The sequence below is a fragment of the Malaclemys terrapin genome, chromosome 4, assembly GCF_027887155.1.
Source record: "Malaclemys terrapin pileata isolate rMalTer1 chromosome 4, rMalTer1.hap1, whole genome shotgun sequence".
NCBI lineage: Eukaryota > Metazoa > Chordata > Testudines > Emydidae > Malaclemys > Malaclemys terrapin.
Window position 1 is genome coordinate 107899791 of NC_071508.1, and position 72089 is coordinate 107971879.

A 72089-nucleotide genomic window follows, 5' to 3' on the forward strand; every position below is an offset into this window, starting at 1 on the left:
ACCTGGTGGAGTGGGGACAATCAATGAGACACAATCATTCCAGGGTGCAAAATATATCGGAAGGACAGAACAGGTCATGGGGGCTGGGGAGGGGGGGGGAGTGGCACTATATGTGAAAGAAAATGTAGAATCAAATGAAGTAAAAATCTTAAATGAGTCCACATCTTCCACAGAATCTCTATGGATAGTAATTCCATGCTCTAATAAGACTATAACAGTAGGGATCTATTATCAACCACCTGACCAGGACAGTGATAGTGACAATGAAATGCTAAGGTAGATTAGAGAGGCTATCATAATTAAGAACTCGATAATAGTGGGGGATTTCAATTATCCCCATATTGACTGGGTACCTCAGTCACCTCAGGACAAAATGCAGAGACAAAATTTCTTGATACTTTAAATGACTGCGTCTTGGAGCAGCTGGTACAGGAACCCACAATGGGAGAGGCAATTATCGATTAGACCTGTGAGGAGCGAGAGATTAAAGAGGCTAGGACTTTTCAGCTTGGAGACTAAAGGGAGATATGATAGAGGTATATAAAATCATGAGTGGGGGGGGAGAAAGTGAATAAGGAAAAGTTGTTTACTTGTGCCCATAATATAAGAACGAAGTGTCACCAAATGAAATTAATGGACAGCAGGTTTAAAACAAATAAAAGGAAGTTCTTCTTCACACAGCACACAGTCAACCTCTGGAACTCCTTGCCTGAGGAGGTTGTGAAGGCTGGGACTATAACAGGGTTTAAAAGAGAACTACATAAATTCATGGAGGTTAAGTCGACTAATGGCTATTACTCAGGATGGGTAAGGAATGGTGTCCCTAGCCTCGGTTTGTTAGAGGGTGGAGATGGATGGAAGGAGAGAGATCACTTGATCTTTACCTGTTATGTTCACTCCCTCTGGGGCACCTGACATTGGTCACTGTCAGTAGACAGGATACTGGACTGGATGGACCTTTGGTCTGACCCAGTATGACCATTCTTATGTTCTCAAGAATTATTCATGAGTATCTAAAAGTTTCTGAACATGAGTTTGAAACTTTCAGGATTTGCACAAATTTTAGGACAAATAATCTTGCCTTAAGACTCATAGTTAAAATGGTTTATTTGTTATTCTCTATTTGATATTTTCTGTTTAAAAAAATTGTCATCCAGCCAAGGAGCAGAAATAGCCCCAAGTGATTTAGGCAGCCCAATCTCGGAACATTGCTTACAAATTGTAAATAGCCAAACTGAATAGCTCATGGAAAACCCAAGGTCTGAAAAGCATTTGTGCAAACAATTTGAGGAATACATATGAATAACAAAATCATTAAATGAAAAACAAGATCAATTAATTTGAGTAAAAAGGAGATAGTTAAACTAATCCTTACAAATGATGTTTGTTATTAATCTATCTCTAATAGAAATATTCTAACAAAGGGCAAATGTGCCTTTGAAAAATCAGGATTGTACCACCAAAAGATATAACCCTATGCAGACCAAAAAGTGATCCCTAAGTGAGTTAAGCTATTAATTATTGTTAAACTAGGTTTAGAGTTGAAGATTCTCTGCTGACAGAAGCCACTTGAGTTGCTCCTTCAGTCCAGCAGCAATATTCCCTTGCAAGCATGGATACGTATATTCTAACTCCAGCAGCAACTTCTCCCTAGATATATTTTACTGGGCTTACATTCCTTGTAATCTGTTAGATATAGTGAGGGAACCACATCCTCTGGATTCAATTTAATAGCCTCAATTACAGGTGGAAACCATACAGTATGTAAATCAGTACACACGAGATGTGACATAATTACAAGGTCATTGTGGACAATGTTTTGCTGAAGTGCTACTTAACGTGAGTAATTTCAATGCTGAAAGTGTATTTTTTTTCATATTTGAGAGCTAATATACTGAATTGTTCTTTCAGAAACATCCTTCCAATTGCATTGTAATGTTAGCAGGAAAGTGTTAACATCCAGATTTTCACAGCCCAAGTGCTCAGCACTAATAAATTTGTTAGTCTCTAAGGTGCCACAAGGACTCCTCGTTGTTTGTACATATATAGCTAGGCATACTTTGGTAGGAATTTTCAAAGGTAATGTTAAGTGTTGGAATGTTATGAAAATTAGGCTATAGAGTTAGTGTATATGCAAGGACACTGCAGGGTTCTATAGTCTAAGGCTGAGCAGATGGGGAATAGTTCATGTGCACCTGACTGGGATATTCAGAAAGTTTTGTGGAAATACTCTGTAGCCTATGAGTGTAAGAGTAGTTGGGGGTCACTGACTAGGGTGACCATATTTCCCTAAACTGAAAACAGGACACCAGGTAAGCAGTGATGCCAGAAAGCTCAGGCCAGCCCTGCCTGGCGTCACTGCTCGCCAGAGCTGCCTGTCATCCCCGCTCGCCCTAGCCTTGTTGCGTGGGGCTGTCCAATCTGCCCAATCTGACATTGACAGCCTGAGTCCCGCCATGCGAGGCTGACAACCTGAGCCACATGGTGGGGTTGAAGATTCTGACCTGAGCCACCTGGCGTTGTCGCTTGCTTGAGCCAACATCATGGACATTATGATTTTTTTGGTGAAACTGGTCATTTGTCCTGTTTGCTCTTGCTCGAACGTTCCTCCATGCCCCCCAGGGCAAGAGCAAATGGGACAAATGCCCAGTTTTGCCAAAAAAGCGGCTATGTCTGGGACAGAGCTTAAAAAAGAGGACTGTCCCGGCCAAAATGGGATGTATGGTCACCCTGTCACTGACTCATTGTTTTAGATATACTTGTCCTCATAGACACGGAAGAAATAATGTTGTCCTGCAGACACCTGTTTTGTTGCAACTGTTGGTATGTGGCTACATATAACTGTTAATAAATTGTATTTGCTGCTTCAACATAATGGTTATTGAGAGTTTTGGCATTGACTTCAATAGAGCCAGGATTTTGCCTGGTATCAGAAATTCTTTCCCAAAACACTGTTTTACAAATCTTACAGGAGGGCGGCAGAAAGAAGGAAGATCTAGTGGTTAAGGAAACTATCCTAGGACTTGGGAGACCTGTGTACAATTCGCTGCTCTGCAACAGACTTCCTGTGTGACCTTGGGCCAGTTGCTTAGACTCTCTCTGCCTCAGTTCTTCATCTGTAAAATGGGGATGATTGGGAAGTACAATCTCACAGAGGGGGTTGTGAGGATAAATATGTTGAAGATTGTGAGGTGCTCAGATATTGTGGTGATGGGGGCCATATAAGACCTTAAACTAGAGGCGATCTCCCCTTCAGCATCAATCGCTATTGTACAATGGTGAGATACCAATTTACTCCTATATGCAGGCACAGGTAGGTTAGTAGAACTTCAGTACTTAAAAACTTACTTGCAGAAATACTGATTTTATTTTATTTTGATGGGACTACAGTTTTCAGAGAAAATACATAGCCTAACAAACAGAAGCAATCCATAGGCTGAGGGGGTTCACAATATATAAACAGCTATAAAGGGCACAGCTAAAATAGGCAGATATAGGAATAAGTTACTAAGTCTAGTCATATTGCAAATGTGAGGTCAAGAAGTCACTTTGTCTTTCACCATTACCATGTAATCCCAGCTATGGACATTCTGAGATGCTAGCTAAAATTAATCTATACTTTGTTCATAATTCTGCTTTAGCAAAGCATGTTTCATTAAAGTGACTCTTACACAATAATTCCTAGTGAATGCCACAGTTAGTCTTCTTGTTTAAATTCATTTCACTTTAAGTTCCACACAGATTACTTCTAATTTATTGTAGAATTCCAGAGAACAAGTATCTGTGTAAAAGGGATGTTTATGAGCAAGGCCTAATTTATTGCACTCTCATTATAGTGCAAAAGACTTGATTTGGCTTTTAAAGTAACACTATTTGTGACTGGATGTAGAAGGTTAAGAAGAAATACAATCCATTTTTTTCCTTTCATATGGTTGCTCAAGCTAATGGCAGCATGAACCATTGGAAAAACAAAGAATAAAAAGTGGAATTTTTTAATACGTGAAACTCTGAAATTCCCTTAAACAAGCATAATGGGGATTTTCTTTATAAGAGAGAAAAAAGGGTTTGTCTCAGTTATTGCCAGGATGGATGGAAGAAGCAGGCATGATGTCTTAGCATGAACAATGTTTATCCTCTTCATTCTGTTTCTAGTTTCTTCCCTGTTTGTCCTTTCATATTTTTTCTGTGCTAGCTGATTTTCATTTCAACTATCCTGTGTCCAGAAAGGCAAAATATATGGTATTCCGAGAAGTTGTATCAAACCTCTCTCCATTAGTTGGATGTCAAGTTTACGAGATTATATTGCAGACAGCACCATTTCTCTCCTTCAACCTTATTAGAAGTTGTCTGTGTAATTCAGATTTTTGCACTTATTTAAGCTGAGTACTGCCTTAACTGGAGGGATGATTCAAACTTGTAATGAAATAGAGATTTTTACATCCCTGTGTCACTAGCTCAAATTAAGCCCAAATTAGTAATATCTGTCAACATCTGACAGCTGCTCATTATTCTGAATGCACTGCATTTTGAGGTCAGTGTGCTTTCTACTGGACAGGTGTCAATGCCCCCAAAACCATTGTCATTGCTGTCACTAACTGGAATTCTTTGCAATATCAGCAGAGTCCAAGAACTGAATGGGCTGGGAGCTTAATCCTCAAAAGTAGCCCCAATAGAACAGGCTTGAGGTTTAATGGTTGGGTATTAAAAGCTTGGCTTCATGGTGTGGTTAAATAGGAGTTCTGTCTCCATCTCTATTAGTCCATCACCTAAAACCAACACTACATTTCTTTTAAAATTGAAATGTCATATTTAATAGAACAATAAAAAACAAACTGCAGAGAATGCGGGACCAGATTCTTCTTGTGTGTGCTACTGCCCACTTCGGCCTGAGAAGATGGAAATGCTCTTTAGTTTGCTCAGTAGAGGTCCATGTTAATGAAACTAAGGGTTATTCTCTTTAGATATCTGCATGTAAGCAATTGGCTGACTGTCACATTTGTACGTATGCATCCTTAGATCACATCATGTTTCTCTTACTTGACAGCATTATTGCTTCCACTTCTCTACAAGATTGGGAAGTACAGTGTATTTAACTGCACTATGTGCAGTCCCTACTAGTTTGAGTGTTTACTGCTTTCAAAAGATTGAAGATGAGACTTAAGCCAAAGTTCACCTAATTATTCAGTTGAATTTGGTATTCTATAAATCAAACACACAAGTCAGATAGATGTAAGTGGGTACAGTAGTGCACAGATCCTAACAGAAAGAGATTTCTAAGGGTTCCTTTGCGAAATACTTTTCCTACTAACATGGTATTCTTACTTATGTGGCCTGCCGTTATATTTTGAAAGAATCATTAAAACCTTAATAAAACAAAACCAAGCACAGGACATAAAAAGTAGCTGTATATTTTAATGCCTAAGCACTGAAATCTTGTCTTACACAACCGAATTTCTGTCACTTGTTAATCATCCAAAGGAGTGATAGATACTTCATAGGGGAAAAAAAAGAAATAGATGGTCCCTGCCCAAAAGTATTTACATACTACATTTTTCATTTGTGAGTGTGCTGCAGTGTCTTTCCCACACTTGCCCTGAAAGGGTTAAGGCAGGCCAGAGGGGCCAATTAGCCTATTAGTTGACAAGCTGGGAGTGAATAAGACTGCAAGAGAAGCCTTAATTAGAAGAAGCGCAGCTGTGCTGGAACAGGCGGGGCCTATATAAGCCAGGAAGCTGGCAACAGAAGGGGCAGCTGGGAAAGTCTGCAGTCATTCCCTAGAAAGAGGGAGGAGTATTTGGAGGCTGCAGAGATGTGTAGGCTGTAGTTGTTCCTGGGAAGGAGGGAGTGGTGAAACTGGCAGACCCAGAGAAGGAAGGGAGCACCAGAAGGTTAGGAAAGGGCTCAGGGAAATGCAGCAAGCAACAGGGTGGAACAGATCTTGACTGCTGACTACAGTAGGGTGACCAGACAGCAAATGTGAAAAATCAGGACGGGGTGGGGGGTAATAGGAGTCCATATAAGAGAGAGACCCAAAAATTGGGACTGTCCCTATAAAATCGGGACATCTGGTCACCCTAGACTACAGGGTCCCTCAACCAGAACTCAGAGTAGAGAATGGGCCCGGATTCCACAACCAGCCACTGGGGAAGTGGCGCTATCATGGCAGTGCATAGGGAGACTGCCTGAGCCTGTTTGGGATAAGAAACTTTTCCCCACAGAAGGGGAAAGCATGATAGTGACCTAGCTGGAGAGCTGAAGAGGACCCTCAGGAGGAGTCCATGTGGAGTTCTTCTTCCTGTGTTGTTGGTGGGAGGGTATCTGTGTATCAGTGTGCTGTTCAGTGTTATCTTGACTCCTCCTGAGGGTCGAAATGACAGTCTGGACCTATACATAGAATGCTTCCACCGACACACACAGGCAGAAATTGTGGAAAAACAACATCGCTTGCCTCATAACCTAAGTCGTGCAGAACGCAATGCCATCCACAGCCTCAGAAACCACCCTGACATTATCATCAAAGAGGCTGATAAAGGAGGTACTGTTGTCGTCATGAACAGCTCTGACTACCAGAAGGAGGCTGCCAGACAACTCTCCAATACCAAATTCTACAGGCCACTTTCCTCAGATCCCACTGAGGAATACACTAAAAAACTGTACCATCTACTCGGGACACTCCCTACACTAACACAGGAACAAATCAACATACCCTTAGAGCTTCGACCGGGGTTATTCTATCTACTACCCAAGATCCACAAACCTGGAAATCCTGGACGCCCCATCATCTCGGGCATTGGCATTCTCACTGAAGGACTGTCTGGATATGTGGACTCCCTACTCAGACCCTACGCCACCAGCATGCCCAGCTATCTCCGTGACACCACTGATTTCCTGAGAAAACTACAATGCATTGGTGACCTCCCAGAAAACACCATCCTAGCCACCATGGATGTAGAGGCTCTCTACACAAACATCCCACACACAGATGGAATACAAGCTGTCAGGAACAGTATCCCTGATGATGACACAGCACAACTTGTTGCTGAGCTCTGTGACTTTATCCTCATGCACAATTATTTCAAATTTGGCAACAATATATATCTCCAGACCAGTGGCACCGCCATGGGCACCCGCATGGCCCCACAATATGCCAACATTTTTATGGCTGACTTGGAACAATGCTTCCTCAGCTCTCGTCCACTCACGCCCCTTCTCTACCTACACTACATTGATGACATCTTCATCATCTGGACCCATGGGAAGGAGACCCTGGAAGAATTCCACCATGATTTCAACAGCTTCCACCTCACCATCAACCTCAGCCTGGGCCAATCTACACGGGAGGACCAATTCCTAGACACCGCAGTACAAATAAGCGATGGCCACGTTAACACCACCCTATACCGAAAACCCACCGATAGCTACGCCTACCTTCATGCCTCTAGCTTCCACCCTGGACACACCACACGATCCATCGTCTACAGTCAAGCGCTGAGGTACAACCGCATCTGCTCCAACCCCTCAGACAGAGACCAACACCTACAAGATCTTCACCAAGCATTCTCAAAACTACGATACCCACACAAGGAAATAAAGAAACAAATCAACAGAGCCAGACGTGTACCCAGAAGCCTCCTGCTACAAGACAGGCCCAAAGAAGAAACCAACAGAACTCCACTGGCCATCACCTACAGTCCTCAGCTTAAACCTCTCCAACGCATCATCAGTGATCTACAACCCATCCTGGACAATGATCCCTCACTTTCACAGACCTTGGGAGGCAGGCCAGTCCTCGCCCACAGACAACCTGCCAACCTTAAGCATATTCTCACCAGCAACCACGCACCACATCATAACAACTCTAACTCAGGAACCAACCCATGCAACAAACCTCGATGCCAACTCTGTCCACATATCTACACCAGCAACACCATCACAGGACCTAACCAGATCAGCTACAAAATCACCGGCTCATTCACCTGCACATCCACCAATGTTATATATGCCATCATGTGCCAGCAATGCCCCTCTGCTATGTACACTGGCCAAACCGGACAGTCACTACACAAGAGGATAAATGGACACAAGTCAGATATCAGGAATGGCAATATACAAAAACCTGTAGGAGAACACTTCAACCTCTCTGGCCACACAATAGCAGATGTAAAGGTAGCCATCTTACAGCAAAACAACTTCAGGACCAGACTCCAAAGAGAAACTGCTGAGCTCTAGTTCATCTGCAAATTTGACACCATCAGATCAGGATTATACAAAGACTGTGAATGGCTATCCAACTACAGAAACAGTTTCTCCTCCCTTGGTGTTCACACCTCAACTGCTAGCAGAGCACCTCACCCTCCCTGATTGAACTAACCTCGTTATCTCCATACTGATCTATGCCTGCCTCTGGAAATTTCCATTACTTGCGTCTGATGAAGTGGGCCCATGAAAGCTTTTGCTCCAATACGTCTGTTAGTCTTAAAGGTGCCACAGGACCCTCTGTTGCTTTTTGAAGAGGTAGGAGCTGCTAGGCCAACAGGTTTATGGAAAAGTTTCCTTTCTATGAAACTTGTGTCTGAGACATCATTGCTTAAAAAAAATAATTATGGGACTGTAATGTGCAGTTACACTGCTGTGCAGTGTGTGCAGCAGCAAATCAGGCACTGAGCCTTTGTAGAGTGGGAAAGTGGCTATACAGTATGCTGCCCCTTTACCTTGGCAAGGCCACTTTTCCTCTTCTGCGTATTATCTATGAGGACCCTGTGCATATAGAAAAGGTGTGTGGGGCAGAGGTTGGGGGAGGAGCTGCACTAAACTGCATAGTCCCTTCCCCAAAAAATTGCATCTGCAGAGAACTTGCAGATAGTTAATGCTATAACTTTGCTCCTCAGGAGAGTCACAGTGTAGTCAAGGGTTGGGAATAGAGCTGGTCAAAAACTTTCTATTAAAATTGTTTTTTTAAATGGAAAATTAGTTGAAAATTCAAACTTTTTGTGAAAGATTTCTGCTTTCTGTGGGGAAATTTGAGGTTTACTGAATTTTTTTTTTTTTTTGCTCGAGTACACTGTTTTTCAATGAAAAGTCAACATTTTCCAATAAACCAATTTTTCTGACCAGTTCTAGCTGTGAAACAATAACAGCAGGGCTACTTGCTTGTCCTGCAGTGCTGAAATGGCTGGGGACTAGGGTCACTCTTTCAGGAAGCTGGGGACTTAAATTTTTACAAATCTGTTTCATTTCCTGATCCCTCCCTCCCCATGGCCAGTTATAGCTTGGCTGTTCTTGTGGATTTGGGGGGAGCGGGGTGGGGTTGGGGGGAGGAGATGGAGGACAGAGGAGTGGAGGAGGAGAAGAATGCACACAATAAATTGCTGCTGTTTTTCCACAATTTGTTTCTCTCCATCTGATTTTTGGGCCGGAAGCAAGCATATGGATCATTGTGATTATGAATAGGAGATTATATTAACAACGAGTCAAAGCAGGTGACAGATAAAGTTATTTATCATTATTTTATGCATTCAATCTTCAGTTATGCAAAATAAGATTATTGAGATTTTGGAACAGGTGCTAAGAGCTGTTGCATGATTACTTATCAAGACTTTTCTGAGGAGAAAAGAACTCCTAGGTTAATGATCTTCAGGTGTATAAAATTCATAACCCTCAGACTACACTGTCCAGGGAGGCTAAGAATGTCTCTTAAAAATACATAAGCAACATTTATATACTTTCAGTATATAAATGACAATATTTCTTCAGGATAATGATTTTTCTGAGTAGTCTGTATTAAGTTACTAGAGACCAAATTTAAAAGGTGATGGCAGACTTCAACCAGCAAGATTAAAAACCCATACAGCTGCAGTCCAAACTTGCCTATGCAGACTGGGTAATTGTGTGAACAGTAGCTATTTGCACATGGTTACCCAAGTTAAATGGGTAAAAACTTTTGCTTTGCTCTTGCTTGACAGCCACCAGGTTTGGAAAGATTAGCTGAAAGTGATTTAAGGACAGGTATGGGGAGAAAATTACTTACAACAGTCAGTATTAGAACAAGATTAAAACATATTCACTACATAGACAAAATAATTGCAATCAGGAGAGGAGAGTTATCACAATTGGAGGATTTCAATGAATACCTGAATTCCATGTATAACACAATCAAATTTTCAACATTGTTTAGTCCTGCCTGTATTCATTTCCTGGATGTTTGATTAATTTACCCCATGGCTAATTCAGCACAGAGATGTTCAGGAAAGTATAGCTAGAAGTATAGCAACTTCCACCTGTCCTCATTAATAAAAAGCTTACTATATAGTTGTTTCAGAGCAAGATATGTTATCTTTGTGATACTGTATTTCATCCAACAAATACTTGCCATGTGGAATAGATTTTTTTTTTTTTTTTTTTTTGTTAGAAGGGAAGTGAAAACATTGCTTTCTTTAAACAGAGCAACACTGCTGTAGAAGCAAACTAGAAATTATAGGGATTTCTCATTGACATGTTTCCCTATAGTCAATCCATTAGTAAAAAGACAAAGTATAGGGATTACTGATTATTTTAAAACAAGGTGCTTACATCACCTATCCATATAAACTATTTCTAAAGCCTTATCACCATAGTATCAAAGCACCAAATAGTTTAATAGAAAGTAGCTTCCTATCACCCTTTCTCTTCTACAAGGAATTTGGGGAACAAACATATCCAATAACAACTGGAAGAAAGCAGCAGTCCATTTTAAAAACATCTTCCCTGCTGAGAATTGTAATTCCTCTTGTAATATGATCAGGAGTATGGTTTTAATACAGTGATACAGTACTAGCTAAAAATACACACTGGACAGGAACAGTCTTAATATAAATTATATTAATGCTATTTTAGTAGCTGATATGTTCTGAGCAGACACTACTTTAACTAGGAAAAAGTGAAGTACAGAAGCCTTCATGAAGTCCACTAGGGACTTTACTATGGAGATTTAATTTACCCGAGAAACATTTAGATTCTACAGTGATGATACTACAGAAAAAACTCTTAATATTGCCAGTGCCATGCCACCAGAGGACCAGTCTCTCTTCCCCAGTATATATTATTCCTTCCCTCTCCTCGGTATAATAATCCCGTTATACCAAATTAGGCCTGGCCTAGCCGCCCATCTAGAGAGAGCCTTCCAAAAAGAACTGCCTCTTATCCTTATCCTTTACCAAATAAGGTTTCCCTGTGTCCGATAAAACTTCATATTTCAATAGAATATATTCCATGGGACTGGTCTGAAATCATCTTGTGGGCGGGCAATGATGTGAAAATAAACAGGCTGTGGTACCCTAAGGTATTGGTGGTGCTGCAGTCCAGCAAGTAGTAACAAAGACAACAATTTGAAAAACTCCAAAGGTAATAACAAAATGTTTTTAAAGTACATCAGAAGCAGGAAGCCTGCTAAACAACCAGTGGGGCCCCTCGATGATCGAGATACAAAAGGATTGCTTAAAGACGATAAAGTCATTGCAGAGAAACTAAATGGATTCTTTGCTTCAGTCTTCACGGCTGAGGATGTTAGGGAGATTCCCAACCTGAGCTGGCTTTTGTAGGTGACTAATCTGAGGAACTGTCACGGATTGAAGTGTCACGAGAGGAGGTTTTGGAATTAATTGATAAACTTAACATTAACAAGTCACCGGGACCAGATGGCATTCACCCAAGAGTTCTGAAAGAACTCAAATGTGAAATTGCGGAACTGTTAACTAAGGTTTGTAACCTGTCCTTTAAATTGGCTTCTGTACCCAATGACTGGAAGTTAGCTAATGTAACGCCAATATTTAAAAAGGGCTCTAGAGGTGATCCCGGCAATTACAGACCGGTAAGTCTAACGTCTGTAACGGGCAAATTAGTCAAAACAATAGTTAAGAATAAATTTGTCTGACACATAGAAAAACAAACTGTTGAGCAATAGTCAACATGGTTTCTGTAAAGGGAAATCATGTCTTACTAATCTACTAGAATTCTTTGAAGGGGTCAACAAACATGTGGACAAGGGGGATCCAGTGGACACAGTGTACTTAGATTTCCAGAAAGCCTTTGACAAGGTCCCTCACCAAAGGCTCTTATGTAAATTAAGCTGCCATCGGATAAAAGGGAAGGTCCTTTCATGGATTGAGAACTGATTAAAAGACAGGGAACAAAGGGTAGGAATTAATGGTAAATTCTCAGAATGGAGAGGGGTAACTAGTGGTGTTCTCCAAGGGTCAGTCCTCGGACCAATCCTATTCAACTTCTTCATAAATGATCTGGAGAAAGGGGTAACCAGTGAGGTGGCAGAGTTTGCAGATGATACTAAACTGCTAAAGATCGTTAAGTCCAAAGCAGACTGTGAAGAACTTCAAAAAGATCTCACAAAACTAAGTGATTGGGCAACAAAATGGCAAATGAAATTTAATGTGGATAAATGTAAAGTAATGCACATTGGAAAAAATATCCCCAACTATACATACAATATGATGGGGGCTAATTTAGCTACAACAAGTCAGGAAAAAGATCTTGGAGTCATCGTGGATAGTTCTCTGAAAATGGCCATGCAGTGTGCAGAGGCGGTCAAAAAAGCAAACAGGATGTTAGGAATCATTAAAAAGGGGATAGAGAATAAGATGGAGAATATATTATTGCCCTTATATAAATCGATGGTACACCCTCATCTCGAATACTGCGTACAGATATAGTCTCCTCATCTCAAAAAAGATATACTGGCACTAGAATAGGTTCAGAAAAGGGCAACTAAAATGATTAAGGGTTTGGAACGGGTCCCATATGAGGAGAGATTAAAGAGGCTAGGACTCTTCAGCTTGGAAAAGAGGAGACTAAGGGGGTATATGATAGAGGTATATAAAATCATGAGTGATGTGGAGAAAGTGGATAAGGAAAAGTTATTTACTTATTCCCATAATACAAGAACTAGGGGTCATCAAATGAAATTAATAGGCAGTAGGTTTAAAACAAATAAAAGGAAGTTCTTCTTCATGCAGCACACAGTCAACTTGTGGAACTCCTTGCCTGAGGAGGTTGTGAAGGCTAGGACTATAACAGAGTTTAAAAGAGAACTGGATAAATTCATGGTGGTTAAGTCCATTAATGGCTATTAGCCAGGAATGGTGTCCCTAGCCTCTGTCTGTCAGAGGATGGAGATGGATGGCAGGAGAGAGATTACTTGATCATTGCCTGTTAGGTCACTCCCTCTGGGACACCTGGCATTAGCCACTGTCGGTAGACAGGATACTGGGCTAGATGGACCTTTGGTCTGACCCGGTACGGCCTTTCTTATGGTCTTATGAGAAACATTTACTTTCACATATTTAAGTTTTGCATGGTGTTGGGCAAGCACGTGTCTGCAGAGAACAACTCGGTTCTTGGAAGCAGTTATAACCAGTGCCTCTGGCTTCTATGTTTAGCCGTTACACTTGTTTGCCTTGTGATTATGTGCTCAATCTGGCCATAACTGAAGATCTCCTTAGGGAGAACTTTAATATATTATCCTTAAAGAACAGCTTCCAACTATGTAACAGTTATTTATTTGTTTTGCTATATAGTCACTAAATTGGTCTCAACAATACCAGCTCTGAAGATGGTGATAAGAAGTAATGTTTAAACTAAAATTATGATTAAAACATATTAGAGAAAAAATTGACAACTTAAATTTGATAAAATGTAAAAATGGACAATCTAAATGCCCTTGCTGCAAATGCTAGAGGTGGACAAATGAGGATAAATACATTATTCCACCCTGCTGGATGAAGTGACTTTCAAGGACTGATTAGCTCCATGTCTGAGAGGGTTAGCCCCCTGCCTGTTATAACAAGTACCTATGAGCTGATCTGAAAACCAACTATGCCAAACGTGAAGTTATTTCAGTACTTTTTTCTCCTAAGTTGATTAATACTATTACCATTTTGAAAACTTATTTTATATTGAGCAAATCATTTTCTAATAAAGAGCAGTTAGGATGGGTAAAACTTTTTCCTCTATGGTGTTATCTTTCCTACATCTCTTGCAATCTATTCCCCTCCAGCAAGCTCTGTATACTGATGATGCATATATATTTTTTTCCACATGGGTAAAGTGTTGAGTGTCTGTGACCAAACTGGAAGTAGGACATCAAAACAAAATGCAAATTATGCCAATCATGAATCTCTCACACCACAAGGAATATGTAGAAATTGGGTAAATCTGTATAAGATTCCAGATTCTCACTCTGTATGTCACTCTGAAGCTAAAATGCCTGTAGAGTCAGTGTGAAGCGATTGGAATCCGCTACAAGCATGGTTGAGGGCTCTTGTTCAGAATATCACGATGTTGAATTATCACTAGGTTTCAGGGTCTGTTACCAACCAATTTCTCAGCCATTTTTGGCTTAGTTACACACACTGTTTTGTAAATTACACCTGTGTGACAGCATGGGCTTTCAGCTACTAGTACCAATATTAAATGGTTCCCAACTCTGTTCTTTTTTCACTGCCTTTCCCATTAAGCCAAGGATAGTATAAACAAATTATTGTTCCCTAAGGGTTACAAGACAAATGTGGCACTAAACACAATAAAGAGGTTAACAAGGAAAAGATCCAGACTAACATCTCTCATTTGAGACATCACATAATTGTTCTAAGCACTTAGGAGATTGTAGTCTGCTTGTTAGTAAGAAAAAGGGCTCCAATTAAGCAAGTAAAGTACTCATTTTAAGTACTCTAAAATGTTAAGATTTGAAAAATACAGTGCTTAATATTCTGGAGAACTGCAACAAAGCATATTATAACATTAGCTATAAGCACCAAGTTTTGTAGAGTTGTTTCTGTAATGTTACTTTAAAAACAAACAGACAAAACAAACCTATAATTGTGGACACAGATGTTTTTATACATTTAAATGCAAATGTTTTTCAGAGTAAGAATTTGTTAAAGGTGAAGTTTAAAATTTAGGGGAGATAAAAATAAACAAAACCAATACACTGTACCTACAAAAATCTCATTTAATGATGATTTTTATGATTACTTCAGAGCCTTAGGTTATCCTGGGATTGTTATCATGGGATAGAAGTAGTCAGCATTGCACTGGGTATCTTTGGGAAGGATTTATCTCCTTCTAGGCAGGGCTGGTAGTGCCACCTATTAAGTAGTCCAAATCTTACTATCCTAAAATCCTGTTTTCAGTTGTTTATCTTGACCATTTGGACTGAAATCTTCCATGTTGAGTGTCTACCTCACGCTGAAGTTCTTTGGAAAAGTTCAGACAAAACAATTCAGCAGTTTCTGAGAATGAGGATGGGGGGAAATGTTTTGCCCTTGTTTTTAAAAATCTGGCAACTTTCATTTGAACAGCTCTAGCAGCTCCATGCTTTGTAGCACGGCTTGAAATTTTGTATGGGGTCAGCCTGTGTCAGGAATATGACTCTTGCTGTCCCTGTGAAAATCCACCTGAATTTGATCTTTGAAAACTTGCAATTCACACATGCTCACTAGTGAATTCTTTTTTTAAAAGCAGCCAAAATCTCCAAAGATTCCATCCTTACTGAGCATGCTCCATTTCCCTCCCAGTTCCTAGTGCCAACCAGAGCCAGACTGCATGTGCCATCAGAGCGAATTAGCATGCGCCTCCCCTGGGCTGGGGAGGAGGGGGTCAGAAGGATTTTCTCTGTAATTGCTGCTCCCAGCTGTTCCAGGCTGGGGTGTGCATGGGGGGTAGGGTGGGATCAGAATTGATAGCAGGGAGTCTCTCCTGAGCTCTGTGACCCAGCTGCTGGCACTAAGGTAATGTAGAGGAGAAAGCTGTCTGGCTCAAATGCAGAGGCGACATGAGCCAGGTGGCATAGGGAAAGGAGTAGTTTGGAACAAAGAGTCTGGTGAGAGTCAGATTAAGGGGTGGGTGGGTAGAGAAACTGTGATTGAGTTGGAGGGGAGACTGGACTGGTTGAGTAAGTATGTTGGGAGCTGGAAGGGAGTGCAGGCTGGGACTAGGAACCAGAGGCAGAAATTAGAAGTGGGGGGGACTGGAAGCTAGTTGGCTTTGGGGGAGGAACACTGAAATTGTATGAGGAGCTGGGGGGAGATTAGTACTGGCTAGACAAGGAGAGTGGGGGTAGGTACCAGTGTGGCGGGGAATGGGGCAAAGGGAGTAGAAACAGATGTGACAAGGAGCTGGGGGAGAACTGGGACAAGGAGCTAGTGAGGAGGTACGGGACTTAGATTGAATGAGGAATCCAGGGAGGGTACTATGACTGGCAGCCAGTGGCAGTGGGAAACAGACTGGATGAAGAGTTAGTGGGGAACCAGGACTGGCTGGACAAGGAAACTGGGTGGGCGGTGGTGATGGGAAGAAACAGGAAGAGGTAAAGAGAGAGTGGGATTTGGACAGTAAGCCTGTAGGCAGAGACTGGGACTGGAAGGAGGAGTGAGACTGGGTATGCAACAAAAATTGGACTTGGACGTGAAGCCAGGGTGGGGGAAAAGGACAGGCTGAAGGGGCCTAGGCAGAAAGAGGCAAACTTGTGAAGAATGCGCAGAAGAGGCTGTTTACTAGAACATACCCCCTCCTCTAAAGTCTAGACTGGAACCCAAGATTCCTCAGTCTCACCATTCCTCTGCTGTTAGCAAATATCTGTGAAACCCTCTAGTAAAGTGTCCTGTCCCGTCTAGTGCTGGTCCACGTAGAGGATGACTCTCTACTACACCTATCAGTTATACCATTAGTTCAAGTGGCAGAGATCTGTGTGGAGGATCTAACTAACCTGCTGATGAACAATGACCATATGCAGGGCCTTCTCTACCCATAAGCAAAGCACGCAGCTGCGTAGGGCACCAGGAAATTTGGGGCACCAAATTTCCTGGTGCCCTGCGCAGCTGTGTGCTACTCCAGCCCCTGCCCTGCCTCTTCCCCATGGCCTCCACCCCTGCTCCGTCCCACTCCCCTGAGGAGTGCAGCAGGGTTGGGCCTGCACTCCTCCTTGCACCCCCAAGCCAGTCCCGCCCCCCCGTGGAGACATGGGGGTGGGGCCCCCACACACCCTGAGGGGTGACTGCGTAAGGCCCCAGAATAGCTAGGGATGGCCCTGACCATATAATGCCATATTATGGAATTTCAGTTTTTGGTTTGCTTTTTAAAACATAAGAATGGCCATACTGGGTCAGACCAAAGGTCCATCCAGCCCAGTATCCTGTCTGCCAACAGTGGCCAATGCCAAGTGCCCCAGAGGGAGTGAACCTAACAGGTAATGATCAAGTGATCTCTCTCCTGCCATCCATCTCCACCCTCTGACAAATAGAGGCTAGGGACACCATTCCTTACCCATCCTGGCTAATAGCCATTAATGGACTTAACCTCCATGAATTTATCTAGTTCTCTTTTAAACCCTCTTATAGTCCTAGCCTTCACAAGGCAAGGAGTTCCACAGGTTGACTATGTGCTGTGTGAAGAACTTCCTTTTATTTGTTTTAAACCTGCTGTCCATTAATTTCATTTGGTGACACCTCGTTCTTATATTATGGGAACAAGTAAATAACTTTTCCTTATTCACTTTCTCCACACCACTCATGATTTTATATACCTTTATCATATCCCCCTCTTAGTCTCCTCTTTTCCAAGCTGAAAAGTCCTAGCCTCTTTAATCTCTCCTCATATGGGACCTGTTCCAAACCCCAAATATTTTAGTTGCCCTTCTCTGAACCTTTTCTAGTGCCAGTATATCCTTTTTGAGATGAGAAGACCACATCTGTACACAGTATTCAAGATGTGGGTGTACCATGGATTTAGTTTAGTATCCTCTGCAAACTTTGCCACCTCACTGTTTACTCCTTTTTCCAGATCATTTATGAATAAGTTGAATAGGATTGGTCTTACAACTGACCCTTGGGGAACACCACTAGTTACCCCTCTCCATTCTGAAAATTTACCATTTATTCCTACCCTTTGTTCCCTGTCTTTTAATCAGTTTACATAAGAGTCTTTGGTGAGGGACCTTGTCAAAGGCTTTCTGGAAATCTAAGTACACCACATCCACTGGATCCCCCTTGTTCACATGTTCGTAAAACTGAATTTCATCTTTAATATCATCTTTTAATAGTAGGACATACGCACTTTGACTAATGCAGAGATTTAAGTATTTGGAAAATTGGGGTTTATCTGTATTGGATTTTTTTTACCTGTTGCAGTCCTGCTTTCATGGTAATCATATCAATAGTCCTCTGTACAGTACTTGTATAATCCAAGAAATAAAATACTAATGAAACAAGTGAAGTGAATCATAAAATTACTCATATGTGAAAAAGTTTATGTCCCTTAAAATATTAAGATTTGTGTTTCCATTGCAATGCATACTAAACCTAAGGTAAGCACATTTAGGATACTTTTAATGTATCCAATTAGTTAATAGACAGGATGTACATTTGATGGAATACATTGTGGGATACTATCTGTAGGGTTAAATGTGTTTTCGAGTCAATTTCTTAAATATTTTGAGAGCTCCTATTTCCATTTAGCTCTAGCCTGCCAGGAGCATATCGAGCTGACTATGTCTCAAGCATTACAAATTTGTTCTGTGTGCCCTATCATGGGCTTTTTTAAACTAGAGGAAAGAAGCAGTATTACAGTAATAGCAATGGATAGAAAGGAGGAAAATAAAAGCTGAAAGTTCTAATCAAATCGCTAATCAGAAAGATGACAAATGGTGAAGATTATTACATTTTCTTTCCTCCCTTGATGAATTTAATAAAGAACTAATCAAAGATCATTAGAAGGCTTTTGTGCTTGGTTTGCATTGTAACTGGATTGCAATCTGAATCTGTATTTTAGTGGTTATCTAAGGTTGAATTAGACATGTAAATATGAGAAAATGGATTTTTAAAATTTCAGTTTTAAAACATATATAAAAATGTATAAGCAGTGTCTTGTGTTCACATACCTTCCAGACTAAAACCAGAGCATATTCATTCTAATTATAATTTTTTAAAATTGATGTCAATGTCTAGCTCAAATTTTCTAATGATCTTTGATTAGTTCTTTTCTTAATTTTACAGGAAAATTAGAGATTTAATTCCTAAAGAATAAATTATATAAAACTCGAACTACCAGAGCCACTAGCAATACATAGAGAATCATAATTGAAGTGTACTTTTTTTGGGGGGGGCAGGGTTTTTGGAAGGATTAGCTTAACATTAAGCGTGCCTTTTAAACTGCTTTTGCAGGCACCTTTATATGATCTGCTGGTGCTGGATTAATGATATATGCCAGATCTACTGACATGTGCTTGTCTCCAGACCCCTGCCTTGATATGTGTCTTATGCTGGGTGATGAGGGAGGTTTGTTTCCTCTCCTTTGGACTGAGCATCATTAAATATATAACTACTGCCTGTAATATGTGGGGTAGGAGTAGGATTGTGTACCACCTTGTCCAAACCTTCCATTTGAAAGGAACTACTTGAAGAATCTGATTTCTATGGTTTATAAAGGGAGGTGGGAGGTGGCTTTGTTTCATTTCATTTTTAAAACCTTCAGCAACTGTCCCTTTGTCCCTTCTTGTTAAGGGATATGTTAAAAAAAATAGCAAATTAGTCCCTGAAAGTCTCCTGATGATCATATCAGGAAAAGCTTTATCTAGGACTAGATGTGTGGTGGGGAACAGGGTCAGAATATACAGGTGTAAAAACTAGCTTTGGCTTGATTCCGTATTACTCAGAAATTGACAATGTCAAAAATGCTTGGCTTCTGTAAATTAGCAGGGAAATAAATTATCTTTGAAATGAACCCGTCAACAATATCAAAGCTAACATAGCCTCTGCTGTAGCTTCAAGTCTATCGACATAGGAACATGTCAGGATACTATGAAATTTTAGTAGAAACACTTTCTAGCATCCATTCTGCATAAACTCTACTTGACTATTGAACAATCTGTCCTCATTATCATAATACTAATGTTTAGAAAAAAATGTAAAGTAGCAGATTTTCAATTATGACAGACCCATATTATTCCTCTTACAAAATGCAGAATGAACTATAAAACCCATTTATGGATGAAAATCTGTGTTGCTTCTGACTAACAATATTTCTTGGAAGGAAATCCAAGAAATAATCATTCATATTGGATCAAATATCTGGCCGACTGTAATACTGAAAGTGCCAGGAAAATGAGTTTGAGTGGTATCTAGAAATAATGTAATTTCTAATACCCAGGCATCAACCGTTAGCCCAGATACAGTTTTCAATACATTGTTTGAGGATAGTCAAAGAACATGTGGACACTTTTAAATAGTATTAGGTGTATTATGTGAATATTAGTTTTTATAAATTACATTTCACCACAGTAGTAGTTATTTATATGGCTACAGTAGCACAAATCTGCTAGAAACCTAGAAGATCCAGTCTCCTTTACATTCTTCCTAGATATGTCCACACACCCTTTGATTATCTTCAAACCATACATAATTCTATCTGGAGATTCCATTTATCTAGCTTCTAGCTTCTGCCTTTGTGTAACAAGAGAAAAGGAGGAATGGCTGGAATGGTCCCTTGTGGCCAATGGCAATTAAACCTAAATTAGAACAGCTTTGTTCTAAATTTCATAAATTATAAAGCTAGAAAGGGTCATTGTGATAATCTGGTCTAACCTCTTGCATAGCACAGGCCTCTTACAGGACTCCCCTGAATTAATTCCTTTGGCTATTTTAATAAAAGGTCTAGTTCAATCTATTTTAAAATTGCCAGTGATGGAGAATCCACCACAACCCTGGATTAATTGTTCCACTGGTTAATTCCCCTTGCCATTAAACATCTGCACCTTATTTTGAGTCTGAATTTGTCAAGCTTCAACTTCTAGCCATTGGCTCTTGTAGACAAAGGTGTAACTATACTGTAGACCCCTCTATCAATTTTCTGTTCCTTATGTAAGTGCTTATAGACTGTGATCAAATCACCCCTTAATATTCTCTTTGATAAGCTAAATAGAGCAAGCTCCTTGAGTCTTTCACTATAAGCCATGTTTTCCAATCCATATCAACTTTGTGGTTCTTCTCTGCACCCTCTGCAATTTATGCCAAGGGCTTGCCCAGACTCCTGGATCAGGAGAACATGGAGGTGAGTTACCTTTGCCCCTTGCTTGGGTCTTGTGTTATTACAGTTCATTAGGACTAGAGAATCTGGGTCACAAAGTGTTGTACTATACATCTATTCATTGTTTTATTATGGCATATCCCAAGCACATACGAAGATAAATGTCCCATAATGTTAGACACTATGAATAACAGAGGATCAGTTTCTTTCTGAATTATTGCAGTTATTAATACAATATAATTTAAAATCCAGTCAAAATTATTTATATATTTATCTAAGTTATTTCTAGTATCCATCACCATGGAATTCAGATGACATTGATACTTGTCAACTTTTATAATATAAAAAAGCTTGAATACTCTTTACTGCTGTTACAATTTAAACAATAAAAAATGAAAAGTTAACCAGATGTACCTAGGTCCTAACTACTAATTGTGGGTTTAATGGAGGGAAAAAAGACTTTCAGTGAATAAAGATGTTTTAATATGCAAAGAACTTCTGAGAACAGAAAGAAAGACTTAACTTTTAAACTGGTATGTAATTTATTCTGAAATAATTGCATGCATAATAATTTCTTAAATTGAAAAGTAATCTTTTAAGAAACTTATTTTTAAAGCACACATGTATTTAATAATTACACATTCAGATAGTTACATGTACATTTGTGGTCTCTCATCTCTCTGTCTGACAGGTGTCTGCATCACAAATTGGCTCAAACGGCACATTTCTTGTTACAATTTCAGCAGAGAGGCCAAGGATTGAATATACATTGAGGCTGATCTGCTTCCTTACAGTTTGCTTTTTATAGAGATTTTCTTATTTTAAATCTGTGTAGTTCTCCTCCCCCCGCCGCCCAGATGAACAAACACAACACAAACTACACCTAAAGAAACTGAATATCTTCTAAGAGAAGCAAAAAACCTCACGTTAATTATAACAGGGCTGTGCAAACAGTTCTGTAATAACATCAATCTATACCTAAAACAGCAGGCTCCAGCAACAAAACCTCAAAGGTTCAGCCACACTATCAGCTTTAGGATTTATGATTGTTCACGTGTGTTGTGTGGTGTGTTTTTTGTTTTTTTTCCCCTCCCAATCTCATATGTTGCTGGTTTGGAATTTGTACTGCAATATCTTTAGCATGTGCACAATATCCTGTTCAAATAGCTAGGTACTCCCATATTTGTTTCTAAATTGTTTCTAAAATAGGGTAACATTTTAGAACCTGAAAAATTAGCAATTAGCCCTTATGGATATTTTTGTGTCAGAAACAGTGGGGGGAACAAAGTGGTAAAATGAATGTTTTGGGCCCAGATCATCACATTTTGATTTTAAAAAAGCAGGGGGAGAGGAGTGGGAAACCAGCAAGGGGGAAAAGATGTCCCCAGATTTACTCTACAGGGATAATTTTAATTTCCTTTCTATTTTAATGTCCCATCAAGTCTCCATGAATTTGCAATGTATGTGTCAACTAGTGTGTATGATTTAAGCGAGAGTGGACTGTCCATACAAAAAAGGGACCATGGTTACTTAAATGTTGTGAAAGCATGCTTCTTTGCAATTCTTGGTGACTCAGCACACGCTAGATCATCCATAACATAGCAATTGGCTTAGATGGGATTGAACTCCATCTATAACACAGGGGTAAGGACAGCTGATAGCATCAGCCTAGGCAGACAGTAAGGCACAAAAGATGACTGGATAATGGGAACAAAGTCCAAAATTCCAAATCAGCTGAAATAAATCCGGTATACAAGATGGTAAAATTCATCTGAGTTGGATGTCACATCTGTGGACAAACATTGCTATGAGATTCTCACCCCTGTCCTGGTCCCTAAGATGGGCAAAAAGATCGGAGTGGTATAGAGGAGCCCCTAAAAGCCCTGTATTCAGCTGGCAGAGGATTCCCCTGGTGCACACACCGTGGAGTATAGACTTTCTCCCAAGTGCTGGCATGGGGGTAGCTGTGAGTGAAGGGGTGGTTGGGGTGGGATGCAGTATACAGGGCTGCACCAGCGTAGCAAACAGGTGCCTGGGACAGCCAATGAAGAGGGGGGCAGTACGTCCGGCCGTTCGGCGGCAATTCGGCAGAGGGGCCATCACTCCCTCTCAGAGCGAAGGACCTGCCGCCGAATTGCTGCCGATCACGATCGCGCCAGCCCTAGCAGTATACTATGTTGTAGAGATTCTAAGCAGTGCTGTGGTCCATAGGGTTACCATATTTTGTGCCTCCAAAAGGAGGACACTCCACGGGGCCCTGGCCCCGCCCCAAGCCCCGCCCCCTCCCCGCCCCAACTCCGCCCCCTCCCCAAAGTCTCCGCCCCCTCCCCTGCTTCCCGCGAACATTTAATTCGCGGGAAGCCTGGGCAGGTAAGGGGGGGTGTGGGGGGAGGAGGTGCGGCCCAGGCTGGCCCCCCCGGCGGCTCCAGCCTGGGTCGGCTCGGGCCCTCGGGTGCCGGCCCTGGCCCCCGGCCGACCACCCCCGGCCCGCCCAGCACTGCCGGCCGGCCCCCCGGCTCCCGGCCCCGGCGGCCCAGCGCACCCCCCCGGCTCCCGGCCCCGGCGGCCCAGCGCACCCCCCTGGCGGCCCGACCCCGCGGCCCAGCGCACCCCCCCGGCGGCCCGGCTCCCGGCCCGACCCCCCGGCTCCCGGCCCCGCGGACCCCCCCGGCGGCCCGGCTCCCGGCCCGACCCCCCGGCTCCCGGCCCGGCCCCGCGCACCCCCCCCGGCGGCCCGGCTCCCGGCCCCGCGGACCCCCCCGGCCCCGCGGCCCAGCGCACCCCCCCGGTGGCCCGACCCCGCGGCCCAACGCACCCCCCCGGCGGCCCGGCTCCCGGCCCGACCTCCCGGCCCCGCACACCCCCCCCGGCGGCCCGACCCCGCTGCCCAGCGCACCCCCCCCGGCAGCCCGGCTCCCGGCCCGACCCCCCGGCTCCCGGCCCTGCGGCCCAGCGCACCCCCCAGCGGCCCGGCTCCCGGCCCCGCGGACCCCCCCGGCAGCCCGGCCCCGCGGCCCCGGCCCGGCTCCCGGCCCGGCGAAACCCCCCGGCGGCCCGGCTCCCGGCCCGACCTCCCGGCCCCGCGCACCCCCCCCGGCGGCCCGACCCCGCTGCCCAGCGCACCCCCCCCGGCGGCCCGGCTCCCGGCCCGACCCCCCGGCTCCCGGCCCTGCGGCCCAGCGCACCCCCCAGCGGCCCGGCTCCCGGCCCCGCGGACCCCCCCCGGCGGCCCGGCCCCGCGGCCCCGGCCCGGCTCCCGGCCCGGCGAACCCCCCCGGCGGCCCGGCTCCCGGCCCGACCCCCCCGGCTCCCGGCCCGGCCCGGCTCCCGGCCCCGCGGACCCTCCCGGCCCCGCGGCCCAGCGCACCCCCCCGGTGGCCCGGCCCCGCGGCCCCGGCCCGGCTCCCGGCCCGGCCCCGCGCACCCCCCGGCGGCCCGGCTCCCGGCCCGACCCCCCGGCTCCCGGCCCTGCGGCCCAGCGCACCCCCCAGCGGCCCGGCTCCCGGCCCCGCGGACCCCCCCGGCGGCCCGGCCCCGCGGCCCCGGCCCGGCTCCCGGCCCAGCGAACCCCCCCGGCGGCCCGGCTCCCGGCCCGACCCCCCCGGCTCCCGGCCCGGCCCTGCGGACCCCCCCGGCCCCGCGCACCTCCCCGGTGGCCCGGCCCCGCGCACCCCCCGGTGGCCCGGCCCCGCGGCCCCGGCCCGGCTCCCGGCCCGGCCCCGCGCACCCCCCGGCGGCCCGGCTCCCGGCCCGACCCCCCGGCTCCCAGCCCCGCGGCCCAGCGCACCCCCTCGGCTGCCCGACCCCGCGGCCCCAGCCCGGCACCGCGCGCCCGGCACCGCGACCCCGGCCCAGCCCTCCCTCCCGATTTTCCCGGACATGCCCGGCTTTTGGGGGATTTCCCCCCGGACGGGGATTTGAGCCCCCAAAAGCCGGACATGTCCGGGAAAATCCGGACGTATGGTAACCCTAGTGGTCCACAGTGCAGGCCCAGGAAGTTCAGACAGGGCCTCAAAGGGTATCTGCACTGCAATTTGACGCCTGTAGCTGGCCTGTGTTAGTTGACTCAGGCTTGGGACTAAGTAGCTGTTTAACTGGTGTAGACGGTCAGGCTTGGGCTCCAGCCCAAGCCTGACACCACAATTAACAGCCACTTAGCCTGAGCCCCATAAGCCTGAGTCAACTGGCATAGGTCAGCTGCGGGTTTCTAATTGCAGTGTAGACATACCTTTAGGGGCACAGCACAATCTCCCCACATTGCTCTGCACCATAGTTAATAATGCTGCACACATTTCCTCCGGTTCTCATGTTCTGTTAGATCTGGCATGTTCTCATTAATGCATGTGCTAATGGCAATGCTAGACATAGTTAGTTTGTCAGCAACATGGTAAAATAGACCATATTCATTAACAGACATCGAATTCATTCAGACACCTATACCATGGATACTGTTGTGGCCATGAATCATTGTTGCCCCTGCACCTTGTGTAGTCGATTATACCAGTGCAAAGTAGGTGTAAAATATTGCCTTCTCTACCTAAAAAAGCTTTTATTTTTTAAATATAGAAGTCCTTCTTTCTCCCACCTATGTGACCACTTGCACTTTACAGTGGCAACTGAGCTTGTGCTGTTCACTCTTTTTATATTCTAAGCAATTTTAATTTTACAGTGTAAGAAAACCAAGAGTCGAGCGAGGGTTATAATGTTGGTCTCGAAGAGCCACAGTGAGTGTTGTATTTGTACTTCTGACTTGTCTTTTATTGCATAATAAAAGCATAGAAACCAAATGCTTTGTTATATGAATAGAAATTGCTTATCTGTTTTACCCTTGAATTGACACTTACACAAGACTCCAGGCATAATCCATAGTCTTTTAATTTATTGAACATACTAACCACTATAGTTAGTGTTTTCCGATGCAGAAGCTCTGATCAGACTGGCTATAGAGTGGATGTTGATCTTTTAAACTGATTTTTATTGCATGCTATTCTGTCTAGGTAATTATATTGTGTCCATCACTTTTGTATCTAGACATTGTAGTAACTGTAGAATTTGGATTGTGATTGCCTAAATCAGAGGGGCTCAAAATTCATTGCACCGCGACCCCCTTCTGATAACAAAAATTAGTACATGACCCCAGGAGGGGGGACTGAAGTCTGAGCCCACTCGAGCCCCACCACCCCAGGTAGAGGCGCCAAAGCCCAAGGGCTTCAGCCCCAGGTGGGAAGGCCTGTAACCTGAGCCCTACCACACAGGGCTGAAGCCTGCTGCCCAAGACTGAAGCCCTTGGGCTTTGGCTTTGACTCTGGGCGGTGGGGCTCTGGCTTCAGCTTCAGCCCCGGGTGATGGGGGTTTGGGTTTTGGCTTCTGCCCTGGGCCCCAGCAAGTCTAACGCCAGCCCTGATGACCCCATTAAAATGGGGTCACAACCCACTTTGAGGTCCCAACCCACAGTTTGAGAATCTCTGGCCTTGGTCATTAGTTGAATCCCTACAACCAATTGATCAGTACACTTTTCATGTAGAGCTTTACAGAAAACATCTCTTACATGGCCTCCAATACCATAGTCCCTGTTGCCTCAGTCTTTAATGTATTTAGCTTCACAACACTCTAGAGAGGTGGTATTAGTTCCCCATTTGAAAAAGTGATGCTGAGGCACAAAGTGGCTAAGTGACTTGTCTAAAGTCACCCAGAAAGTCTGCAGTAAAGCAGATAGTCAAACCCAGGTGTCTCTAGATGCAGATTATTACCATAAACACTGGACCATCCTTCTTTATAATACTGTAGAAGGAAAGAAGGGCAAAATTCTGACCTCCGTTACATTGGGGAAGCCTCACTGACTTCATTGGGGTTGCACAGATGTAAGAGCAGGACACGCCCCAAAAAGGTGTAGAAAAAACTGTCTTGAATCATTAACCTTCCTAGCTGCCCTTTAATTCTCAGGAAATCTAAACATTTGTCACTGGGTTACTTGTACAAAGTGTAACTTTGGATTCATGCTAATCCCAAATGAACTGAATTTGTAATTTTAGAATTGAAGTGTAATTAATTGTGGCTTGAGTTTTGGAGTTAGGACCTGTGTAGTAGAATTTTATTGACTGCAAAACTTTCCTGTTTCCATTTAAGTATCTTAAGTGTAATTAATTGTGGCTTGAGTTTTGGAGTTAGGACCTGTGTAGTAGAATTTTATTGACTGCAAAACTTTCCTGTTTCCATTTAAGTATCTCACTTAAATTATGCTGACAATTATATTCTATTCCATTTTCCTCAAAAACCTGAGGAAATTAACAAACTGTGTTCTGTGAAGTATTCCAGTTCAGAAAGGAATGCATTGTATTTGCTTTTAATGTGAAATAGCTTGTAATTTATCAACTTCATGGAAGAAATAGAAAATATTCACTGTACTGAGGTCCTACAGTACATTTGTAGCATCAGATACATCTTTGACATCTGTTATCAAAGTAATTAACTATTTAACATTCAAATTGTGGTGAAAGTATGTTAAGACTTCTATTGTACTCTTATGGCTTTTTAAGGGGTATATTTATATACAAATTGCCTGGCATCTCCCTATCAAGGCTTTGATCTACTGCACTATCAGTTGTTGGCTCAGGTACAAGAGACTGTAGAGTACACAAAGCTGTCTGCTGTAGACTCCAGTTGAAAAAAGAAGGCTGTTTATACACAGTCACTCATTAGCTAAGTCAGTCAATATTTGCATGATGGAAGGATAATGGCTTCTTTATGTTAGACTGATTAGATTAAATCAGCAAGAAACTTCCCTTTCAAGGGACAAATATTTTTTAAAAATTCTCTATTTCTTTGGCCATATCTATAACAGACTTATGACCCTTTATGCATTTCTCCCCTTCAACCTCCACACTGCAAAAAAGGGAATTTACTCAGCGATGGTGGGCTTCTAGACTATTGTGTTTTATGACTAGTATGTAAAGGAATCCATGATGAAATTATGATCTTGCTGCCACACAACATGCCTATTGAAAACTTCACCATACCTTAGAGCTAAATTTGGTGTTGCAATATTGCAACATTGATTTAGAAATGCTGTACTATTGCTGTATGATCTCCACTTATCCAGAACACTGAACTTGATGTCTCAGGTTCAAGTTTGTGGGAGATGGAACAATAGAACTCCCAGTACCAAGTGGGTCTAAAGTCTGCTGCACAAAGAAATATGCATAGGTGTAAATGTAGTCCTTTTTAGAATGAAGTACAAGATGTACCTCTTTGATCGGGTATTTGTAAATGATTAAAGCTGGGGTCTTCTATAGAAGTTTGTGTCCTAACTCCCAAAGACTTTTTTTCGATGATCCCTAGGCCAAGCTCCTAGGTGACTGGTTATATTCAAAACTGAAGGCACCAGAGGAGCACCTTGATCTAAGTGCCTTTCCAGAGCTTAAATTGGAGATACGATGGACCTCTGGAAAGGCACCTAGATCCCATGGTTATGGGTGCATTGCAAATACTCATAATGGTTCAGTAAAAGCTATTACCTCACTCATGTTGTGTCTCTCATATCATGGGACCAACATGGCTACAACAACACTGCAAACAATGATACCAGTGCCGTAACAAGGGCGAGGCGAGTGAGGCACTTGCCTCAGCGCACAAAGCAGAGGGGCGCAGCTCTACCGCCCAAGCGGGGTGGAGGGGTGACTTCCTCCACTCCAGTGCCACCCCTCGCTCTCAGGAGGTCCCCACTGGCTTGCAGAGTCCCCAATGTAACGGAGGTCAGAATTTTGCCCTTCTTTCCTTCTACAGTATTATAAAGAAGGATGGTCCAGTGTTTATGGTAACAATCTGCACTGTGGTAAAGTTTGTGGGTGGGATTTTTCAGAAGCACTAACTTTATACATCTACGCTGCAGTTAGACACCTGCAGCTGTCCTGGGCCAGCTGACTCAGGCTTGTGGGGCTCAGGCTAGGGGGCTGTTTAATTGTGGTGTAGATGTCCAGGCTTGTGCTGGAGCCCGGGCTCTAGGACCCTGCAAGGTGGGAGGGTTCCAGAGCTCATGCTGTAGCCCAAGCCCAGATGTCTACACTGCAATTAAACCACCCCTTAGCCTGAGCCCCACAAGCCTGAGTTAGCTGGCCCGGGCCGCCTGTGGGTGTCTAACTGCAGCGTAGACGTATAAAGTTAGTGCTTCTGAAAAATCCCACCCACAAACTTTACCACAGTGCAAACGGTAACTTCCCCCCCCCCGAGTTCCTAAAGAGCCTACCTGACCATTGACATAGCTTCCAATTGTAGTGAAGCCTCTTCCTTACTCTTATCAACTGTAAATGAGCTCCCTACTCTAAGTCCAGCTGCTGAGTTCCAGCACCTTACCCTCAAAAGCCTCCCCTATTGGTTGATGGTTGACAGTTGTGGTTTTTTTTTTTTTTATGGTCCTAACAGAAGTTTAATGACAGTTGTTAAACTTGCTTCTGGCAGAACCTGATTTATAACAGGGATTAGTCCAGACAGTGTGGATGTGGCTAACATGCTCCTGTCCAGGAGGTAAACTAAAAGGATAGGGCCAAAAATCTAATGATTTAAACTGATTTTAAAAAGATTGTAAATACAAGTCTTTATTTTGGATTAAATATGATTTTATAGATCACAATGGTCCCTTCTGGACTTGGAATGATCTAGTCTGACCTGCTGTATAACACAGGCCATAAAACTTCCCCAAAATTCCTAGAGCATAGTTTTTTAGAAAAACATCCAATATTGATTTTAAAATTCAGTGATGGAGAATCAACCACCATCCTTAATTAGTCTCAGCATTAAAATATTACACCGTATTTCCATTCTGAATTTGTCTAGCTTTAACTTCTAGCCATTGGATCATGTTCCTTTCTGTGCTAGATTGAAGAGCCCATTATTAAAAATGTGTTCACCATGTAGGTACTTGAGACAGTAATGAAGTCACCCCTTAACCTTTTCTTTCTTAGACTAAAAGAGCTCAATCTATTTAGCTTATCACTATAAGGAATGTTTTCTAATCCTTTACTGTTCTTGTGGCTCTTCTCTGAACCCTCTCCAATTTAGCAACATCTTTCTGGAATTGTGGGCACCAGAACTGGACAGAGAATTCCAGCAGCAGTTACCCCAATACCAAACATAGAGGTAAAATAACCTCTCGACTCCTACTCGAGATTTTCCTATTTGTGCATTCCAGGATCTCATTAGCTCTTTTGGCCACAGCATCACACTGGGAGCTCATGTTCAGCTGATTATCCACTGTGACCCCCAAATCTTTTTCAGAGTCACTGCTTCCCAGGATAGAGTTTCCCATCCTGTAAGTATGGCCTACATTCTTTGTTCCTAGATGTATACACTTACATTTAGCCATATTAAAATGCATATGGTTTGCTTGAGCCCAGTACCAAGTGATCCAGATCGTTCTGAACCCGTGACCTGGCCTCCTCTTTATTTACCACTCCCCCATTTTTGTGTCTTCTGCAAACTTTATCGCGGTGATTTTATAGAATCATAGGGTTAGAAGGGTCCACAAAGGACATTCCAGTCTAACCCCCTGCCAAGATGCAGGATTTGTTGTGTCTAAACATGCAAGATAGATAGCTATCCAGCCTCCTTTTGAAAACCGTCAGTGAAGGAGCTTCCCCAACCTCCCAAGGCATTCTGTTCCATTGTCCTACTGTTCTTACCGTTAGGAAGATTTCCTGAGATGTAATCTAAATCTGTTATGCTGCATTTTGAATCTGTTGCCTCTTGCCCTTTTGCCCAGAGGGTCGGACAACTTTTTTCCATCTTTTTTTTCTTTCAAGTATCTGAAGACTGCTCTGATATCCCCCTTAATCTCCTCTTTCTAAACTAAATTTACCCAGTTCCTTCAGCCTTTGCTTACTTGCCTCTGGATCCTTTCCAGTTTCTCTACATCCTTTTTATACATTGGTGACTGAAATTCGACACAGTACTCCAGCTGAGGCCTAACCAGAGCCAAGTGGAATGGTACTATCACCTCTTGTGACTTGCATGCTATGCCTCTCTTAATGCAACATAAAATTGCATTTGCTTTTTTGCAACAGCATCGCATTGCTGACTCATGTTGAGGCTGTGATCCACCACAACTCCCAGATCCTTCTCAGCAGTGCTGCTGCCAAGCCAGTTTCCCCCCACATTTTCTTCCAGGTCATTGATAAAAGCATTAAATAGCATAAGGCCAAGAACTGATCCCTGTGGGACCCCACTGGAAACACAAATGCTCAACGATGATTCCCCATTGATAATTCTATTTTGAGACCTATCAACCAGTTTTGAATTCAGTTAGTGTGCCATGTTAACTTTTTTATATTGTAGGTTTTTTTAAATCAAAATACTGGTTGTTACTTACAAAAAGGTGGGCAGGGATGGTGTCCCTAGCCTCCAGGGGCAGCAGGTGAACCCCTGCTTTGGGGAGGCTAGTCCACCAGCCTCTCCCCTTCTGCCCAAGGCTCTGCCCCCCAGAGCCCTGAGGGCCCCCCCCGTGACCAGAGGATCCCCAGCCTGCTAGCCCCAGTCACGCTGGGCTGTCCCCGCAAGGGCTGCCGCGGCAGAGCCACTGGCTCCCCTCCCCCAGCACCAGGCCAGCCCCAGCATCCAGCTGAGCTGCTGCCCCACTGCCCCGCTGGCTCTCCTCCTCGCCCGCAGCCTCATTCTCCCACCAGACCTCCCCGCCTCAGAGGAGGAGGGACCTCCTGAGAGCGAGGGGTGGCACTGGAGTGGAGGAAGTCAGGCAGCAGCAAGCAGTAGGTGGGGAGCCTTGGGGAAGGGGCAGGGCCAGCAAGTCCCAGGTGTCAGGCAGTGAGTCGGTGGCAGCTGAGCTAGGAAAGGCTTAGCCTTCTCTGGCCTATTATACCTGCCACCCATGCTAGCCTCTGTTTGGCAGAAGTTGGGAATGGGTGACAGGATGGATCACTTGATGATTACCTGTTCTGGTTCATTCCCTCTGGGCACCTGGCATTGGCTACTGTCAGACAGGATACTGGGTTAGATGGACCTTTGGTCTGACCCAGTATGGCCTTTCTTATGGTAAGACTAGAGAACTTAAGCTTAGTGGTAGTTTGCATTACTTCATCTCACTAGACAACATAGTTTTAACTAAAACAAATCAGAGTAGTGTAAACATTATAAATATATATTTCAATGTGTGCAATCTCCTAAGAGTGATTGTCACATTAGGAAAAGATTATAGAGCTGATCAGAAAACAAAAACTGCAAAAAATTTTGACAACCCCCCCTCCCTTTTTTTTGGTCAAAACTTAATGTCACAACTCTACTCATGAATGACAGTCTATCAGCATGATTGCAGGAAGTCTGAGCTCGTGTGATGGTACAGAATTGAGACCTATCTCTACCACTTGAGAGATCTGAATTCTGGAGCTGACTCACACTTTCAGCGGGCAGGCTCCTGGGGTCTGAAGATACTGTGGAGCCAATGTACTTGATTTTAAAGTGGGAGAGAGCTGCAAGATCCTCTCTTCACACAGCATCCCCTTCTTGAAGTGGTATTACTGTTGGCTCTAAAGGTAGCATGTTCTCACACTAAAGATTACACTAAAAGCTACCATGTTTTATTTATAGAATAGCTCCCAGTGAATATATCACAGTTTGAAGGAAAACCTTGTGGGCTTTTTGATGGCCAAAAGCTCCTTTACTCATGAAATGATACTATTTGCTGACCACTAGAAAATGATTGCTTATTATTAGCATAAAATAAATACCTTGTAATAGCTGTTTTAGCTTTAAATACATTTGAAGATATAGATTTAAGTCTTAGCACAGTCAGGCAAAATTGCCCATCATCTTTACTCTAATTCTAATATATTCAAACTTGTGATATATGATGAGACTGATCATGAATGCCAATTTGCTTGCCAGGTTTAGTACATATGGCTTGTATGGAATATCCAGTCTATGTTAGGTCTTTGAAAACACAGGAATGCACTTTTAAGTGGTGTCAACAGTATATCATCAGAATCTTCCCATGCTAACAATTAATCTCATAAAATGTTAATGTAATCCCTTCACAAATATGTAAATGCAATGCCACTCTGGGTCTGGCAAATAATAAACAATAGCTATCTTATTCTGGGTTTTTCCTCTATGTAATTCTCAGCAATAATTTAGTTCTTGTCTTCCTCTCTGAAGGATTTAAATGGAATGACCTTAATTCTGGTTTTGTTTGCTCTCTCTTAAGCAGCTGCAATGGAGACCAAGACAAACAGATTAACAGTGGTACTTTTTATAAGGCTGATTAGTCTCTTAAAATATGCTCACTGGAAACAAAAAAGCATGAAATGAGGTCTGAGACAGAGGCTTTTACTCATTTCTTTGAAACTGCTACATTGCTTTCAGTAGATTACAAATACTGACTTTCCAATGAAATATTTTCTTAGAGAGACAGTTTTTGCCAGCCAAGCATGTACAGTATTACTTATTTGGCTTTTTTGCATTTCCAAAACCAGTTTTGTGCCTCTAAGATTTACAATGGATGAATTCAGAGCTAATTTATCACATACCAGCCATTGTTTGCAACTAGATCATCAATTAATAGTATCAAAAGAAGAAATAAGTGACAGACACACAATTGTGAGATTAAACTGGTATTTATGTAATTTATGAAAAGTTGGAGGAAGTGATAGTAAAACTTTTCATATCCCACACATGTGTGGCATTGAAAGCGAACTGCAGCCATCTCTCAGGAGAAACAAGGCAATTTTTTAACAGTGCACAAGAGTATTTTGCAACACTTTAGGACTGGATGTGCAAAATATCTTACCCGATCAAACCCCTGGGAATTTCAGGGATGCTGAATTTATATACCTAACTTGGTGTCTGACTAGTTTACATCACTAACGTCTAAAATGGTTCTTTGGCCCAGGCCTCTGGACCATGTCTCACCCAAAAGATATTTCTCCTTCAGCTGCACATTGCTTGGTCCCTTGGTTCACTACAGAATCAGATGGAAGAGCAAACTAAATTACCAACAGGCTTTTCTAAACCACATAGGCATTCCTTAGCCATCTCATATGCAAATCCTGATCCAGCCTGACCCTCCTTATCAATTGCCTGTTTCTCTTAGCTGAAAAGATTATAGCAGATTAGCTAACAATGTTCCATTCTCTATATTGTTCCATGTGAGACACAATTGTATAATGTTTGAAATTTGCAATTTTATTCTAAGTCTTAACAGTGCACATACTTCTAATTTGCTAAGATTTTTTGTGCACAATTTAAACTTAGAATAGCTGACTGGTGATGAATTATTTCTTCCCCTACTAAAAGGGCAAGTAGTGATTATTGTATTGAATATCATACCATTTCAAGTAATTCCATTATCCCAAAAGATCCATGTGACTTAAACATTATCCCTGTTCATATTTCATACAGACATGTACACACATTCAGTTTTTTCTTAATGTCTTAACACACATTTGCTTTTGTTTCTACCATTTATAGTTATTCATGCTGCCTAAGGGCATCAAGGAGGAAAAACATGGATAGCCTGAAGGATTAAATTCAGGGTTCACAAGTGATGCTTCAGTTGTCAGGCATGATAATGAAATTACAACAATGTCAACGTATGCACTGTACTTTTGAGCTGAGGCAAAAGAAGCTAAAATAGAAGCAGTAATTTTTCAGAAGTCATAATACACTTTTTCTTTCCCCAATTGAAGGCATGCTGTGACAGGGTAATGGGGCTCTGCTGGCCTGCTAAGGAGATGTTAGACCTCTGCATAGAATGACTAAAATGATGCTCAGTCATTGTGGTATAAGGGAGGAGAGAGTGGCTAATAGGGAGATGGGACCAGGGCCGATGGTGGTGGGGGGAAAGCCGGTACAAATTATTGGGGCCCAGCAGTCCAGAAGGGGGTCTGGCTTCCCCGGCTTCCCCCCACTCTCGTTGGCCCTGTTTAACCGGTCTGCCTTGCTGGGGTGCCCAAAAATTTTTTTCACCAGGGCCTGAACCCGCTCTCGGCAGCCCTGGATGGGACAGAGGAGTCCTTAAGGACAAATCCTAGGGATAGTCAAGCTCAGAGAGAAAGCTTGGGCTGAAGGTGGTTGTTGAGTTACCAATAATACTAAATCTCAAAAAGGTCAATTTGGACACTAACTCAGGGTCTGTGTGCTGTATTTAGAAACAGGTTCGGAAGCTGGCCCATTCATATGTATCTACTGAGTCACAAAGGCAGAGATAATTGAGCTGCAGATATAAAGTGAAGACAACACTGAACTGATGCTATTTAGGATACAAATTAGAACCTCTGACCTTGATTCTGTCACCAGTTTTAACTCTATTGACTTCAGAGGAGTAACTCCTGACTTACCCTGGGATAAATGAAAGCAGAATCATACCCTGTGTTTGTCCAGGTGTTCACTGGGCTATGGAATGTCATTACAAGCTTTTCTTTATTTAAATATATGGATCTAATAAATGAGGGACTTTTGTGAGAGCTGGAAAATGACATGCTTTGATCTTGATGTAAAGTTCAAGAACAAAATTCAGGATGCTTCTTCCATGTATGTATAACTGGGAAAAGAGACAAGGGGGGTGAGGTAATATCTCTTATTGGACCAACTTTTGTTGGTGAAAGACCAGCTTTCAAGTTTACAGAACTCTCTTCACTCTCACTAGGAAAAGAGTCACACAACTGGAGAGCCCAGGGGTTTGCTCTCAATTGCAGAGTGGGAGAAGTGGTATGTTTGATGCATTTTAGAGCATGCACTCACTGTCCTGGCTACCTTAGCTCTAGAACTGATTACTCTTACTGTCTGGCATCAATAATCCTTTTGACATCCATGCATGGGGATACAGGCAGATCACAAAACAGATCCACATTAATGTTGCTTTTGATGTATTGATATATGCCAGTTTATATACAAATGTACTTGAGCCTGGGTTTAGTCCTAAAGTTTTTGCTGATATCGAACATGTAAAATACAAATTCTAACTTTAGTCTCATAAAAGCCTCCTTTTAATCCCAGCTTCACTGTTTTAGTTCAGAGAGAACTGGCGTGGAAAGTTGGTCATTGTGTGATGTCTGCTAGACATCTTCTTACTCCACACTTACTTCTATGTGTTGGGTGCCCTCTGGGTGCTGCAGAAATGGTTTTGGGGGTGGCCCTGCATAGGCTTCCTGGAAGTCAATGAGTAGGGCCCTACCAAATTCACAGTCCTTTTCATGGTCATAGGATTTAAAAAATTGTAAATTTCATGATTTCAGCTATTTAAATCTGAAATTTCATGGTGCTGTAACTGTAGGGATCCTGAACCAAAAAGGAGCTGTGGGAAATGGGGTTCACAAGGTTATTGTAGGGGAGGGGTGCAGTACTGCTACCCTTACTTCTGTGCTGCTGCTGGCAGGGGCTGCTGCCTTCAGAGCTGGGTAGCTGGAGAGCAGGGGCTGCTGGCCAGAAGCCCAGCTCTGAAAGCAGAGCTGCCACAGCGGCAGCACAGAAGTAAGGATGGCATGGTATGGTATTGCCATCCTTACTTCTGCGCCCCCTCAGTCAGCAGCCCCCACTCTCTGGCCACCCAACTCTGAAGGCAGCAGCGCAGAAGTAAGGGTGGCACAAAGTATGGTATTGCCACGCTTGCTTCTGTGCCACTGCTGGCGGGGCGCTGCCTTCAGAGCTGGGCACCTGGCTAACAGCTGCTGCTCTCTGGGTGCCCAGTTCTAAAGGTAGCGCAGAAGTAAGGGTGGCAATACTGTGACCTTGCGACCCCCCCCCCCCCAACTTCCTTTTGGGTCAGGATCCCCAATTTGAGAAACACCGTATCCTCCGTGAAATCTGTAGAGTATAAGGTAAAAGTACACAAGACCAGATTTCAGTCTTTCATGGCCATGAATTTGGAGGGCCCTATCAATGAGATGCAGGTTCTCAGCATCTCTGAAAGTCAGACACTTTCATTAGGAGATTGAAATATAGATTAAAGTAAAAACAGTCTTAAAGGTTTGACTGGCCTTTGGGACTTGCCCAAGGCCACATAATCAGTTTCACAATTACAGAATAGTGCCAGGAGTCCTGGATTCTATCCCATGCTCCAATCAGTTGGCAACCCTGCCTCATTACAGCATACCATACCAATCCAAGTGATTAACACTTTCAGTGCAGAAAATACCACCCATTTCTTTCAAAAGATACATTTCATCATTCTCACAGTCCAATAAGCATGTAGTATGTTAACTAGGGGGGAGATTTACAGGGCCACACCGAGGTTTTTGGGGGCCCAGGGCAAAATCTGAAACTCAGGCCCACCACCACCCATCCAAAAATTACTCTGAAGATGAAAGTTTAAAAGGGGTGGTGGGGGGGATCAGAAAGGGCCCAGGCTAGTATACTAAAAATAGCGTGAGGATTCAGTGGTGCAGGCTTTACAAGCCTGCCTGCCTGCCCCCCAGAGAATGTACTCTCCTTGCTAGCCTGCACTGAAGTCCATGCTGCTATGTCCTCACTGCTATTTTTAGCACCCTAACTGGATTAAAGCTAGCATGGGTACATTCTACACAAGCTGCAAATCACATCTCCAGTTGCAGTGAAGATGTAGCCTTAGAAACTACCATTCAATCTCTCTCTCCCTCACGCTTTTTATTGTTGGGGAATGTAGAACAAACTTCTTATTTTCTTTCTGTTGCCAATTTAATGTGAAGGAAAGGATAGAAGGAAAGCAGCTTTGTTTGGATGTTTAAAAAGCAGCAGGCAAGCTTGTTTTGGAGATGGGGAATTAAAATGAGCTAATACTAATCTGAACACAGTGGTTAAAGTAGACTGAAAAAGGAGGGCAAACTCTCACTGCACCAGCCAAGGAGAAGAGGGACCACTGCTTTCCTGGACCAGGGAAAAATGGGGAAGCTGCTTTCCCCTTCACCCCTCCCCCTTACTTAAATACCTGTGTGAATCTGAGTGTGTTGTTGCACTGAACCAATAACAAGAAACATGAATGAATATTCAGCACTACGATGAATCCTAGTAGCATTTCTGATGAGGGGAATGAAGTACAAATTAGGATGGGCTGGTACTCTTCCTTAAAGTGTCTGTTTTGATTGCTATTTCGGTATATCTTTGCTATATATTATACTATTTAACAGTGTAAAAGAAAAACAGAATACATGTTTACTGTGTTCTAGGCAGTAAGTACCCTTTTCAAATGCCAGTAATCATTCTTTACAAATGGTAAGACATTAAACTTGCAACCGAGCACTTCAGAAAACAGATTGGAATATTTTAATGTCTGCTGCTATCCCTCATGGAAAAGTCCATAGAACTTAACGGGGTGAAACCAACCAGGTTGTATAGTAATTTCACAGGGTTTTATTGAGTTGCTGTAGCCATGCTGGACCCAAGCTATTAGAGAGACAGGGTGGGTGAGATAATATCTTTTATTGGACCCTCTTCTGTCGGTGAAAGAGACAAGCTCTTGAGCTTACTTGGAGCTCTTCTTCAGGTCAAGAACTCTGTGTCAGCTTGAAAGCTTGTCTCTGGGAATAGAGCCTGTGACGGGTTCGGTTACAGAGACCCCCTTGGGACTGTCACCTGACACGCTGAATTTACCTTGGAGCCCGTTTTCCCTGCCAGTTTGACTTCCAGAACCCTGCCTTGTTGAGCCAGACATGCCAGCCTGCTGCAACACAGACCCAGGGTCCGGGTCAGGCCCCCAAAGCTGCAGACTAAACTGAAAACAGGTAAACCTGCTGAGCTGTCTCCAGCACCCAGACACCCAGCTCCCAATGGGATCCAAACCCCAAATAAATTGGTTTTACTCTGTAAAAAGCTTATACAGGGTAAACTCATAAATTGTCCACTCTCTAAAACACTGATGGAGCAAACAGCTGTGCATATCTCTCTCCCAGGTATTAATCACTTACTCTGGGTTTACTAATAAACAGAAGTGATTTTATTAAATATAAAAAGTAGGATGTTAGTGGTGTCAAGTAATAACAGACAGAACAAAGAAAGTTACCAAGCAAAATAAATAAAAACCACACAAGTCTAAGCCTAATATATTAAGAAACTAATTACAGTAATATCTTACCCTCAGATGTGCCAATAAGCTTTTTTCACAGACTAGACTCTTTCCTAGTGTGGGCCCAATCCTTTCCCCTGGTACAGGCCTTGTTAGTTCCAGCAGACATCTTAGGTGTTAAGCAGGGGCTTTCTCATGACTGGCCCCCTTTGTTTTGTTCCACTCCCTTTTATAGCTTTGGCAGAAGGCGGGAATCTTTTGTGTCTCTGGGTCCCCACCCCTCCTTCTAAATGGAAGAGTACCAGATTTAAGATGGATTCCAGTATCATGTGACATGGTCACATGTCCTGTGAGACCTCATTCTTCATTACCCATGGGCTGGCCCACACGTACACAGGAAGGCTTGCAGGTAAATAAACCCATTCACAACAAATTGCCCTAGTCAATGGGAGCCATCAAGATTCTAAGCCACCATTAATGGCCCACACTTTGCATAATTACAATAGGACCTCAGAGTTATACTTCATATTTCTAGCTTCAGATACAAGAATGATACATACCTACAAATAGGAGGAATATATTCAGTAGGTTATCACCTTTGTTATGATACCTTACAAGAGACCTTTTGCATAAAGCATATTCCAGTTGCATCATATTCACACTCATAGGCATATTTCCATGAAACATATGGAGTGCAACTTTCTTTTTAAAAGTTCCAGTGTTGGAGTCTCTTGAGTTAAATAGAAGGGCAAATATTCTTCCATTACTCAGAAATGTTAAAGTATAATATTAATGGAATATATTTAACATGTTAGTGTATGTACCTAGCTGAATATTTATACTAGAATTCATAAGAAAATTATCAAGAATTTATAGTACGTTTCATAAAGAATCAACTCAATTGTGGAGCTTGTGTCCATTACATTTGGCTGCTTATATTTTGGGTTCAGCCAAGAACATCTAATATTCAGAAGTGCTGAGCATCAAAAACATCAAACAATGTGAGTATTCTGATATTACTACGATTTGCATTAAGTAGCATGGAGGCACAGTACACATGTGGTAGGAGACAATCCCAGCCCTGAAAATAGGCAGTTCAAACGAAAGGGTGGAAGAAAGGATGTATAATCCACACTTTACAGATGTGGAGCTGGCGCACAAGAGAGTAAGACTGGATCCAGTGACCACTGGAGTCAGACTTCAGTGGGCATTGGATCAGGCTATATGCAACTTGCTCAAAGGTATCAGAGGAAGTCTGTGATAGCACTGGGAACTGAGCCTAGATCTTCTTAGTTCCAACCCAGTGACTTAACCATATGATTATCCTTCCTTCATATTTGAATAGTATTTAACAAGTCAAAAGTTCTCGCTATATGCAGGTGGTGCAAATGGGTGTAACTTCATTAAAGACAATGGATCCCTGCCTGTTTACATCAGCTAAGGATCTGGCTCTACAAGGTAAGCTGAACTACTTGAAATGGTCAAATTTTTACCTGCTTTAAGACTACAATTTTATTGCTAAATAAATGCTCTTCCACCTATAGTTTAATGGAACTTTGGTGACACCCAGTGATAGGTTCTGCTTAAAGGTATCTCTCCCTGAGGTAGCAATGAGAATAATATTCATAGCCTAATGGCTTCTTTAATTGTTAGACCATGAATTTGAACAGACTAATTCAAAAGTACATTTGCAAACAAGTGCAGCTTCTTGTTTTACTGAAGTTTTGGATTTACATTAGGTTTGTTGACCATTTAAAAAGTGTAAATTAATACAGTGTTGAAAATGGTTTTTAATCACAGTTTAAAAGCAAGTGTCTTGTCTGTCAAGCCGTTTCAATGTGGTAAGCCTATTAAGACAACTTTTTCATGATTTCCCCCCTCATTTTCCTGTTTGCCTCTGCAATAAGCATAGTTGATGAACTTCAAAGTAAAAACTCTAACATGTGAGATTTTAAAGATTTCTGAAGTTATGGTTACAATAAAAATTCTTCTCTGGCAAAATATAAATTATATACTCCAACAGTGATATAATAAACTATTTACATCTACTTAAAAAAAACAACCAAACATATTCCTACATGAGATTTTAAAGAATATGTTAAACTCACTCCTTACTATGTGGTTGTTTAGGTTAAATAGAATCAGAGGTTAAATAACAGTTTTTAACTATGCAGTTTCTGTTTTGCTGTCTTCAATCTAAATTGCAAAATGGGCAGTATTGTATAGTAACATTCAAATTGTAGCAATTATTCTAATAATAAATATATTCTGTAGCATTTTTCTTAGATTACTCAGTCATTAGTGCTATTTTACCTCTTTATAATAATGTGCACTTTCAAAAAGAACTTGGTTATTTCTTTGGTCAGGGCCTATTTGCTCCTTTTTTATGTGAGATTTTCAATACTCTGAAATGATGTAGAGCAAAAAAGGTCCATCCACTTCACTTGTGATGCCTCCTGCATTACCTAAACCACAACAGAACAATGACAGACAACAGAGCCTTTCTCCTCTCTAACAATTCAGTCACCATGACAACTAGCAGAAGAACGTTTGGCCAGAAAAAAGCTTTGAGCTTGGCGGACTAGACTAATCAAAAAAAATGGAATAACATGACAACAATTACACTGATGAGTGAGAGGGAAGCTACAGATGCATTCAGACACCTATGGCACTGCAGACCAGATGCATTCAGCATTTTTTTGTTTAGTGTCTTCTGTTTTTTGAGAGCAGGTAAATAGACAAGATGGAATTGTGTAACAGAATGTCAGTGCTCTAGTTAAATAGAAAATTCCTTTCCTTTTGCTGTGCTACTTCAAGCACTCTGAAGAGGGTTTAGGAAAGATGAGGTTTTGAAGTGAAATATGTAATAGATACAATATGAGTGTCACAAGGCAACTTTATTTAGCTTTAAAAAAATAAACATATGTTTTCAAATACACAGACACAAATAAAAAATGGCCGGACTTTTACTGTAATTTCAGAAAACTGGATATGCATCCAGCATTGATTAGAAGTAATTTGTTTTCACGCTATTCACTGGTGCATATTGAATCCGTTTTTTGTTTTGTTTTGTATTTTGCACAAATCATTTTCTGCTCAAGCATGACTCAAACTGCAATTGCACAAGTGCAAGATCTCAAGAATGTCAGAGCACAAGAATTGTATTGTGATTATACATTGCTTCTCCAAAGAATCCAACAATTTAGCCAGCACACTAAATATTTCTTTTGATCTCGAAATTGTCAAAAGTACTGTTTTTTCTTTAAAGAAAAAGCCTTTAATTGCCATTAATGAAAAAATGCATGTGCTTTTTATGGTTGAGAATTATATTTACATATTTTATATGGTGGGGAGGAGAAGAGCTGAATAAACCAACATGCAACTTTGTAGAAAATGATTTTTTTGGTGGTTTTAAAAATGCTTGGGCAGTTATGAAAAGCCAGCAGCTGTATTAACTATTTTCAATGTTAGTGGGCACAAATGACTAGCAATTTCTTTGTGCAAGGCCAATACTAGATATCCTGACCGCCACCCTGTGTCCCTTTAGCCAGAGATTGCTAGCACATAGCCAAGTTGGAGTCTTATTTTTATCACACTCTGCTGGTTGCATAGTCTTCGAGAGAGTTTGCTAGACTCAGACAGGGATAAGTCACTCCCAGTGTTGTTGCCTGTTGAGGAGACCAAACTATTTCTCTGTGGAGTCTCCTCCCTTCCTATAGGGTTGGCCTCCGGATGGTTTTCTCTCTATTCTGTAATGATCTCTGTAGACTCTCTGGCTATTGTTTGCATGCTTATAAGTGTCTCCTGTTCCTTTGGATGCCTTGTCCCTGTTGCATAGTCTCCTTGTATGACCTGAGTGACACTGCACCCCTCATGATTCCTTTAGTCCACTCCTTCTTGTGTTTCTCTAATGGCTCAATCCTCACAGCAATGCCTTTCTCTGGGCCCAGTAGGTTCTTGGCTGACCAGTCGTAATCTAGTGCCTGCTTTCTCCAGTTGTTGGCCATCTCCTCTCAGCAGTATCTCATCCGTCTGGCTCGACAGGTCTCCCCTCATTGGCAGCAGGGTTTTGGTTGTGCATCCCAGCAGTGCCTGTGCTGGACTGTTTTGGTGCCCTGTTATGAGGTATTCCTGTGTGCCAAAAATGCTTATGAGGGGTCTGAACCTGAAGAAACAACCTTGAGGAACAGCTAAGAGACTAATTCTATCTTACTGTGTGGGTATGCTGTGGTGATTAAACTCCATGAAAATTCCTTGAATTTTTCCAAGGCAAATTGTGGTACGTTATTGGTGAATTCAGTGTCTGGAATACCATATCTCAAAGTAGGGCTTCAGTTTGCCAATCACTGACTGGCTTCTTGCACCAAGCAGGGCATCAGCCTCCCCTAAATTTGAATAGTAACATACTGTCCTCAAATACTGCTTTTCTTAAGTCTGCTCCCACCTTTTCCCCTGGTCAGGTGGGCAGATCATCTCTTCTGCTGGTCATATGATAATTGCCAGCAGCGTGTCTAACTCTTCTATCAAAGAGCAAAATTTACTCCTGAGGGCATCTGTGCCAAAAAATTAAAAATTCTGCACACAATATTTTAAAATTCTGCAAAAGTCTGCAAGCTTTATTTGTCAAATAAATGTAGAGGCTCCAGCATGGCAGTGGGGAGCTAAGGGCTGTGTGCGGGCAGGGAGGTAGCTAGGAGCTGTGTGACTGGAGGGCTCCCCTGCGGTCCCTGTTCCCCGAGGGCTCTGCCAGCCGTGGAGCCGGGTCCCCTGCCCAGGTAGCTCTTACTGGATGCGTGAGCAAAGGGGGTTGGGAGCTGAGGAGCAGCCTCAACCCCCTGCAACAGCAGGAGACGAGGAGGGAATGCCATAGCTGTCTGCTCCATGGCACCAGCCAGAGCAGCAGCTGTCCTGCGCTGCTGGGCTCTGGCTTCCTGCCTCCAATCTGGCCAGGGCATGTTATACCAATAAAAACTAGCAGGATCTTATTAAAGGGGACAAGATAAAGACCAATAACTAATATCTTAATCCTTATATACACACACATTATACCTATACACACACACACACATTCACACACACACACACACATCCATCAGATGTTCTGCAGCTGCTGCATAGTTACCAGTCCTGCTTGAGTTTGCAACTTGGGTTCGTAGCTTGTGGCGGCTAACTGGCCAGGAAAGCCGGGCACAAGGACGAACTGGGTCTCTGTTGGGCATGCACCGATGCCCTTCCATGTTGGCAGCAGAATGTTACCCTCCTCCAAAGTTTTCCATCTCACCCATCCTTTTTGTAGGCTTTAGTTTGAATCCAGAGTCTATAGGTCTTGCTGTGTCATGCTGCCTCTGGGTTTGGTGATTGATCATCCGTCAGTTGCAGACATGACTTTCAGACTCGGACTGGGCTTTGATCTTCCTTTTATTGTACCTTTTCTTTTTAGGGTGGATTCTTCGTACTTTGTTAGGGCTCTTGTCTGCATCTTCAGCCATTGGTGTTTGAACTCTATTTAATCAGGACAGGCTGGGGCTGGAGGTTGATTCCATCATCCATACATACCTCATTCACACATCTAAACTAATAAGATTACAGCAGGGTTTGCAAAAATGAAGGTTGCAGCAAGCCCTTACAAAATGGAGTAAGCGTTTTAAAATGGGGTTTGAATTACAATATGGCAAACAGTGAACAGAAGTTACAATATAGACAAGTATAATGGATGGAAAACAGTGAACAGAAGTTACACTGTGGGCAAGTGTAATAAATGGTGAACAGAAATTACGATACTGAAACAGTGCAAGTCTCAGTGATTTAAGCAGGAATTGGATTGATAGTGAAACTTACAAAGGCAGCTGACTGAATAGCTATGGCTCTTAACAAGCATCTTAATTGTTAATTAGCCAGTTATTGAGGTAACCGGTTTTATGAATGAATATTGTTTCATTCATAAAACTTTACTTATGAAGTTACATTAATAAAGTAAACAATTAAAAACAATTTCATTCATGAGTCCTACAGGCACAGGGAGAGAAGGAGGTGGCGGGGGGAGGGGTAAGGAGCTGCTCCAGGACTACCCTGCTCTTGCACTGTAGTTTTGAGGGGAGCAAATGCCCCCATATCCTCCCAACTCTGTCCAGGGGCTCAGGGGTCAGGGCTTCTGCCCTGTGGGGGCACTAGGGATCAGGCTCTGGGTTTTAGCTGCGGGGCCTGCAGCCCCCCTGAACGGGTTTGCAGATCCCAAGGGGGCTGTAGACCCCCTGTTGAGAACCGCTGTTTTAAATCATGATTTGAGGACTTCAGTAACTCAGCCAGAGGTTATGGGTCTATTACAGGAGTGAGTGGGTGAGGTTCTGTGGCCTGCAATGTGCAGAAGGTCAGACTAGATGACCATGATGATCCCTTCTATCCTTAAAGTCTATGGGCTGGTCTATACTTAAAACACTGCAGCGGTGCAGCTGCGCTGCTGAAGTACTTCAGTGAAGATGCAACTACGCTGACAGGAGAGCTTCTCCCATCAACATAGTTAATCCACTTCTGTAAAAGGAAGTAGCTGTCAACAGGAGTAGCCCTCCCGTCAGCATAGCACTGTTTACAGCAAGGGTTTGGTCAGTATAACTGGGTCACTCAGGGGCGTGGATTTTTCACACCCCTGAGTGACTTCGTTATATCAGTCTACGTTCTTGGGGTAGACCTGGGCTATGTCTATAACTGACCAGCATGAAAAGCAGTGGTCACAGCACATCAGCAATTTAACCAATGTTACATGCCAGTATTAACTTAAAGCAGTTCTGATGAATAAGAGCATGAGATGCCCGTAGGGAAAAGGGGGAGTTTAAAGCTAGCGTAGTCTCCCTTCCCAGCCGCACTGAGCAGAACTCTGCTGCATCTTTGGTTGCAGTGAATTGGGGTGTGGAAAGCGTGTCTTATAGAAAACAGATGAAGATAACTATTCAGATACATCTTTACACTTACTAGTTTTATACTATGATTACATCGTGCATCAAAATGAATTTAGCAGAAAACATCCAATGCTTTTTAAAGACCTTATCTATTTTGATAAGGTAACAGTTTGGCTTGCCCCTTAAGAGCTAGAGGCCTGAGGACAGTCAAGCCTGATTACTGAAAGAACTGCTTCAGCTCACCTGTGCTGAGTTAGCAGTCTGCATGGGGCCTGAAGAAGGACAGCTGATTATCCTATAAAGGGCAGCAGGAGACTGCAGTGAAACAGGAAAGTTCAGGCAGTGGAAGAGACCATGGAAAGGCTTTTCCAGGGAAGGCCCTGAGATGAGGGGAGCTGCTCCAGCTTATAGGAGTAGTCTTGTAAGTCAGGAGGAAGACCCTGACAGCAGGGGGATTTGGGAGTAGTTTTAATTACTTTTTGGATTGTGATGTGGAGTTACTTAGCAGCTAAGAGCAGAAACCGAGGTTGCCACAGAGTGACCTCTGGCCAGTAGAGGGTGATTGGATTGTGGCTGATCCTGGTATAAGTGAGTAAAGGGGGAGACTTTAATCTCTACTGGTCTCCTAACTCCCTTTTGTGCTTCTGACAATATCCAATATCCCCCCCCCCCCAAAAATATATTACTATACTAGAACACTGAAGATATGGAAATAATCTTGCTTTTCTTGAGGCAATAAATTGTTAAATAATTTTGAGGCTTTGCCACTTTCAATATACTATCTTACCTGTATACTTTTGTCCACTGCTGAAAACTTTATTTTCCTTCACCCAGGTATCATGTTAGCAGAGTGTCGCAATGTAAATGCTTTGGGTGAAATACTGGCCCCACTGAAGTCAATGGGACTGTTGCCATTGACTTCTGGTGAACTCAAACAGCAAGCAGTTTCCACTTATCTTTCCATAAGGATAAAAGTATAAGCAAATATTATGGTTTTGTACAACTTTCTGATACAGCATGTAATGAATATGTAAATTTCAGTTGGCTATCAGTTTAGCAAGTTCATATGTCCCTCAGTGTTGCAAGTGTGGGCAACTTGCGTTAAAGAATAATTAGGCACTAATACTACATAATCTAATTGGACTAATTCCCATTCTCTTGTTAATCCCCTTCCTATTGATGGTCTTTATTACAGTAGCTATTACCTTAAATTAATGTGTCTAGGCAGTATCCTTCTTAGGACTTTTAAAACAAATTACATATTAAATGACCCAGATTCCTTCTCCCAGAAGAACACTGCTCAGTGTGAGTTTGAAGTGTCGTGTGATGAGCTTTAACCCAACTTTGTGTATCGCCAATCCTCCTTATGGTGAGACCAGCAGGAATGGCTTCTGGGGCCACCTTGACAGCTTGGAATCCCTTAGATGCAAAGCTGCCCCTGACCATGCTCCATTTACCTGAACATGTCCTGTACTTCAGGATAAGAGCAGTGACAGTCAGCTGGAGGGCACCAGAACATTAAGCCCATAGTGTCTATAAATACAATTAAAAATAGGAATGAAAACATTCTTTATAATTTTGGTTCAAGCTATTAGACTCTTCATTGCAAGTCATTATTATTCCCGATACTCTGAGGTACTTGCATTGTAGAGATCTTTAGAAACTCTTCTAGTCTCCTGCTGGTCCTGTTGTTTTGGAGTCGATACTGAACCTGTCTAGCCCTTTCCCTGGCTGTTGCACACTCAGATTCAATCCATGGGATGAGTGAAACTTCTTAGTAATTGACATAATAGTAAAGTTAGAGCAATGAAAGGAAGCTATGACTCACTGGAATATTTTTAAAACTAAAATGTATAGCTCTAAAAGGAAAACTTAACATTTTTCAAATTTTACATTCATAGATTATAAAGCAAGACTGGACCATTGTGATCATCTAGTCTAACCTCCTGAACAACAAAGGACCGTAAGACTCCCCTGAATTAATTCCCATTAGAACTAGAGCATATTTTAGGAAAAACACCCAGTCTTGATTACAAAACTTCTGGTGATGGAGAATCCACCACAATCCTTGGTAAATTTTTCCCATGACTAACTACCTTTTTAGCAAACATTTGTGCTCTATATTTCTAGATTGTCCAGCTTTAACTTCCAGCCATTGACTCTTGTTATACCTTTGGCCTTGTCTTCACTTACCGGAGGGTCCGGCGGCACGCAATCGATGTTCTGGGATTGATTTATCGCGTCTGGTTAAGACGCGATAAATCGATCCCGGATCGATCCCGGAAGTGCTCGCAGTCGGCGCCGGTACTCCAGCTCGCCGAGAGGAGTACGCGGCATTGACGGGGGAGCCTTCCTGCCGCGTCTGGACCGCGGTAAGTTCGGACTAAGGTACTTCGAATTCAGCTACGTTATTAACGTAGCTGAATTTGCGTACCTTAGTCCGAAGTGGGGACATAGTGGGGACCAGGCCTGAGTCTGCTAGATTGAAGAGAACTCTTGTTATCAACTTTGTTTCCCATATAGGGATTTAGGATCCTCTTTGGAAATAAACGGATTGAGCTTGAGCCTTTTGTTATAAAGTGTGATTTCCAATCCTTCAATCGTTCCTGTGGCTCTTCTCTGAACATTCTCCAATTTATCTACATCCTTCTTGAATTGCAGACACAACTGGACTCAGTATTCCAGTAGTTGTCACACCAGTGCCAAATAACCTCCTGATCCTGATGAAAGCGGAGTGGGTTAGTCAAGTGGTGGTCAAGGTTTTGCAAACCTCTCATAATGTGTTTGAGAGTTGGTAGGGTTCAAAAATGTTCTTTGGCTTTGCCATTCATTTTCCTCTAGTACTTAAAATCCTGGCTTCTCTCCAAAGGTGTTTTTAAAAAAAAAAAAAAAAAAAAAAAAAGTTCAAACTAAGACAGAAGTCTGTGCTTTGTTAGAAATGGAAGGATGCCCAAAATATAGGTGGAACAAGTGAATAATCTGTGTAGAATATATTTATTTCATTAGCTTTTCTCTCTGGTCCTTCAGATCCTCCACTTTTCACATTCTCTCTTTAGTGAAATAATCTTCAGATCTCAGTTGAATTTTTGGGCCTCTTACAATTGTTTGCCTACACTTAGAGTTACTGAAGTATTCTCTAATAATGATTTAAAGCATTACACTTCGTGAGATTATGATGATGATTTGGATTTTTTTATAGATTAGCAGTATATTTTCACTTGTATCTTCTGCACATAAAGTCCAACCTAACTCTAAATTCAGTTCTATAATTTAAAATATAAACACAATATAATGTATTTTAATAGAAGAAAAAGTTGTATTTCTTTACCCAGCCCCTTTGAGTATCCAAGTTCTGAATGTATTAAGTGTTAATACATCTTGACTTCACCAGTATCGATGTAATGGGTCTCAGGTTTCCCAGTACTATATATTAATGGTAACAGGCCTTCAAAGGGTTTTGTGATTACTTCTTAATAAGCTTTTGATTTGTTCAAAACACTACAAAAGTATCAATGGTGAAAAGGAGACTATCTGAACATCCAGAATGAACAGTGCTGGGAAAGAACAGCACTTGTAGAAGATGGGAACATAAACCTCAAGCTGGCAAGGCTGAAAGGAGTGTCCTCCTCCTAACCATTATAGATATTGTATACTGCAGGCTTCTGCAGAGGAAAGAGGGTATGGCTAGGGATTTCCTGTGCCTTGGCAATCCTTGGCTGTCATCCTGGCACCTTCAGACTGCTCTCACTTATGCCAGGGGATGAGTTAGGTATACCACCACAGCCAGTCCGTGACTGGGGAATTGCAATGGCACCTTAAAGCTATCTTTTACAAACCCTCTCCTACCCCCAAGTTACATTGTGGACTCCAAGGCTGCAGCTGGGGATAGGGCACTTAATGTTTAGTCTCAGTTCATTCTCTATTCTTCTTTCTCAATAATGTAGACACTTTGCCAGGCATTACATTGCCAGGGACACTGGTGTGCTGTTATTTTATTTGACTCCATTGTTCTGTTTTGGAAATCGTAAAATAACACTGCATTGCTGATATTGTTAACAAGGTGCAGACATTCCAGTGTATTGCTTGTATTTCTCATTTCCCGGCAAGCGGATAAAACAAAAATTAGAGAGAGCCCTGAATTGTGGAGATCAGGTCCTGAAATGAACACAGACTTTAAGGCATAGGCCCTGGGTGGTTAGAATCTATGGTTATTGTTCGGGCCCCACTCCATTACAATATGGCTGTAATGCTTCCTGCAATAACATCTCACAAATCAAGCCAGGGGTATACAAGTTGACATACCAATTAAATAGACTAGTATTTTGATTAAACAGAACTCGTAATTTCTCCACTACCACCTTCTATCTTAATCCCTTCAGATAACACCACCATCTTGCCTGTCACCTGGGTGTCCTCTTCCATTCAGACATCTCTCTAGGTCATCACATCCAGGCTATATCTAAATATTGAAGATTCTTTCTGCATAATAACTCTAAGATACAGATGGCCTTTCCTACCCAACTAAAACTCTCATCCAGGCTCTCATAATCTCGCATCTCAATTACAGCAACCTTCTCTTCTCTGGCCTTGACAAATGCTATCATGCACTGTTCATATCTATTCTGAGTACAGCTGCAAAGATTTCCCTAGCCTGTCACTTTACAGACCTCTCTCTGCATCTTCCTCCTCTATCACATCAAGTATAAGCTGCTTGTATTCCCTTTAAAAGCCCTTTATGGACTACCCCCACCCTACATATCACTCATTCACTGTCAAAATGTCGAGTCCCACCTCTGACTGGTCAGTGATGCCAGCCTCCAGTACCCACTTTTTTTTTTTATTTAAAGAAAAATTTTAAGCATCTTATATATGCTGCCTCTCCTGCTTGGGAAAACTCCACATAAACATCTGCAAAGCTACTTTATTATCTTACTTCAAATACCTCCTTAAAACTCTCTTTTGCCATGATGCCTACAAAAAAAACTTGATAATGGTTAAGCCACTGGTGTGCCGATACCGTTGCCTATCATGCTGACAACATTTTCACTTGTTTTTTGTACTCCCCTGTCTGTATCCATCTGTCTCTTGTCCTATACATAACTTGTAAGCCCTCTGGGCATATGGATCATGCCTATGATAGTACAAATTAATACTTGGTTCCTTTCTTTGGTGTTTTTAAATCCTTGACTCTTTCCAATCCCGCTTCTGCCCTCTATACACCAATGAAGTCTCTAATGACCTCTTCTTGGCCAAATCTTAGAACTAATGCTCCAGACCTCTTGTCTACCTTTGATAATGTCTACCATAAACTTGCCCTCCCTCAGCTTTTGTGATTCTGTTCTGTCCTTGTCTTCCTCCTACCTCTCCAATAACTCCTTCAGTGTTTCATTTGGAGAATACCTCTCTCTCACTTAATCTTTCAGGGGGGGTTCCACAGGGATTTCTCCTTGACTTTAGCACCATCTTTGTCTTAACACCCTATCTCTGGTTGATCTCATTCAGAAACAAAGCTTCAAGTACTAGTGATCATCAGTGATTATTTATAGCTCTATCTTTCCACTCCAGAACTTGTCTCCTTCCATCAAACTAAAATCTCAGCCTTTATTTGCTGGGCATCCATGAGGAGATACCAGAATCAGTTGAGGCTTAGTATGATCAAAACGTAGCTCTTAATCTTCCCCTGTCCCCCAACTACTTCCCCTTCCCCACTTCTTACAATGGACACCATTACAGTTGTCTCTGAGGTCTGTAATCTGAGTGTTATCTTTAAATCCACTCTTTCTCTAGACACACGCGTCTAAAACTTGTTGCTTCTTTCTGCACAACATTTCTAAGATCCTGCCTTTTCCTCACCATCCACACAGATAATACTCTCATTGAGGCCCCCTTTATTGTGCATCTTGACTATTACAAGCTCCTTCTTTCTGGCCTTGTCTAATACTATCTTAATATTCTTTTATCCGTTTGAAATTTTGTTGCCAAGAAAATCTTTCTGGTTACTTGCTTTGACCATGTCATCCCTCCGTTTGCATCCCTCCTCTGACTCCTTTCTTTCTACCACATTAGACTAATTGTCTTCTACCAGTGCCCTCTGTGGTTTAGCCCTAATCTACCTTTGTTTTTGAGCCATTGACATGTGCCAGTAATGCCAGCCTTTTTCTCACTTCTTAGTCCATTAGTAAATATTCCCCCCTAAACATCATAATTTCTGCCATGCTGTCCCTTTTATAGAAGCCATAAAATAAAAAAAAATATTAATCTACTTAGGTTTGCTCTTGTTTAATAATTAAGGAGAACTCAGTCAAGCTTTGGTATCCAAGATTGATTAATCAATTGTTACTACAGTACATAACAAGTCAGTGGAACCAAAGCTTTCAGCCAATGACAAAGATGACCGACTCAGCCCAGTATTGTCTGATTCAGTTGTTTGCATGTAGCTTAGACTACTTTATTTACAACTTCAGCTTTCCCATCATAAGGCTAAAAACACATTTTTCTGGTTCACTTCATAGACTTCCAAGTGCATGATCACTCATTTACTGCTTAATTGTAACTTTTACTATTAGTGTATTGTGTATACATTTCCATTGGTTTTGCAGTTAGCAGTTTTGTCAAGGAATGTTTTATGTCAATCAAATAACACTAGGTTAAAAGTTGTAGCAAGCTGGGATTTTCCACATCCTAGAACAGTTTGATGGCATTCTTAAGACCTCTTGGGAGTTTGGTTCACCAATAGGCCTTATTTCTGGTACAAATTTGGCCTACTGGCCAACACTCCTTCAAATCTCTCCTTACTGCTTACCTCCGTCAGCCATGGTCAAGTGTTTGGTAGGCTAAGTACTTAGTGTGCTGTGACTGCTGCTTATCATCTTAATCATAATTATCTGTTACCTTGCGATTCCCCCATTCATTTTTGATGCCATTTGCCTTCCCTCATCTTATACTTGGGCTGTACATTTTTTTGGGCAGAGACAATAGTGTGTGTGTGTGTGTGTGTGTTGCCTAGCACGATGAGGCTATCACTGCTGTCTAGCCATCCCTTACTCCAGACTGGAGGTGCTACTGCAAATAAAGTAATTGGATGTTTTTAAGGAAGAAAAACACCTATTGTCTCCCTTTATGCAGATAGTAACAATTAGCTAATATTTTGGTAAAATAGGTGTTTAGGATTGATTTCTGCTCCAATTGAAATGAACAGTAAAATTTTCACTCAGTTGTTCAAAATCCAGCTTTTAAAGGGTGTAGTTTTAGCACACCATAGAAACTATAGATATTTTCCTTAGCAGAAACAGTCTTAAATGAAGTATAATATGGTGAGACAGCAATTTCAAACTCTGAATTGTTTTCCAATACCTAACAAGACACATAATCACTGATGCATTTCTAAGTTGAGGAGCTAAAAAAGATGAATAAAGAAATAATATCTAAATGGATATCACTGGTAAAATAGAACTATTAAAGGTGACTTTAGTTCCACATGTGGAATAAAAATGTTCAAGCAATTTTCAAAATGCAAAGCTATTTTATAGAATGGAAATCTCTAAAAAGTACCATTTGCTAGCCTGCAGTGAGGGATTTATAGTTATCAGGATCCTGCAGGTAATTGAGGAAATCTGCATTAGAATGCTCTAAAGAACTGCAAGAATGTAGCTGCTATGAACTGGCTAGTGTGTATGTGAAACGTCGTGCTATACTGGACAGACTCAGAATTGCTCATGTTTGTGCCATTGAACCTACACTGCTAAAAGCTAATGGAGAGTATGGGAACCACTGCCCTAGAGTTAAGGCAAACTGTGTCCCCACAAATGGTCACACCATCGGCAGATAGGGTTGCATCAATCCCTACTGTGAAGAGGACACCACTTTGCTCCACCCAGAGTGACCTCGTGTGTGAGGTCACGATGCATGGAGGACGCTATTTTGCTCTACAAAATGGTATCTTCCATCAGCTGTCTGGGGTCCCGGAAGGAAAGACTTGATTAAAATGGGGTCATGTCAGCAAAAAATGTGGGAACCCCTGCTCTAGGTGTAGGAGCCAGTGGATCTAAGTTCAAACCCTACCGTTACAAATTTCTGAGTGCTCATGGTGTGCAACATAGAGATAACAGTAGGTTTCTTGGTAACCTTATGTTTATTATCCTGAATTTTCCAGCTCTTTGTAGTAGGTGGCACTTTCCACAGCAGATGTCTGGTAGAGCTGGCCAGAAATGGGAACTCCCATCCCATAGGAAATGTGGAAACTTTAAAAAAACAAACAAACAAAAAACTGTTCTAAAACGGAATGAAAATTGACATATTTAGACTTCTGCTGAAACTGTTTTGAAAAAGTCAAATGACATTTAGTTTTGACTTGTGCATGTTTTTGAGGTTCCCCAAGCTGCTGGGAGCCAGCAGGTGGAGAGCTGGGCAGTTTGGGGAGCAAGGACTCCCTGAGGTTCCAGGCTGCTGAGGAACCAAGACCCTGGGAGTCCTAACTTTTGGTGGGCTGCCCTGGACCTGGGACACCTGGGCCAAGTAACTGGGAGCCTAGGAGGGTTCCTAGGAATTCCTGGCTCCTTATCAGCCCACCAGGCAGACTGCTCAGGAACCAGGTAGCTGAGCTACCAGGTAGGTAAGAACCTAGGCAGGTTTTGCAATCTGCTGCTTTCCTTCAGGTTTTCATCAAAATCAGTGTTTTGATTTCATGAGTCAGTATTTTCCAACAGAAAAGCGTTGTTAGAAAATCTCCTACCCGCTCTAATGATAGAGTTCCACTGCCCTTGGGAAAGTATGTTCCTTCTGTTAATTTTGACCAAAACAAATGCTGTGGAGGTGGCTGATTCCTCCACATCTGTTCAGGAAAGAGAGCTCTGTGCTCAATGTGCAAATCTTGAGGTGGCAACTCCCCTGTTGTCATACTAAATAATATCTAACGATACAATAGCCAGACTTCTAATGCAGTACCTGTAGGCCTCTTCAGATTCTGTTTCCTCCTAAGTATATTTCATTTACATCTTATTAGTAGAATAACAAAACGTGAGATGGCCTTTTTTATTGAATCTACCAAAGTCATTATCACTTTGATTTCTGTTCCTGGAATTCCTGACTTATTTCTTTTTGAAGAAACTCTTCCGTGAATTGGCTACTTAATGTTTATTGTCCTACTACTGTGCCTTTGGGATAGATTTTAATACCCCTGTTGGTACTGACATGTATCCTGCACTACAAGTAATGCAAAGGGCTAATCATCATTGCTTTTTTTTTTTTTTCCTTGTTCTGTCTAAAATTCCCTTAGCGCATGGCTAACAATATAACTTACAACTAAAAATCTATACGTAATGTATAACTACAAAATGGGCTGAACATTGAGACTTTTCTTTGATTTTCTATGATTATATAGTGTTGTGGAACATTTAAAATTCTAATCTTGCAAAAAATCAGCAGTAACCAAAATATTACAAAAAAGAGCTGAAAAATGGAAAAACCAGTCTGTGTGAACATTTTTGAAATTTCAAAGTTTGTTTTTTGTAGAGTTTGTGAAATACATATTTTCTAGCTTTTAGCAAAATGTGATTTAAAAAAAAAAAACTAAAATAGCATTTAATATTTTAATGGACAGTATAGAATATTCTATAACTTTGAAAAATGTTTGAATTCACCAAAAACTATTGTTGTACTGAAACCGCATTTTAGTCAAAGTACAATAATTTCAAAAATTAATTTGATAAAAATAGAAATTTTCATGACAAACTGGAGATTTTGATAGTGTTTAGTTTTTGTGTGTGGAAAGTTTCACTTTTTGAAAATAGACCATGATTTGGTGAAAATCATAATGTATGTGGGTGGATGGGGGTGCTTCTACTAGCTTGAATCGCTGCTTATCTGATGACCTATGTGAAAATAATTTTTTTGGTTTCATTTCAGTTTCCCCGGTACTATTTATTATCATAGGGCAATGGTCCATAACTGGGGCTCCTAGGTGCTAAGGTGCTATACAAACACAGAACAAAACATTAGCTAGTGCCTCATTTACTGTGTGAAGCTGCTAACTGTTGTGTAAGAGTAAAACACTGGCATGCTAAAAGTTCTCAAGAACAATATATTTATAAACATTGGGGCATAATTTTTAACGGAGCCTTTTAAATTATGGATGTAAATTTGCACGCACAAAACTTTGGATGCAAATTTTTTTATGCTTTAAAACTTTGGATTTGTGTATACAAACAGTCAGGACCCTAACCACCTGAACTGCATGCTTAAAAACAAGTGTTGTATACAAAGGGGGGGGTTTATTTGAGCTAGTTGGAAAATGGGTTTTTGTTCCATGGAAAACTTCAACTTTTCATCAAAAAACTGAACATTTTCATCTAAAGCTTTTGTTTTTTTGGATGAAGTTTTAGATGAAAACTCAATTTTCTGTGGAAAGCAGACACTCTCAACGAAAAGCTTTGTTTGACAAAGTAGGATTTTTGATAGTCATAATAGATTTTTTGACCAGACCTAGTTTTTATGCATTTTAAATAGTCTCTAATTTTAGAAGCTGCTCTTCAAAATATGTCATAGTGCATTTCTGTGGACAGTCTTCCCATCCTCCCATTTTTCTAGATGAACCTAATAAGGAGGATAAAGTGACTCAATCAGGAGGCGAGGTCACTTATGGAAAGCACCTCCCTTAGCATGGAGAATTTTTTTTATGATATATATTTTAAAAATAACGAATAATCACTCTCACCAGTCTCCTGTTTGAGGAGAATGTCCAATAGGGATAATACTGAAAGGCAGGATAGAAAGGTGGCCTTTGGGAAGTGTCATGCTGCAAGTACTGTAAGTAAACAGGAGATGGCTGGGGAGTTGTATGTGTCGCAAAAGGAATTGGAGGACCATGCAAAATTCAGGAAGTGTTCTGTTTCTTTATTTGCAGAGCTTGCCTATCTGGTGTCCATCATTTTCAAGGGCAAAACTCCCTTTCTGGTCAACATATATTTGACTTACATTGTTTTTGTGGCAGATGTTCAGTCCTTTTTCTTTAGCTCCTTCTCTCATTGCTGATGTTCAGAGGCAGAGAACCACACTGGGTCCTCTGCTGTTCTGTCTCAAACCCAGCAATTAGCAGACAAGAAAAGTAGGTAAAAATGATGCATTAGAGCTGGTGTCGAGAATGTGTCAAAATACTTACCGTTCCATACATCGAGGTAAAAAAACAATTGCAAGTATTCTATGGCCCTTGCAAAAACTCTGCACAAATCCCCACCCCAAAAACCCCATACATTGAAACAATCACATCCTCTAGGAAGAATGAGGTCTTTCAAAAAGTCTCCCACTCCGTTCAGATTGGACATACCCATGACTGCTGTTGAGATAGGTATCATTGTGTTACTTGATTTTTCGTGGTTGTGCTCTAATTAGATCTGTGAGAATAACCATGTTTCTTCTATTCAGTGGGTTAACCAAAACATTGGAGGGGAGGGGGAAATTAGTGTGAGGTTTTTTTTACCTTTTTTTAAAAAAAGCTTTAATAAATTGAAGTGATGTTGGAAACGAAGTCATTTCAAAGCAAACATTTTTGTTCTGAAAATGGTAGTGAAACATTTGACTTTTCTAGGGTGTTTTTTTTTTTAACTGAAGTAACTCAGCAAATTTGCAAAATGTTTGATCTGACTCTGTATTTTTTGGGGTGGAGGGGTGGGCAGGAAATTGTCCAAAATTTCACCCCAATCTAGTCCTGACACAATTGCATCTTTTTTAGTAAAGATGGGAACCACCGTTGGCTCCTCACTACAGTTACACTCGCAGTGACCATATTTCAACTTCTTGTGCAACTTTAGTGTCTCTAACATATTGGGTGAAAATCTGACCCCACTGAAGTAAATGATAAAATTTCCACTGACTTGAACAGAACCAGAGTTTTGCCCATGGTCTTTTCAGTAGATGGCATACTTTTCTGAGTTGTTACTGAAATACTATCCCAGATCAGCAAGTCTGATGTTAGGGGGTGCAACAGACTGCTGGGTGCTGTCTTTCAGATGAGATGTAAAATCTCATTGTGGTCATTAAGATCTCATCTGTATATTTGTTTATTTTTTATAATTGTTAGATGCATCTATCTAGGTGCTTACATTTTTATAAAAGCACCTACACACTTTAAATCCACAATTAAAATTCAGTACCTAACAACTGTAAACATCTAAAAACGCCATCTGGAAAATCTTCCTTTTGAAAAGTGTAAACATGTTTGCAATGCAGTTAAATCCCTCTGTAGAATAGCATGTAAGAGATGGCGTCTGCTTCTAGTCACTAGCAGCAAAAGCATTATTTTAAATTAAAATCTCTAATCCAGTGGGCAGAAGCAACTGTTACTACAGTTCTGTTGTGATAAATGAATTACTAGTTATTGCAACTTCTTGAAAATGTCTATTTTAATTAGCACTGTAAATATGAAATTGTACACCAGCCTTTGAATGATATCTAGGTCATTCAGTCCACTATTCCCTATACAATAACTAGGGTTATAGTGTAAGGAAAAATTAAAACATGGTACAGAAGTAATAAGCTAAGGTGACAACTCCACATTCTTGTTTTGTAACCAGTATCTTCAGAAAATATTACTATATACCTAATTCTCTCTTTTTCTCTCTCTCTCTCTCTCTCTCTCTCTCTCTCAGGAAAAAAAAAAGTAGAAAATACACACAATGATACTCCAACTGTCCACCAACCATTGTCCATGGGAAGCTAGCCTTCAGATTAAATGGGCCTCCGAGGAAGAATCTCAAAAATCTGCACCATTTCACCAGGGAAGCAGCATATTAAGTCCTGAGATGCATAACATTGTTTTCATCATATTGTTGTAATAAAATATTACAGCTGACCAGATGGTGGAGCAATTACATTTCCATAGTTCTAAATAGATATTTAGCTTAACTGCTAGTGAACTGTTAATTAAAATTGGGAGAGAAGTCATTAATACTCAAAGGAAAGAATAAAATGTATGAAAACATGCCTGAGAGAGAAAACACCTCAAATACTTTAATAATCCCAGAGCAGCAGGAGAAAAATGACATGAAAGTTGACAGACAAAATGCAGGAAATGGAGTGAGGCTACCATGCAATCTTTTCAGCACAGCTCACATCACTACAGAGGTAAAAGTCAAGTGGCATGAATTTTGAAGACTGGAATGTCAGTCTAATGGGGCACTGTATGCTTTTTGTCTGGCTTTATCACAAGGATAACATTATTTTAACATTTTACTTTCGGGTCAAAAAATACCCTCTATGGAGAGAGCACAGCATGTTTGCTACAGCAAGTCAAACCACCCTGGCTGCTTGAATGAATGCATGCTGCATTCAGGATCACAAAAACATATCGGGCCTATACTTTTAAGTGCTGAAAGAGGAACACCTATTGAAGTCTATCGTCATTTCACATGCAAAGCACTTGCAGGATCAAGTCAGACCCACTTAAGTATTTTTCTTCACCCAACTACAGTACATACTCTAGTTTGCATAATATTCATCCAGTACCCCATAATCTCCTGTAGAGACATTAGTTAACTGGATAAACCATGTGGGGTTCTTTGTGTATGCACGTGCGATCAGGTAACTATGAATTCATGCCTTTTATATACAGTGAAGCTTTGTCCTAATGCATTGTTATAACCAATGACAGCCACTCTGAGCTTGTGTAAACAAATGTGTAGCTGGTGGCAAGCTCGAGTATGAATCTAGCCTGCCACGTGCTAATTGTCCATGTGGACCGTGCTGTGAAGAGTTTGTTAGTCTGCTTTAATCCCCAATGTGTGCAATATGCTAGTTAAGGTAGACTCACACCTCAGCTTGCTGCCAACTAAAGGTCCATGTAGACAAGCACCCTGATTGATTTATTACATAAGGCTTTGACTACACAGGGACCTCCTGAAGATATTAAATCTCCCAGAGCCCCGCTGGAGTATAGTATTGTTATCACTAAGTTGCAACATGTGCTCTCTGGCCAGGCCTACTATGCGTGAAGTCCTGTACCTGTGCTCCGCCCCCATCCTTTCTTGGTACTAGCCCAGGGAAGTCTGAGTATTAGTACTGCAACTGAATCAAGCCCTGTGGGGGACAAAGTGTTATAAGGCTCCTTATACCTTCTCCCGAGTGGGAGAACACTTCAACCTCTCTAACCACACAGTGACAGACTTGAAGATGGCAATTTTGCAACAAAAAAACTTAAAAAACAGACTCCAAAGAGAGACTGCTAAACTTGAATTAATATGCAAATTAGATACAATTAACTTAGGTTTAAACAGAGACTGGGAATGGTTGGGTCATTACACTAATTGAATCTATTTCCCCATGTTAAGTTATCCTCACACCTTCTATGGGTCATCTCGATTATCACTTCAAAAGTTTTTTTTCTCCTGCTGATGATAGCTCAGAGGTCGGCAACGTTCGGCACGCGGCTTGCCAAGGTAAGCACCCTAGCGGGCCGGGCCAGTTTATTTACCTGCTGATGCAGCAGGTTTGGCCGATTGCGGCCCTCACTGGCCGCTGTTCGCTGTCCTGGGCCAATGGGGGCGGCGGGAGGCTGCGGCCAACACATCCCTCGGCCCGCGGCACTTCCTGCCACCCCCATTGGCCCAGGACGGCAAACCGCTGCCAGTGGGGGCCGCGATCGGCCGAACCTGCCGCGTCAGCAGGTAAATAAACTGGCCCCGCCCGCTAGGGTGCTTACCCTGGCGAGCCGCATGCCGAGCGTTGCTGACCCCTGTGATAGCTCATCTCAAATTATTGGCCTCTTACAGTTGGCATGGCTACTTCCACCTTTTCATGTTCTCTGTATGTATAAATATCTTCTTTCTGTGTGTTCCATCCGATGAAGAGGGTTTTAGCCCACGAAAGCTTATGCTCAAATAAATTTGTTAGTCTCTAAGGTGCCACAAATACTCCTGTTCTCCCCTTTGTGTATCTATTCAGAGGGCAAGAACAGTCTGGCTTTATAGGTATTCAGAATAGTTTGGAAAAAACTCATGGAGGTGTTTTTTTGTTTTCTTAAATGGGGGCTGAAAGGGTGGTAATGATCAGATTGACTATAGATCAGTTCCAGGCATAAGCAGAGCTCCATGGTTAATGTGGCACTGGTAGCCAGGTGCATGTTGTGCACCAGAGCAGAGTGGCTGGCAGTTATTGAAGAATAGTTAGAAGTAATAGGACCTACGAAGCAAAGGAGGCCATTTAAAAATAATTAATATTCTGAATGTTCCTTTTAGTTTGACTATTGGGGATGCTCAACACATTGCTGAAGCTGATACATTTATGTCCACTTGACTTGCTGATATTTAAGACTTGTACTGGCTTAATGTGAAATATTTAAGGAAGCTGCAGAAAAATGACCTAGAGACACAGGTTTTCTATACATGCTACTCTATCTGAACTTTTGATCTTTAAAAAGGATCTACTGAGTTTGGAGTTCAAATGTTTCTTCAGAAAGGTTTTAGGTTCAGAAAGGTATTAGGATGTTCTTAATATGGTCTTAAAATATGTAGCACTATAAAGGGACTTAAGTGTCTCCTAAAATCCTCAGCCGTTTTTAGCTAAAATGTTCTCTTCTAGAGATTGAACTTTAGAAATGTCATCTCTTTCAAATGAGAAGATCGCAAAGCTTTATATCAGTCATTGTTCAGGATTTACTGTACAAGTAGCTTATTTGAAAAACATTCTTGTGTCTTGCCAGAGATGAGATCTCAGAAGGAGACTTGTCAATACAGTGAACAAGTGCACTGCTCTTTTAAAGCAAGGACATGATATCCCACTGCAGCAACTGAAAATAAACAGACACAGAAAGCCGTCAGCTAACACTGTCTGTTTTCTTCCTTGCTGTGGCAGTTTCAGAATGAATGCTTTGAGTGTGATGTCATCTTCCTGTTCCTTGCTCCCAGGACCGGCTCCAGGGTTTTGGCCGCCCCAAGCAGCCAAACAAACAAAAAAAAAAAAGCCGCAGCCGTGATTGCGATCTGCGGCGGCAATTCGGCGGGAGGTCCTTCGCTCCGAGCAGGAGTGAGGGACCGTCCGCCGAATTGCCACCGAACAGCTGGACGTGCCGCCCCTCTCCGAAGTGGCCGCCCCAAGCACCTGCTTGGTAAGCTAGTGCCTGGAGCCGGCCCTGCTTGCTCCCTAACAAAAAAGCTGGTTAGCTCATTCCCTGATGAGCCCTCATCCTTTCATTCTTTGTGCACTTCCCCTCCCTCCTTAATTTTCTAACATATATGCCTTCCTTCTAAGATCATGTCTGCACTGCAAATGAAGGTATGAGTGTAGCATGGATAGTTACACCCAGCTAACTAGCACAGATAACAATAATAGTGTAGACGTAGCAGCATGGGCTTCAGCACAGGCTAGCAACCAGTGTATGAGCTTGTCAGACCCAGGTGTGTACTCAGCTAGCTAAGCAGTGCTGAAGTCAATGCCACCATATTCATACTACTGTTAGCTGTGCCAGATCTATAATCACACCTTCACTTGCGGTGTTGATGTAGCCGGAGTGGCTGTAAGCAGAGTGCTCATCTCTGGCAGAGAGGGGACAATGAGTGGTTATCTCTGAGGTGGATGCCAAAGCTTCCACGTAGACAGTCAGGCAGAAGTGTATATGCTGTCAATAACTACCACCTTTCCCTTGCCCTCTGCCCAGAATTCTATCATATCTGATGCTTCTAAGCTTCATCAGGGCTGGAAGCAAGAGGCTTATGGCTGCCCCTGAATCCAACAGTGAATAGTCTTCTCTGGATGCCATAATCAGATATATTAAGAATTAACTTTGCTATTGGAAAGAACGCTACTCAGAAACAAATAGGGGTCAAAATTAGAATTGTGTTTTTAAAATCAGACATGTTAAGAGCATTGAATCTGATTTTTAGGGGTAGTGAGCACCCAGAACTCCATCTGAAGGCAATGGCATATTATTTCTGTGCTCAGTCTCTGTGAAAATCAGGGTCATTATTAAGTTTGCACAATTAAGCTCTTAGAAGTCAGGAAATGCCAAAGTTGTTTGCACATGCAACCTTAACTCTGAACTTTTGTAGCTCCTGAATAGATAGTATGTGACCATGTAGTAAAATTTTATTTCTCAGATAACACAGGGTAATTCTATAAAGCTATAGAATAATATTATAAATACAAATGTGTAGCATCTTGCAGGAGTGTGTGCTACTATTGATATGCCAGAGACAGGCCACTGATGTTTTTTATGCACCGTGAATGAGGCAGGGCTCCTTATAGATAGTAATAGAATTCAAATGGATATAATATCTTTTCTGAAAGAAAGTATAAAGTGTGTTTAAGGGCCAACCAAAAATGGGTCCCATTGTGCTAGGCAACGTACAAATACAGAACAAGAGAGTCTTTTTGCTCCAAAGAGCTTACAGTGTAAATAGACAAGACAGACACAGGGTGGGAGAAGGGGTGTAACATGGACTGAACAATGCAATGGCAGCAAGCATCATATTAGTTCATTATAATTTTTGGTGGGTTTACTTAGGTGAGGATAGCTAAATGGAAGAGAAAGGGAGGGAAAAAAGAAGTAAGGGGGCTGCTGTGAGGTAAATCTAAGGGATGGAGATGGATGGAGAAAACCGCCAACATGTGCAATGTAGGGAAAACCCAGTTAAAACAATAAAAAGTTCTATGAATGTCCTGAGGTTCCTGCTTTGGCTGCTTCTAGCCCTAACAGTTGGAGTGTCTGGCTTGGTCCTCTCTACAGGTCCTCCTCCCCGCCCTACCCCAATCAAAGCCATATGGTGTGTGGGGGAAGGGAGACCTGTTTAAAACCTATATTTTATACAGAGGAGTTAGAATTGAACTTGGACATGTGAACTCAACTTTGCTGTTTCCTGACTTTTGATTACTTAATATTGTATCTCAACACTTCAACAATTTTGTTTAGGGGGCTGTCATAACTTTTAAAAAGAAATATAGGAAAAAGGCTAGATGCTGCAAAAACTTACTGTCCCCTACACAGAGGTGGTGCTAGCCCAGTGGAGGCCTGCCCTAAGCAGGAATACTTTGGGGCCCCTCTTAACTCAACCGCCCCCTAAAAATACTAATTGCATTATTTTCACAAACCCAAAAATATACAAATATGACACAACACATACTAGCTACTACACTTGTGAAAAAATCTCCAAAATACTATTCATCTTATTAAATGTGGACAATACTAAATCTCCTTGAGCTGCTTGCGTCTCTAAGTAATTGCTTAGTCTACTTATGCCTAATGTCCCCACAGCCCCTTAGATTGGATTAGCCTTAATTATATCTTTCTAGATTTCTATACTGTATCCATCATTGTCATCTGAACACCTTTCTCAAGCATCTGGTTTTTAGTTCCTCTGTTAAAATGTGTGTATGTGGGCTTATGTGCATGTCTCAATCCCATTCCTATTGGTTAACTGTAAATATCTGTTTTTTCTTAACTTCAAAGCCAGGTGCTGGGTTGCACAACTCATCGATTGCTTTGGCTGGTCTTTCTGTTCTGTCGAATGACTCATTTCCTGTATTTGAATAAGAGTCAAAAATTTGATTATAAAATATTCTTTTAAATTGTAATTAGGATAGCTCTCAAAAGCAGATATTTATAGACATTAATAGTGAACAGTAAAACTGCCTACTAGCAGCTGAGTGGATGGTTCTATGAACTAGAGTCTGATTTCAGTCACAGCAGTATAAATCCAGAGTAACTCTACAGCAGTGAATAGACTGACTCCGGATTTACACCAGTATAGCTGAGATCAGAATCTTTTTTTTTTTTCTGTTAGTTGATGACATCACTAATAGAGATGAATCAGTTCAGGCAAAATTTAAAACAGCTCGCTCCCTAAATTGAGCCTAAATTGAGCCTCTTTGGATCAGCTCATTTAAAGAGTTCCCTTCCCCAACTGTTGTCTTTTCTAAGACCTAGGTTCTATTTATGCCTTGATTTGGCCTCTACTTTAATTTTGTTGTTTGCAGTTGAATTTACAGTGTACCAAATCTTGGCGTATACCAGATTTCAGAAGAACTCAAAGTAGGGGAACAGAAATAAAATGTAGTAAATGTTTTGGGTTTGTTTGTAGTTAAGTTGATATGGTTCTCAATGCACAGAGGAAGACACTCCTGTTGAATAAGAGGTTCTTGTCTGAAAAGCGACCACTATCTGACGTTATCCAAGGTCTTTCAAAAGCGGTGCAGAAGGATTTGATTCCCATTATGTGAGTGAGATTTGAGATTTGACTCCCAGTGTGCATCTTTGAAATGTATCCCTTAGTGTCATTAATTCAAATCAGAAATGTTAAACTGCATTAAATTTACAGAACAAAACCATTATTAAAAACTGCAGCACATTGGAATTTCATGACCCTTAGATTTTGACTATTTCCTCTTTTTGACTCATGCGTCTTTCAGGGCCTCTTTTTATACGTCATAAAGAAGCAAGAAAAGGCACAAAATCATTCTCCCTTTTCCCCCCTCCAATCCTCAGGACATCTTCAATACAGTATAAATATCCAGAAGTAAAGTCCTTACTTCCTCCATTGTTAACTACTTCTTGGCGCAGCTAGTCCTGGAACTGACAGTAGCCGAGACAATTCTTGATTTAGGCCTAATGAGCACAGGATCTAGTTTAAGAGGTGAATATAGCTGAGCCACTTGGTAATAGTGACCATAATGAAATTAAATGTAACATCCTTGGGGGGAGGGAATGCCAAAGAAACCCACCACAGTAGCATTTAACTTCAAAACGGGGAACTACCTGAAAATGAGGAAACTAGTGAAATGGAAACTAAAAGGAACTGTCAGAAGAGTGAAATGCCTGCAAGCTGCATGGAAACTACTTAAAAATACAATAGAGGCTCAAACTAAATGTATACCTCAAATAATCCTTCTTTCTCCCCCCCCCCCAAGAAACCCCCCAAAATGCCCACAATGGTTAAGCATTAGAGTAAAAGTGGTGGTTAGAGGCAAAAAGGCATTCTTTAAAAATTGAATGTCAAATCCTACTGGGGAAAAGAGAAAGCATAAACTCTGTCAAGTGTAAAAGTATAGTTAGGCTGAAAATAATTTGAAGAGCAACTAGCAAAAGACACAAACTAACAGCAAAAATTTGTAAGTACTTTGGCAGGCTTCCTCCTTCTAATCAGTGGGGCCACTGGACGATTAAGATGCTAAAGGAGCACTGAAGGAAGATAAGGCTGTTGTGGAGAAGCTAAATGAATTTGTTGCACTGATCTTTACTGCAGAGGAAGTGAAGGAGATTCCAACACCTGAGCCATTCTTTTTAGGTGACAAGTCTGAGCAACTGTCCGAGATTGAAATATCAATAAGGGAGGTTTTGGAAAAAACTGATAAATTAAATAGTAGTAACTCACCATGGCCAGATGGTATCAACCCAAGAGTTCTGAAGGAACTTGTATATGAAAATGCAGAACTACTAACTGAGGTATATAACCTCTCATTTCAATCAGTTGCTCTACTGAATGATTGGAAAATAACTAATGTGAAACCAATTTTTAAAAAAGCCTCCAGAGGTGAGCCTGCCCTTTACAGGCAAGTAAGCTTAACTTAAGTATCAGGCAAATTGGTTGAAACTATAGTAAAGAACAGAATTATCAGACACACAGATGAATGTGCTATATGCGGGAAGAGCCAACCTGGCTCTTGCAAAGTGAAATCATGCCTCACCAATCTACTAGAATTCTTTAAGGGTGTCAAGAAGCATGTGGACATGGGTGATCTAGTGTACATTGGCTTTCAGAAAACCTTTGACAAGATCCTTCATCAAAGACTTTTAAGCAAAATAAAAAGTCATGGGATAAGAAGGAAGGTCATCTCATGGTTAAAAGATGGGAAACAAAGGGTAGGAATAAGTGGTCATTTTTCAAAATGCAGATAGAAATAGTGGGGTTCCCCAAGGTTCTGTACTGGGACCAGAGCTGTTCAATGTATTCAGAAAGGATCTGGGAGAGGGGGTAAATAGGGAGGTGGCAAAATTTGCAGATGATACAAAACTACTCAAAATAGTTAAGTCAAAAGCAGACTGCAAAGAGTTAAAAAGGCTCTCACAAAACTGGGTGACTGGGCAACAAAATAGCAGATGAAATTCAGTGTTGATAAATTCAAAGTAATACCTATTGGAAAACATAATCCCATCTATACATACAAAATGATGGGGGTCTATATTAGCTGTTACTACTTAAGAAAGAGCTCATGGAGTCATAGTGGATAGTTCTCTGAAAACATCTGCTCAATGTACAGCAGCATTCAAAAAAAGCTAATAATATTAGGAACCATTAGGAAAGGGATAGATAATATGACAGAAAATATTATAAAGCTACTGTAAAAAATCCATGGTACACCCACACCTTGAATGCTGCATGCAATTCTGGTTGCCCCATCTCAAAAATGATATTTTAGAATTGGAAAAGGTACTGAAATGGCAACAAAATAGACAGTTGGTGTGGAACAACATCCATATGAGGCGAGATTTAAAGACTAGGACTTGATGACTGGAGGTGATATGATAGAGGTCTCTGAAATTATGACTGGTGTGGAGAAAGTGAATAGGAAAGTGTTGTTTACTCCTTCACATAACACAAGAATGAGGGGTCACCCAATTAAATTAATAGGCAGCAGGTTTAAAAGTAACATAAGGAAGTACTTTATCACACAATGCACAGTCAATCTCTGGAATTTATTGCCTGCAGATGTTCTGAAGGCAAAAAGTCTACCTGTGTTTAAAAAAGAATTAAAGAAATTCATGGAGGATAGTTCCATCAATGGCTATTAGCCACGATGGTCAGGGATGCAACCCTATACTGTGTGTGGTTGTCACTAAACCTCTGACTGTCAGAAGCAGGGACTGGATAACAGGATGGATCACCTGATAATTGCCCTGTTCTGTTCATTCCTTCTGAAGCATCTGGCACTGGCCACTGTCAGAAGACAGGATCTAGATGGACCATTAATCTGAGCCAGTATGACCATTCTGATGTTCTCTACAGGCCAGGTACAGCAAGTACAATGCACATTTTTGGTGACTTTATTGCTTAAGGGAAGTGTACTTTGAATATAGAGCCTTTTATCTCCACATCACTTGTCTGAAGCCAGCCAAGTTGGTAGTACTTTAAAATAGTTACCATTTGATATTTGTTCATTGGGCTACAGTGTATGAAGTGCATTGCTGGTCTGTCAATTTTTCCTAGGGTACATGTTTCCATCTCTTTCAAAATCTTCCTTCATGAATTACACCACTTGGCCTCTTGGCAGCAGCAGAGAAGCCAAGGATTGAATTAACCTTGGAAATTGAACTCCGCTCCGATGCCTGTGTGTTAATGTCTGGACTGAAAAAAGACCATTGTTCATTTCAAATGAGAAAGCGTCTAGTTAACCCTGGAATTTCCAAAAGAATTAGTACTGATATGTTCCAGAGCTTGCAGAGGTACCAGTTTGCTTTTTGCACGTTCCAGTTGGGGCTCAGCTTGTAGCTGGCTGCTCAAATGATTTTCAGGACAATGATTTAGTTGCAGACCAAGTTTTCTCATTGTTCAGTGAACTGAGTATGGCAAGAGGTGGATCTGGGACATGGTTAAAAGTTAGCTGTTCAATCAAGATTTTCAAAAGCTCCCAGAAAGAGGCCCACAGGTGCTCACCTTGGTGTTCTGCCTAAATCAAGTCATTAACCAGCAGGGGCAGATTAAACAACTGAGGCACCAGCCACTCACTGGTAGTTCTGCACACCCCAGAATAGGTGACTCTACTTCTCTGACTCATTTAAAAAGTCCCCAGCCACACAGAGGAGCAGGATTTGAGAGAAAGGTGGCTGCTGTGGGGAGAAGAGTGTGTATGTTCTAGTGTTCACTGCATGGGTTGAGGACTAGACTGGAAGAGGGTCATAGGATAGCTACAGTGAACAGCATAGGAGGTGGACTGGGGAAGTTCTAGAAGAGTGGGAAAAAAGCTAATGTGCCAATATTTTAAGAGTATATGGAATGACCTGGGTAATTACAGGCCTGTCCGTCTGATGTCAGTCCTAGGCAAGATAATAGAGTGGCTGATATGGGACTTGATTAATAAAGAATTATGGGACAGTAATAATGCCAATCAACATGGGCTTATGGACAATAGATCATGTCAAACTAACTTGATATTTTTTTAATGAGATTATCAGGTTAATTGACAAAGGTAATAGCATTGTAATATATTTAGAATTCTGTAAGGCCTTCATACCGCATAACACATTGATTAAAAACTAGAAAGATACAAAATTAACATGCCACACATTTAATAGATTAAAAGCCAGCTAACTGATAGGTCTCAAAATGTTCTTGTAAATGGAAAATGACCATTGACTCAGGTATTTTTCTAGTGGGATTCCTCAGGGATTGGTTCTTGGCCCCATGCTATTTAACTTTTTATTAATGACCTAGAAGAAAAAATAAAATCATCACTGAAAGTTTGCAGATGACACACAAATTGGGGGTCTGGTAAATAATGAAGATAGGTCATTGATACAGAGCAATCTGGATTATTGGTAAACTGGGTGCAAGTAAACCATATGCATTTTAATATGGCTAAATATAAATGTATACATCTACAAACAAAGAATGTAGGCCATACTTCCATGGGGGGTGGGGGAGGGGGACACACTATCCAAGAAAATAGTAACTCTGAAAAAGATGTGGGGGGTGTGGTGGATAATTAGCTGAACATGATCTCCCAGTGTGACTGTTACCCTCCCCAGGGGTACCTAGGTTTGTGAGCCACCTCACCACCACATGCTCTTAGTGTGTGGCAGCCCTGCCTGTGCCTGCGGTGGATCAGCTCCCTTAATCACCAATCTCTGACAAATCAATCACTTCCTTCCAGACCTCTGTACACCTTGCTCTCTCTGTACAGGTTAGTGATAGGCACACCCCAGAGTGTTCCCTGCAGTATCCAGCCCCTTATTCACTGAACACTCCCAGAATTACCAGTGTTGCTGTTCCCAAAGGAACAGTTCACACTAGCTTGTAAGGCCTGGTATACACTGGGGTGGGGTGGGGGAGGTAGGGGGAGAAGATCAATCTAAGATACGCAACTTTTGATAGGGTCAAAATTCAAAATGATCTGGACAAATTGGAGAAATGGTCTGAGGTAAACAGGATGAAGTTTAATAAAGACAAATGCAAAGTACTTCACTTAGGAAGGAACAATCAGTTTCATACATACAGAATGGGAAGAGACTGTCTAGGAAGGAGTATGGCAGAAAGGGATCTTGGGGTTATAGTGGCCCACAAGCTAAATATGAGTCAACAGTGTGATGCTGTTGCAAAAAAAAGCAAACATGATTCTGGGATGCATTAACAGGTGTGTTGTTTGCAAGACACGAGAAGTCATTCTTCCGCTCTACTCTGCACTGGTTAGGCCTCAATTGGAGTATTGTGTCCAGTTCTGGGCACCGCATTTCAAGAAAGATGTGGAGAAATTGGAGAGGATCCAGAGAAGAGCAACAAGAATGATTAAAGGTCTACAGAACATGTCCTATGAAGGAAGGCTGAAAGAATTGGGTTTGTTTAGTTTGGAAAAGAGAAGACTGAGAGGGGACATGATAGCAGTCTTCAGGTATCTAAAAGGGTGTCATAAGGAGGTGGGAGAAAAATTGTTCATCTTAGCCTCTAAGGATAAAACAAGAAGTAATGGGCTTAAACTGCAGCAAGGGAAGTTTAGGTTGGACATTAGGAAAAAGTTCTTAACTGTCAGGGTGGTTAAACACTGAAATAAATTGCCTAGGGAGGTTGTGGAATCTCCATCTCTGTAGATATTTAAGAATAGGTTAGATAAATGTCTATCAGGTATAGTCTAGACAGTACTTGGTCCTGCCATGAGGGCAGGGGACTGGACTCGATGACCTCTCAAGGTCCCTTCCAGTCCTAGAGTCTATGTATCTATGAAACTTCAGCTACAAGAATAGCGTAGCTGAAGTCGACGTATCTTAGATCGACTTGGATTGACTTACTTCGCGTCCTTGTGGCACGGGATCGACGGCTGCCGCTCCCCTGTTGACTCTGCTTCTGCCTCTCGCCCTGGTGGAGTTCCGGAGTCGACAGGGAGCGCGTTCGGGGATCGAGGTATTGCGTCTAGACGAGACGCGATACATCGATCCCCGATAGATCGTACCCTAAGATTCAGGGTAGACGTACCCTAAGATTCAGCTCCCAGGATCATCACCTTGCTTAACACCACAGTACTTAGATAAAGTTATAGTGAAAAGAAGAATATGTTTAATATCAAAGATTTGAGAGTCAAGTAATTGTGACTGATAATATTGGAAACACGTGGTTACATATAAAACTAAATCATAACATGCTTTTTAGACACTAAATTTAACTAACAGGTTAATATCCTGTTAGTCACCCAAAATTCTCTTCAGTGTTTTCAGATCAACCTTGCTGAGACCCCTTTTTCATGAAGCAAAACCATTGTCCTTTTTCTGCCTTAGTGAAGGGGGCTTGGGTGCCTTCTCTGCACTCTGAAAGTGGTCAAGCAAATGTTTGAAATGCACCTCCAGCTAAGAGTCTTCCACCCCTGCTGTTTCTCTCTCTCTCTCTCTCTCTCTCTCTCTCACTCTGAAGTTCTTAGAAGTCTTCATTTGCATTCTGTTCACACTGGGGATAAGAAACCAGATATGAATGAGACAATATTCAGTTTCGTGTGAATAGATAGATGAATAAATATCTCTTGTCTGACAGAAACCCTGTTTTCACCTTTGCTGTTGACCAGTTCCTACAGACTTAAAGAACATATATTCATTTCTTATGCATAACTCCTTACACAGTATTTGTACATGCATTTTACAATAATTGTGATGAACAGAATCAAACAGGACTTATTTTTAAGTCCTCATATGATACTCTTTGGTGAATTAGAATGTATGAGCCAGACCTCTGAGAAGTCTGTAACTCCTCTGCACCCATTTGACATTAAGATGTTCTCGGGTCACAGTGAAGCTATGAGCAAAAGTGTTAATTCAATCCTTGGATGCATAAAAAGGGGACTCTCAACGAGGAACAGAGAGGTTGTTTTACCTCTGTATTTGGCACTGTTGCTGAAATACTGTGTCCAGTTTTGGTATCCACAATTTAAGAAGGATGTCATTCGGTTGCAGAACGCTCAGAGAAGAGCCACCAGAATGATTA